General features: G+C 41.3%; 1 protein-coding gene across 5 annotated transcripts; it reads left to right on the top strand.

Annotated features, from left to right (window-relative positions):
* Nucleotides 1-28,243: 28,243 nt before the first annotated feature.
* LOC147899097 (E3 ubiquitin-protein ligase UPL3-like) lies at nucleotides 28,244-60,134 on the top strand. Of its 5 annotated transcripts, none has more exons than XM_087378509.1 (17): nucleotides 28,244-29,288; nucleotides 29,390-29,500; nucleotides 29,678-29,794; nucleotides 29,878-30,057; nucleotides 30,138-30,293; nucleotides 42,752-42,988; nucleotides 43,072-43,193; nucleotides 43,297-44,746; nucleotides 44,874-44,999; nucleotides 51,561-53,099; nucleotides 53,408-53,638; nucleotides 53,739-53,843; nucleotides 58,527-58,607; nucleotides 58,696-58,764; nucleotides 58,897-59,025; nucleotides 59,113-59,241; nucleotides 59,376-60,134. In XM_087378509.1, the coding sequence occupies exons 1-17, from the start codon at nucleotides 28,434-28,436 to the stop codon at nucleotides 59,439-59,441; spliced, it is 5,703 nt and encodes a 1,900-aa protein (XP_087234635.1). In that variant the 5' UTR covers nucleotides 28,244-28,433; the 3' UTR covers nucleotides 59,442-60,134. The 5 variants fall into 5 exon arrangements, with proteins under 5 accessions (XP_087234635.1, XP_087234637.1, XP_087234636.1 ...); XM_087378511.1 differs by having other exon boundaries at nucleotides 44,874-44,990; XM_087378510.1 differs by having other exon boundaries at nucleotides 44,880-44,999.
* The last annotated feature ends 11,955 nt before the right edge of the window (nucleotides 60,135-72,089 follow it).

Below are 72,089 nucleotides of genomic sequence, written 5' to 3' on the forward strand. Positions count from 1 at the left end.
GGATGATCTTGTCATAACAGGGAACCATGAAGAGAAAATCTTGCAGACAAAGAAGTTGCTAGGAAGAGAGTTTAAAATGACAAACCTCGAACTGATGCATTTCTATTTGGGGATTGAAGTTGGCAAGAGCCAAAACAGATCTTCATTTCATAGTTGAAGTATGCAGGAGAGATACTAAAGGCATTTGACATGGTAGTGTAAGACAGTTGGCACCCCTATGGAGGTTGACATGAACTCTCAAACGAGGATTCATCACCACTGGTGGACAAAGCGAAGTATAGAAGGCTTGTGGGCAGCTTGATTTACTTGTGCAACCATGCAGCCGGACATCAGCTTTGTGACTGGTGTACATTAAAGGTTTTCCAATAAGCCCTGGGAGAACTATTGGAGGGCAGGGATGTGGGTGATCAAATACATCAAAGGCACACTTGATTATGGCATCACCTATACCAACATCTTGACTGGATTCTGTGACTCGGATTGGGCAGGAGACATGGACAACAGGAGATCAGTGAGAGGTTATTGTTTCTCGCTGTGTCATGGGTCAACAAGAAGCAATCCACAGTTGCTCTTTCTTCTACCGAGGCTAAGTACAAATCAACATGCTTTGCTTCTTGCGGGGTAGTATGGTTAAGGAGGATTTTAGGAGACATGGGTGCAATGCAGAACAAGCCAACGTAGTTATCATGTGACAATCAGAGTTGCATGGTGGTTGCAAAGAACCCTCTGTTCCAAGCTCGCATAAAACACATTGAGATTCAATATCACTTTGTACACGAGCTCATCATGGATGGAAAGGTCGACTTGGTGTATTGTCTGACTACAGATGTCTGACTACAGAGAAGAACCCTATATGTGGGTCTCAAACCAAACTCAGCTAACTAAGATGGCATACGAACTGAGCCACGAACTAGAGTACATAAGGATAGCTGTCATCCAGCTATTATTCATGGGTAGTGTAGCAATTGCATCTACAACTAACAAGTCGGTGACATAAATGCACAACGGTCACCCTGGCATATCACGAGTGGAGCTCGATATCTCAACACTCCCCCTCGAGCTCAATCCCAATTCCTGCACCCAAGCAGGTCTCTGAACTTGCGCAGCTTCTCTGTGCCCAATGCCTTTGTGAATATGTCAGCTACCTGATCCTCTGTGTTGACATAAACTAGATCAATAAGACCTAGTAAAACCTTCTCCCACACATAGTGATAATGCACCTCAATGTGCTTTGTTCTAGCATGATAGACTAGGTTATTTGCCAAGTGTATACTGCTCATGTTGTCACAATAAATGACAACTGGCCCATCTATAGACTGATGCATATCATAAAGTAGCTTATGCAACCAAGCTACCTCACATGCACCCATTGCTACACCCCTGTACTCAGCCTCTATGCTCGACAAGGAAACTGTAGGCTATTTCTTACTGCTCCAAGTGATTGCAGCACTCCCAAAAGAGAACACATATCCATTGGTAGATCGTCTATCAGAAATACTACCAGCCCAATCAACATCAGTGTATCCATGCAACTGTATCTGAACCCCAGCCTCATAAAATAGTCCATACTGTAATGTGGACTTCACACACCTGAGTATGCATCTAGCCACGTCCAAATGCGATTTCCTTGGAGCCTGCATAAACTGACTTACCAATCCAACAGCATAGCTCAAATCTGGCCTGGTAATAGTCATATAAATCAAACTTCCTACTATGGGTCTGTACATAGTAGGGTCTTCCAGAAGCTCACTTGCATCTGCACTCAGCTTCACATTCTGCTCCAAAGGAACTGAAATAGGCTTATAGCTTGAGGAGGTCATGAAAGAAACCATATTGTTATTTTAATAGGTGCAAAACTCTTCTTCAATCTGGTTTGATCTGCTTTGATAATTCGAGCTTCTTTATTCTTCTCATTTGTCTTCACGAGTGTCTTCATAGCACATGTTGATATTCTTGAGATCATCCATCTTCGCCAGCATGTTGATGATCACAACTATAATACCTATGTCCGTAAGAGAATACCTCTTCTTATCTTCTTATTTTAGAAGGCTTCAAAGTGGCATCTTCTTTGCATTAGGTTAATCCTATTTCCTTGTCTATCTCTTCTCCTTGCAGTATTGGGACTTACATGGCTATCTATGTTTGATAGCCATATGTCCCATGTGGGCAATCTTGTTTGGTTGGAAATGTAACTACTAGATGAAGGTGTGCATGCAACACTAATCAAGCTACAAAGAGACAAAACAAGCACTACTGCTCAATCTCGTGAGTCTCTTACTATTTTCCCTCAAGTACCTTTCCCAATCTAGTCTCTTTCCTTGCACATTCTTTTCAGGCTTCTGCAAGGGGGGACAAGTGGTGGACTACTCACTGTAGATCCGATGGACTCCTAGCAATAGTGGATGACTAGGTAGACCTTTATGTGGATGATGTGATGTAGACACAAGGCAAACACACATTGTATTGACCAACCAACAACATAGCTACAAAAGAGAGTATGGGAGGCCAGCATAGATGCATGTGAAATCTAAGAAAAGGGCAGGGCTAGAGCATAGAGGGTGGACATTTTTGCCATTTGTGAAGAGAGAGACAGAGAGAACAATAGGGGGAGGAGAGACAGAGACAGAGAGACAGAGAGACAGAGAGAGAGACAGAGAGACAGAGAGAAACTAGATCCTCTTTTTCCTGTGAAAACCATTGGGCAAGAAATGCCATGCCAGCTTATTCCTTGCATACAAAGTTGGGCCCTATTGGTACCATGTGAAACTACATATTGAGTGCCATACGGTACCTTAAAAATAACAAAATACTTTAGAAATAAGGAAATCAAAAGAAAGAGAAGAAGAAGAAGATACAAGATAAGATAAGATAGATAGAAGGGAGGAGCCAAGGTGAGCATTTCACATACAAGGGTGAAACTTGTAACTTCTAGAGAGTGATATTGTTATCTTTTTAGGCTAGATAAATCACCAATTTTTTTTGGGAAGAGGCCCTAAAGCTTAAATCATCCTTTTTCTAACATTGATTTAAGATAATTTAAGTTTATTACATTTAAACAAAGATAAGCATCATCATTGATAAAAAGATTCTTAAATGTCATCCTTAGTGGAAACATGGTTAAAATAGCAAAAACAAATGCTTGAAGTATGTTTAAGTGTTGAATGAAACAAGTAAACATATATATATAAAAACGTAGAAGAGAAATGTACAGGCCAAGTAAAGTTGCAAAGACTGTCCATGTCATTGTGGATAACCATGTAGTGTTCATGCTATTTTTTCTTATCTCTTGGTCAGCGTTTAGATAGGAAATTGGGAATTTAGAGAGAAGCCTAAATTTAGGAGAGAGTCAAGACTTGGGACTAGACAACTTGTTAATGGTCCCTCTAGAGTCTAGAGTTCTCTTTACTTAGTTGTATCTAGTCTATTCAAACAATAATTGTATTGTTGAAATTAATAATAGAGCACTTGGGATCATCAAATTGATTATTGCAAATTTGAAGTGTCTAATTGCAATATGAAACTTCTAAGTTTTACTACCAGTGATTATTCTGCATTGTGCAACTCCAAGCTTTGAATTGTGAAATTCAAATTGCAATTGGAAATTTACAAATACTAATATCTAATCAGCACTTTAAGCTAGCTAGACAAAACTTGGATACTAGATACTAGAGTCTAGATACCCTCAATCCTTAGATGTCAGACTTTAGTGGTCACTAGTAGACTTTAGGATTTCCATATTTCCTTGAATCCCATTATCTATGTATTATTAAGCATACTAACATTAAAGTTTAAGAAGGAAAACTTTGTAAATCGACCTTGAATAGAGGGCCCTATTTGTCCTTCAATTCTCTTGAATGGCAAATCCCATTAAGAATAGTGCCATAGCTTACAAAATACCACCACTATGGCTAGCAAAGTTTGCAATGCACTTCAAAGATGATTTGGGGTTTTGCCATTTCCCCCTTCAAAACAAACTACCACGTTGGAAAAAATTTCCTGTAGTTCCCCTTAGTTAGGTAGACCATTGCTTGTTGACTGTAATTTGATCAAATAAGCATAGAATTTATCTTGTGAGAGTTTGCCAACGTTAGGAAATGGATCAACTTGGTTGTACTTAGAAAAGTTGAGCAGCTCACCATTTGAGAAGAGCATTTTTAGCTAAGCTAAGCTTTTCTTGTATTGACAAAACACCACCATTTTGTAATATAAGCTTGTTAATAAATATTAATTTATTTTCATTTTTTGGTCTTATGAATCCTAGTTAAGCTTAATTTAAGGGCTTCAAAAGTTATGTTACATGGATCTAGTGGGTGGGCTGGACCATTTCAAGTGGTCCATGGTTCCAATAATTGAATTTTAGCCATCGTAGTTTTTGTGTATCAGCCAACATGGTGGTTGCATTAGCTCTTCTTAAGTCAAGCAAATGGAATCAAATGTTCATGTGGCCTTGACACAAGATCAATACCATAATCTATAGGGGATTTCCACACTCACATCCTAATTCAAGGGGTCATACCCATTCTATATGCCCAAATAAGTGGGAAATGGCTCCCTTGACCTATAGAAAGTGTTAAAATAACCATTTACCATTTAGTCAAGCAAGTGGAATGTAATGCTCATGTGGACTTTCCATAAGGTTGATCCCATAAATTGAAAATACCTTTCACATTCTTTTCTCAAATTGAGGCCATTGAACTACTTGAGTTGGTCTAACTAGTGAGAATTAACGAGACTCCATTAGTAGGGTGTGACTTAATCCTATTATTAGCCCAATTTTAGGGAGGGAAGAAAAATAAATTTTATAGGTGAAACTAGTCAAGAGTGGTGGCACATTTAGGGACAAATGTTGTGAGGATGATGAAGTCTAATAAATATACTATTATTTTAAAAAATTTATTAACCCTTATATTGAAACTTACACCATTGTTTTCATATTTCTTTAATATATTTCAATGCCTTTACTGATGGTGGTAACACTTGTTCCAAAAATGTGTGAGCATAGGGTGCATTTGAGGGATGTGTTTCAGTAGAGAGGAAAATGGGATGCTATATGGGGAGAGGGAAAGGATATATAATAGGTGGAAAGTAATTGACCCTTGATATGATCATGACTTGATCCCCTCCCACTTTGATGCTAAGGTAGAGATAATTTGACCTCAGCATGATCACAATCAACCCCACCCACTTTGATGTTCTTTTTGCATCTCATCTCCCATTATCCACGTTGACTTTTTTTAAATTCTTAGATTGCTACCCAAATTCATGAGATCCAATGGTGCATATGTTTTTGTTTTGCCAAACCTACTTACACTTTCACTTATACTACCCCTGTTTTGTGCTTCTTTGTGATTATGCTCAACATGATCAGCTATACGTCTCATTTGCTTTGATGCTTTTCTCAACTATTCATTCACCATCCATTATAATTTGTAGCATCCCTTTTCTATGTTTTCTCACAATGGCCCTCAAACGTGTCAGAAAAATATGCCCAGCCACTTTGATGTGCTTTGATATCTTTTGTGTTTCTTTCACATCCCAACCTGTCATTCATTTGGGATTTCACATACACCATTACTGGGTTTTCCATTTCTCCATCTAATCCTCATTGATAATGTCACTTTCAAATTCAAGTGGATGTGTATCCAAATTCTATGTGAGATTCCACAAGTAATATCCTTAAAAACCTTGAATCATAAATAATTTCCAAAACTTTTAAAGTTGACAGTAGTGATTATTACTATGATTGGGACATCTTTCAATGAAAAATACATTCTATCGTGCATCTCCCTTACCCTCTATAAAATTGATTTACTTCCCACTCCCATCCCCACCTAGAATTATACTTCCCCACCCCTTATAATACTTTTTTGCTTCCCTCCAAATTACCACTATACATAGAATAGAAACATGGCCTTTTGAGATTACAAGTGATAAATTTGATTGAAGAGCATATGTGGGGTGCATCTTTTGTGGTGATGAATTTGATGACTATGGTTGGATTCAAAGGAACAAAGGCAAATTAATGTGGATAGACATTTGAGGAATTTGGAAATTCAAAGGCAGAGAACAAGATTGAAGTGGATTGGGGTTTGAGTCTCATTTCGAAAATACTAAGAACAAGAGGTTCAAATTAAAGAAACACATTAGAGTGGGTGAGGCTCACGTCTAGCACATCATCAACATGCAAGAGAAATCAAGCACAATAGATGGGAGATAATTTTTACGTGAAAATGCAAGTACCTTTAGAGCTTGAAGTAGTATTCTGTAGCCTTTTAGCATTACTTCACCATGGAGACTCTAGCAATGGATCATTCTACAAAGAAGATGGCCATGGTATCAACTTTGTGAATGGTAATGTGTCTATTCCATGTAGCTATTCATCATAAAGAGAAAAGTGTCTATGCATATGGTTTTTAACCTTTTGGCCTTTCTTGGTCATGGCATAAGGGCTAAGGTATGGTATAGGAAAGAATCAAAGTAGCCACCCTAGGATGTGGACTACATGATGTGAAGATGTGGATCAAGGATATCCACAAGGAGAGATGTGGATGAGAGGATCCCACATGGTTGACTATTCAAAGGGCACTCTCTATATAAGAGGCCTATCATGTATTATTGAACACACATTGCAAGAGATATAGGTTTGTTATCTCCCTCTCATGTCTTATTTAGTGTGCTTTGAGCCTCCTTAGTTCTTCCACTGATCTTGTGTGCACTAGGCTAAGTATGATCCGCACTTTGTCATGGCATCAGAGCTCCCTTGCCTTCCATTAAGGCATTGTGATCCTTGAGAGTGTGAGAGAGTGATCAAGAGATTGAGTAATCATCTTTCATTTTGTTGATGAAAGATTTCCGTCGAGTGATAGAAATTCCATTCATGTGAGAGAATTTCTGTCTGTATACTATGAGAGGATTCTTTTGAGAAGCGTTCGTTCATTCCTCTTTGAGAGATTTACTTCTTTTTTAAACTAAGTCATTCACTCCAATGTAATGTTTGAATGTTTAGAAGTAAGCATTTTAAATTAAAAATAGATATGTCACTTCATTTGAATAGAGTTACTACAAGCCTAGCTGTGTATATGGTTTTATCTTTGAGTTTAAATTTATGTAGTTGTGAAACCAGTCTCTTCCCTCTTCAAGAATTGAGCTCATCCACTAATATGTGTTTCTATTGTTCTATAGGTATTCAATTAAACACAATCACTATCTACAAAAGGACTAGACAAGAAAACCATTATAGCTAAACTTTTGAGATCTGAACTAAGTAAGGTATAACAAAAAGTTGAGCAAAAAATAAAACCAAAAGAAGAGCTAAAATAAATTTCAAAATTTAGAGCTTTTAAAAAAAGTTAATGAGAGAGGGGCATGCTCTCTCATGTTATAAATAATTGAAGAGGAAGTGTGCCACCTCTCCCATACATCATGTACGAACTTGCATTCTTTGTTTTATAATATCCTTATTTTTTACATTTTTTATTTTTTTCACTTTTTAATTTTGAAGATATCATTTTTGGGGTTTGAAAAAAGGAGAGAGCTTCCTATTTGTCAATTAAATATGCAGAGTTCTATCTTTAGGATGTATTCATACTTAAATCTTATAAACTTATGATTATACTTAACCAACCCTCTCTTTCTTAATGCATGTTCTTCATAGTAAGTGAGAGATAGGGAATCCAAAGAAATGACCATGGTGAATGCAAAATCAAATGAAAATGACACTAACATTCATGTCATCATAGTCCATCTCATAATATCTTAGAGGTCAGAGTGATGATTACTTCCATGTTATCGAAGAGAGGACTCACAAGCTCATGTGAGAAATTGCTTATTCATGTTTGTTGGAATTCACTTGCTAACTGGGGGTTTACTTAGCATAATATGTCTATATCATGTGCCTTCAAGGAATGTAATAAGCTTTTAGCATTTCCTAATATCCTCTCTATAAAATTTTGCAAATTTTATAAATCCCATAATGTAAATATTATTTTTTCCTAGAGGAATTTTAAATGTCCTTATGTGAGGGATACATTACTATTTTAGGAGTCAAGTTTGGACTCCATTTGTGCCTATTGATTAGATCTTGCTTTTATAGTCTTATATTGGACTTCCATAAAAGCACTTGTCCAATACTTCCAAGGCATGAAACTAGGTTGAATATGCTTCCTTCTCATCCTTGGAATGCTCTAAATCAAGATCAACTTGGGTAACTCCATCTCAATGGGAATGATTTCTTTGGACACATATATGAAGTGAAAGGGACAAAGCAATGGCACTATGGTGTGTAAGAAAGAAATGTTGGTTTCCTCCCGTAAGCCATTGCACTATGGATACTTTATTGAAATGTACCAATGTTTCAAAAAGATAGAAACATCTATCAAATTCCCCCCAAATATTACTAGTAGAAACAATATCTAGCAAGGCTCCAAGCAGTGCATGAATAAATTTCATTTACCAAATTAATCATTGTCTTAGCATGGCATTTGCATTCCACTCCATTTTCTTTTAATCATCATTGGTCAAAAAGTTAGCATCTCTTAAAAGGCATGGCACTTAGTCATCCTGAAGTGAATTTAAACACACTAATTTTTTACCTTTGACAATACTTTAAACTTTGCAAGTGCTTTGAATTATTGCAACGATGAAGTTTTCACATAATAATCTAGAAACTCACCACATTTTTTACCCTTCTTCCACCTTTGTAGATGCAATATGCACAAGGCAAACATGTCACATTCATGCAAGATGTCATCGTAAGTTCTACATACTAATTGCTATGGCTAATGAAAATCATATATGGATGAGAGATCCTCTTCCGTGTTCTATGGTGAATTGAATCATATCTAGATGATGAAGCATCTTCTTTATTCTACCTACTAAGTGATATGGTCAATTGGGATGTAAATATAAAACAAAGCCCCTTTTTTTTTCCAAAAGAAAGCTAGGGTTTTATATTACTTCTAGCATATACAACTTGTTCAACAAATAAAGATGAACAAAAGGAAACTAAGTATTGAATGATCATTTTTTTTGAATATAAATTAGAATTCACATGCCATGACTCATGCTTTTTTATAATCCTTAATTCTTCTACTTATTGTTTAGGTCTATCTAAATGGAAATATTACAACCTTAATGGCAACTCAACTACCAATCCACATGAGTAGTGCTGAATTTTAAATTCCTATTATTCTTAAGAAGACCCTTTCACAACAACTACCATAAACTCAAGCACATATTATTTGATAAAGAAGTCATGGGTTCCAACATTTACCAAATAATTCAAGTAAATAATTTCATGCGCATTCAAAGCATTAACATCTATAAACAATTGAGCTTAAGCAACGTTTTATTGAACTCTTTTAAAAGCTTTTTCATTCATGACAACAACTTGTGTGAAACTTTACAACCCTTTGCGCCACATTTTGAGCTTCATGTTGTAATTCTTTTTGGTCGAAAGATAAACTATCAACAAAGGATAGTAAATTTGTTTGGTGCTGAATGTCTTGCTCAAGTATTGAATTCTCCCTACCCTCTCCTTCTACCTATCTTGGACTATCGAGAAACCTGCGATGTCCAGATTTTAATTTTTGTGTAATGAAATCTTGGATCCTTCAATTTGACGGAGCATACAAACCTTCGACCAAGGCTGCTGGTGTGGGTGTAAAGCTCACTTCATCAGGGGGTGAGATGTATTGTTATAGCAAGTCTGCACCTGTAAGTACTTACAACCAAGCTGAGTACTCGGCACTCATTTTTGGGCTACAAAAGGCACAAGAGCATCACATCAAGCAACTTGAGGTGCGAGGAGATTCTCAACTCATGTGTGAACAAGTTAGTGGAAGGTGGAAGGTGCAGAGCAAAGGCTTAGTTCCATGAAATCAACAAGCATTGGAACTTTGCAAATAATTTGAAGAGGTAAAAATTCAGCATATCCCTCGAGCTCAAAATTTAGTTGCTGATTTCTTGGCACGTGAAGCTTGTACTTCAATCACGCATGAAACGAGTGGAAGCACCACCCCAACAAAGCCGCAAGCCATGAATGAGGGTGATCATTTGTAAAGAATGCAAAGTTTGTGTTCATCATGAAACTAAGTGTTGGGCATATTTAATACGAGTTTACCGACTTTGGAACATCATCATCAAAAAGGTCCTTAAGAACATTGCTCAAAAGAAGGATGCCAAATCACACACCCCTTAAAGAAATAGCATGGCGACTACAAGAACTGGAAGAAGATGAAGGTGATGTGCAAGCTCTCCAACTATTGACATTTGTCATGGCATTCTTGTTTGCCTTGATGAACAACCTCATGCAAGGCCATGTCTTTAACCCTCGCCTATAAGATGGATGCAAAATCATGCCTTGACCAATAAGGGTTGGTCCTTTTAAGATTTTCTATGGGCTATTCTATGCTGAAGATTCTTCCTGTATAGTGTTTCACAATACACCAGTCACACCCTACCCTACCTATGTGTGCTTTGTGGATGTATCTTCACTTGATTTTCTGTTCAAGCTACCTCTTTCCATCATTTGCCAATAGATAAGCCTAATTTCGCCTCTCTCTTTTCCATTTTCCAAGCATGGCTGACGTTCTTATATTTTGTGGTTGGGTTGAAGAAAATCCAAATGAGTATCTTGTGGCCTTCAAGCACCGTTGTGTTTCTTACTAAAGATAGATGGTTGTTGGTTCTTCCCACATTTCTAGAGGGTTTGGCTCAAGTGTGGTATGAGAACTAGGCCGAAGATGTTCGCCAAAGTTGGCCGAGATTGACAGCAGCTATGATCGAGTATTTCGGCAACGAAGAGGAGCCAGAGAATGTGTACCTATAGGTGGCAAACTTGAAGCAGTCAGAAGGTGAGACGGCACGTCGATATGTGGATCGAGTAGCCATGCTCCTAGACTGTTTAATTGCCACGTAGGACAACGCCAGATTTCGAGCTGGAATGACTCAGCATGTGCTGGGTTACCTTGTAGCAAGAGCAAGTGATGAATTCCACCACCTCAAGCTTAAATGGGAGAATCCTGAGACCATGGTGTGAGCATAAGAGATTGCTAAAAATTTTGATAAAGTTCAATCTGACCCCTCAATCTGACCCCGCTTCAAAGAAGATGGTTGTCCCTCCGCAACCCCCTCAATTCTTGCAACAACAACCTGGGGGGTCCAACTCAAGGGCATACCCCCACCCCCCATTAGGGATGTATCCACCGCCTCCACCTGAAATGTATGGTCCTCCCTTAGATGCTTACCCTCAACAAGGCGTATATCCTCACCCACTGCCTAGAAGATTTTCCTAGCCTCGCCCACGAGCCCCCCTCCTTCCTACTCCCTCGTCGGCCCTGCCTGCTAAAGAACTCGGAGTTAATGACCTAGCCAAGGCCCTGAATGATCTTCGGCTTGAGATGGTGGGCATCGTAGATAACTGCTATATCAAAAGTGTGTGTGTTGATGGGGGAGCTACATGTAATATCATGGTGCCCCGTATCATGAAGAAGTTGAATTTGAAATGCATCACTATCAATGGGTTGACCACCACCGTCAATTTCTATATAGTGGACATTGAAGATGCAGGCAGGAGTTACCCAGCCATACTCGGGAGACCGTGGTTGAGAAAGAGTAATGTAGTCAGCTATTGGAAGACAGGACACATGTCTTTTGGTGCTTCAAAGGAGAAGATCCGAGTGCAACCAAGTGCCACTGAACCAAAAGAAGAAGAGGAGCAAGACAGTGATACTCTCTCATCCTCGATGTCTGAATCAATGGAAGATTCAGACTGGGGGGAGGAGTCCTTAGAGGAAGAAGTTTACATGATGGGGGTTTCTTCAACCCCAACACCCGTAGAAAAGGTAACAGCTAGTAGTCCTCAATAGCTTGAATCTATGCTTTCCCTAGACCTCACTCTGAGTGAGAAAGACGAGTCCTACCATGTGACTGCCATAGAATACAAAATAGAGCTGAAGCCTAATGCTAAGCCAGTGGCTCAGAAGTATTGTAATTTAGGGCCCCAAAGAAAACCAACAAGTTGCGGATCTGCATCAATTATAAGAAACTCAATGCGGCTACCAAGAGGGACCATCATCCTTTGCCCTTTCAAGACCTCATTCCTGAGAAGGTAAGCAGTCATGAGATGTATAATTTATGTGATGGTTACTTCCAGTTTTATTAAATTAGAATTACCGGGGAGGATGTGCTTAAAACCACATTTGCCACACCTTGGGGGACATTTGCATTCAAAGTAATGCCATTTGTCCTCACCAATGCTCCTGCTACCTTTTAAAGATTTATGCAGATGGTGTTTGCTCCTTATTTGGGGGTTTTCTTGGAGGTGTTTTTAGATGATTTTTGTAAATTCTCAGCAAGAAGGAGCACGTCATGAAGGTTAGGTTGGCCTTCCAAAGGGTCAACGATGCAAATGGCAGCCTCATCCCTGATAAATGCACCATTGGAGCCACTCAAGGGAGGTTACTAGGACATATTGTCTCATCCGAGGGTGTCAAGCCTAACCCCGAGAAGGTAGAAGCTATCCTCAAGCTCTCCCCGCCAACAACCAAACGTCAAGTATGCTCATTTGTCAATCTAGTAGGATACTATTACTGCTTCATTGATCAATATGCTGCTTTGATGTGACCCATGACTACGCTATTAAAAGATGGGGTTGATTTCTCTTGGGATGAGGATTGTGATCATGGGTTTGTACAAATCAAGAGTGCTCTCGCTTCATAACCCATTCTACGCAATCCTGATTGGTCAAAGACTTTCTATATCAATCCTGGGTTTGGTGAGCACACTCTGGCAGGTATTCTTCTCCAGCAAGGGGAGGATCGGTTCATGTATCCCATTTGATTTGCTTCTCAACAATTGCTCGAAACTGAACGATGCTACTCTGAGGCTGATAAGCATGCATTGTCTTTGGTGTTCTGCATTGAGAAATTTAAGCATTACGTGGCTAGAAAGTCCTTCATTATAATCTCTAGCAATGGTCTTGCAAAATAGGTTCTTCAATCACCAAATCCCATGGGCCAGTTGGCCAAATGGTTGGCAGTTCTACAAGAATATGATTTTTCTTTCAAAATTATAAAGGGGGGTTGTTCCGATTTGAATAATTCTTTGATTGATTTAGAGTAGTGCCTCGATGTAACCCTTGTAGTAGCCATAGAAGTTGGGGATCCATGGTATGGTGGTATCTATAGGTTTCTGACCGCTTTCTCCTTTCCTCCAAAAAGTACTAGCTATGAGAGAAAGAAGATCCGAAGAGATAGTAGGCGCTACACTCTCTTTGATGGGGTGTTGTACCGTTAAGGCATGGATGGGGTACTAAGATAGGCCATTGATGCAGATGAAGTACCTAAGGTATTGAAGCATTGTCATGATGGATTTTGTGGAGGCCACTATGCCGGTGATATACAGCTAAGAAGATTTTACATGTTGGGTACTATTGGCTGACCTTGTTCAAGGATTCACTATGTATTGCAAAAATTGTGAACCATGCCAATTATTTGGTAGGAAGGATTTGCATCCTAGGCAACATCATCCAGTGATGTCCATCCATCCATTTCAGAAGTGGGGAATAGATTTTGTCAGACCCTTGCCCATGATTGCCTGCAAAAGAAGTATCTTTTGTCAGTATGTCACTAAGTGGGCTGAAGCTATCACCCTCCCCATTGTAAATGGTAAGGCAGTTTCAAATTTCATATTTGAACATATCTGCACAAGGTTTGGGACACCCATGGAAATAGTATCTGACCATAGGAGTCCATTCTTAAATGAAGCGATGGAGTTGCTCATGGATCACATGGGTATTGATCATCGCACTTCTAGCATCTATTATCCAGCATCCATGAGACAAATGGAGTGGACCAATGGCCTACTTTGTAAATCCATGGGAAAAATGGCCACAGGGAATAGGAGCCAGTGGGATCAAAAGGTCATTGAAGCCGTGTGGGCTTACATCACCCATAAAATGTCTACAGGTCACAATCCTTTTGAGTTGGTGTACAGTACTAAGGTAGTTTTACCACTAGAGATAGAGATTCCGGCCTTGAGATTGGCATAAGAACAGAGGATGATAGAAGATGAACATGTAGAGGCTAGGTTGGTACAACTTGAGAAGTTAGATGAAACCTGACGCCTTGCACTACATCAAACAGAGATCCAAAAGAATCAACAAAAGCCCGCTTGGATGCTAAGATTCATAAGGGATGGGAAAGACACTTTGCTAAGGTGGATGTTATGCTATGCTTTGATAACAGATTGGACCACCAAATGGATAAAAAGTTCCTTCCACTGTGGACCGGTCCATACAAAGTCATTAAGGAATGTAGCAATGAGTCTGTACAAGTTCAAGAGCTGCATGAGCCATATGGCAAGAAGGGATCAACAAGCATTATCTCAAGCCCTTCTTTGTGCATGACGGTCCCAGGCATGGAAATGTTGTGCATTCCCTGCTTGGGGGGGGAACTGTTATGGATAAATTTCACCAAGGTAAAAGGCATAAATATGTGTGTGTGCTTGTATGGGTGGCAATAGTATAATAAAATATGGTGTGCATAGGGCCCAAGGTTGAGGTGGCAGGGCATGACCATGTGCCACCCTTCCACATAAGAGGACCCATAAGGTGTGTTGTACATAATCCATGGTAGTAATATTATAAAATGTTAAGGTGGCATGGTTCCTCCATGTGCCACCCCTCCACCTAGGTGGTCCCATGCCTGCATTTAGTGAGACATGGCCCAAGGACTATGGGAGAAGTAATAAAAAATAGGTGGAGATGGATATTATATTGGATTATTCCCTCCATGTAGGATAGGCCCATGTGGGAGGGGTGTAGATAGTCCAAGAATGCAAGTTAAATAATGGGGAAAGTAGGATGAGGTGGCAAAATTCCTTGTGCCAACCCTCCACTTGTTCTCCTAGATGTTTGAATGTATTATAAAATTGGGAAGAGACCAAGGGAGTATCTTAGACTTGGGATATGGGGTTTGATTTATGTGGAAAAATGAGGCAAAGGGTTGTCACACACAATTGAGAGTGCGTACCCACCTAGCCCACATGGCAGATTCCTCCACACACACCATGCATGTGGGAGGATGCATTTATTGGGAGAGACCCCCTCTCTTAGCTATAAAAGGAGGGGGCTATTTCTTGATGGGACATGCTCATTCTTGTAAAGCCACCTAGCTAGTACTTTAATTTCCCTCCCCATCCTTCCTTTCAAATAAAGCATGACTTTGTTCCCTTGATGTCTCCATCTCTACATTCCACCTCCCATCGTGTACATGCTCCTCTTCCCCCTCTCCCTTCCCCCTTGTGTCGTAGTCCCCCTCTTCATTCCCACCCCTCTTAATCCCTTTTCCCCACCCATGTTAATGCTTCTTCCCTCACGTTCCCTTTTCCTCTATGGCCCTCAAGCGTCGCCATGCCTAGTGTCAAGCCTCATGCCTTGATTTCTTTTCGAGTTAATACCTAACTGTGTCACTGAACCCAAATATGTTGAAACGCTTCATACTTTTCATTCCAAAAAACAAGATATAAATTTGCAAGATAATGATTGAAAATTTTGGTATGGCTTTTAACCGGTCTTGGGTATTGGCCATAAGGGAAATACCTCCTTTTGTGAAATGCAAGGATGTCAAAGAAATACTTCTTATGTTGCAAAGTCTACCAAATCACTTATTTATAAAGGATTGCATCGACACCATAGTCCCATTGTATGTGGCCACCATGAAAGCACTATCACTTACATCATTGGTTAGTAAGAATAGGAAAAATCATTTGGTAAGGTCGTGTATGGCAAGGTACATTGTCGATAGTTTTCGTAATGGCTTGATAGCTCTGTGGTGAGCATGCGATAGCTATGCCTTTTCTGCCCTTGTTTGGAACATTTTCACTCTGCCCTGTCAGGAGCCGCACCTCTTCTACCTCTATCATGCTCATTTTGACACTGCCATACTCTTCTTTATCATGTACAAACTGAATTTTAGTTGTCTAATTCATAAAATGGTGATGAATTTTTACTAAGCACATCACTGCATATTGTGGTTTGGATCTCCAACAATAGATTGCATTCTTTACAAACATCATGAATGAAGAGTAGTTTATTCGCATACCTCCAGACTTGCGTAGAGTCACTAGGTCACTTCTTCCTTGCCTTCAGTGATGGGCCGATGGCCCTCCCTAGCTTCAGCTATGGTACTCTGGCTATAATTCAATGGCAATAAAGAACGGGCGCCAGAGAAATGCCACCACAAGTCATTGTTGTCAGAAAACCAACCACTTCACCACCTTCCAACTTAGAAAAAACAACCGACTTGACACCCCTCCTCCCTCCCCACAGCGCCAGTTTCCACCTTCCTTCCATCTCTTCCTCACAGTGCATGTTCACACCCCTCCCCTTCTTCCTCACGCTGCCTATGCTACAGTGCTCCCCTTCTTCCTAACATCACCAATTCACACCCCTCCTCCTTGTTTCATCTCTTGGTTGCCTCACACCCCTCCTCTTTGTTTGATCTCTCGACAAAAGTTGGCCAGCAGATCGATACCAAGAATAGCGGATGGAATGATAGTGTGAGTTGCAACAAACTACTGATGTGGGCATCAACGATAGGTGAAAGTCAAGAAGCTCGGTTGCCTTTTTTACCATAGCCACATATAGGGAGCTTTTTCTTTGCTAGTAAGTCATTCTTTCCAAGCTCCCATATACCAATGAAAAGCATGCACTTTGAGTGCATTTGGACCGCGTGTTAACATTTGGACGACATGTTAACATGCGGTCCAAATGCACTCAAAGTGCCTGCCTTCCCAGTAGTGCAATCTCCCTCTCCATAGCCTCGAACAATCTACAAAGCCCAATCTCCATCGCACATGACCTTGGTGTCCTTAACCAGTGCCCCCACTACGGCCTCTACCTTATGGATGTAATGTCCCACTATGGCATTCGTGCCCTCAACTCATGTACATCTCCTGCAAAACATGAGCTCCAACCAAATGTTTACATGATAAGAAATGCTACAATTTTTAGGATCAAAAGCATCCTCTTTGCATGCTTTTGGAACGTGTGTTAATCAAAAGCATCCTCTTTGCATGATTGTGGATTGTGTGTTAACACATGGTCCAAAAGCATGCAAAGAGGATGCTTTTGACCCATCCTCTTTGCATGCTTTTGGACCGTGTGTTAACACACGGTCCAAAAGCATGCAAAGAGGATGCTTTGACCCCAAACATTGTAGCATTCCTTGTCACATACACCTTCAATGACAACTTAACACGTGGTCCAAAAGCATGCAAAGAGGATGCTTTTGATCCCAAACATTGTAGCATTCCTTGTCACATACACCTTCAATGACAACTTCTCACATATACTTGTAGACCATCAGTCATTGACTTGGCAGTGGCTAGCTCCAATGATTTTCTCATGGGCATGATCATATATGCTAAAAAGTCTCAGGTCAAAAGCATGCTCTTTGCATACCTTTGCACTACATGTTAACACATGGTCCAAAAGCATGCAAAAATCATGCTTTTGATTAGTTAGTGCCCAACCCACTTGGTAGTTTTGGTTTCCTCTCAAACAATCCTACTAATGCCATAACTCTATAGGCATCGAGTCTTAATCGACCATTCTTGTGTTAGATGATGGCTAGTTTGGGAGGAAACACATGCCTTATCAAAGTGCACAAGTTGCAATGACGCTCCAACTTTGTTGAGCTCCTTAGGGCATCGTATTCATGAAAATCTTAAAGGCTTTGTAGCTTAAACTTTTGTCAAGAGAATATTCTAAATTTCTTGGTAAGGTGGCCTTTAGTAGAGAAAGGATGTAGTAGTAATATGTGCATTATTATTTGAATGTAAGAGCCCTAATGTCAAATGATCGCCCAAAGACATACTTTTCTAATATTAAGCTTCATTAATGTTAAAGGCCAAAAGCATGCAAAGTAGTGTTCAAGTCTCTACATTACCTTCAATACACTTTTGGTTCATGGTAATCTCCTTTTCTTTTTTGTTCTTGTATTGGTTTAGGTGTACTCTAGTTAATCATTGTTTTTTCTACACTTGTTATGGCAATGCTACCAAAGGTTTCAAGAAAGAGGGTACTAAAACTAGGACATGCTCTTACGGAGCTAGATGTTCATCCTCAAGATGAGGAAAGGGGGAAGCAAGTTGTTGTGGGCTCAAGTGTTCAGCTTCCTAATATCCTTGTAAATGAGGTGAAAGAAGTGTCTGAGGAACATTCAATCATGAAGGTTGGGCATTCAGGTGAAGCAAAAGAAGATGACGAGATGAATTTGCTAAGATGGACATGGAGATAGTAAGTGTGTGCAGATGTGATTGGAAAGTGCAGACTACTTGGTTTTGATGAATGTCCACGGATCCCGCTTTTGTAGATTGATTCCTTATGCACGAGCTAGAGATTTGAGAAACGACATATTTTCATTAAAGAGTGCTTTTTAGTATGGGTTACTTGCCTGAGAAGGGGGCATTCATTGTATCCTTGTGTAAGTGTGATGGAGAGGAGAGTCCTGTTACAAGTGCAATTATGAATACATGGTCCCAAGTATGGAAGGAGGTGGATAGTGAATTTGAGAAGGAGGTTGCAAGAAAGTGTAAGTGGAATTTATGTCCAAGAAGATGTTCTATGTATGGGAGGGAAATCACAGGACAACTGCATGGATGGAGCTGGTTGTTTGCTGAGGCTTACATGGAGACAAGGTCTAGACACATAAGAGTGATGTGCACATTGATAGACCCCCAAAGGACATCTAAAATTGCATTGTTGGCTGAATGGATGAATTCGTAAGTGGTCTTTCAACTTTTTGGGTTTCATATTTCAATTTTTCGGGATTCTAGAGTTGTATTTCATTTTTTGGGATTTGTGTTCCATTGAAATGCATTCCTTTCTTGTGGGTGGAGTACACCTCTAAGTTGAAGCAAGCATTGGATACTGTGGCAAAAACAATACCACGGGAAAGTAGAGGAGAAGAAAAATGCAAGGAAAGAGGGAGAATTCATAAGAAGCTTTCTGACAGGATGGGAATGGTATGTGAACTTGTGATTTTAATTTTTCGGTGAGACTTTTACTTTGTAAATTTTCTTACATTCAATCTCTTGTGGTGCTTAATTGTCTAGATCCAAAACTGGGAGATGTGTGGAGAACAAGAGTCTTCAATATGAGATATGAGAGTCATGACTCCATTGCAACTTTGGCAAAGCTTAAGAGTGTAGCAAATGCAGATATGGGGATGGAAAAGAGACTAATGATATTGTCTCTTCTTGAAGCAAACAAGAGGATGAGGGATACATATTTCATGCCCTCAGGAGACAATGACTTTAGAGGGTAAGGGTGCTTCTTTATGCCCAATTTCTTGTGTTGTTATGTAATCAAAGATGGTGACTATTGGTTTGTGCATCATTTTTAGGTGGCTTGCAACGGAGATTTTCCTTGAGAAGATAGAGACACACTCTTTCATGGCACTTGAGGATTTATGTGCCCTTAGTGCCATGACCCATCTGCTTGTATTGCCTACCATGTTAGATATGGTATTAGTGTAGCAACTACTACACTCAGTGGATGATGGATGGCTAGTTCTCTTCTGTCCTCTTGCTACTGGTAAAAGAACTTTAAACATACTCTCTCAATTGAATGAGCTTTTGCTTGAGTTTGGCCATTCTAACATGTTTGAAGGACCTTGCATTATATGGTTAGAGAAATACATTCATGTTCAAGGGTTGGAGGTTGCACTGTGTATAGTCATGAGAGATAGAGTGCCTTATGGACATGTCATGGAGAATGTAGAGGATCTGATGGTTGGTTTTCTTTCTTCCATTGTTTGCATTTATCACAATAGGTAAAATAAGTTTAGATCTATTCAAACTTTCATTGTTTGTATGCAGATGCATTCCTTCATGGCTATATTTGCTAGACATGTGGGAGAGCCAATTATTTGACAGACTTCACATCAAGAAGAGGATTGACTCATGGACTACTATCTTCTTGATGCAAAAAAGATGGTAGGATCTTCATTGACTAGGCATGCTAGAGGATCAGTGGAGAGGTCCACTTGTTTTATGGGTTGTATTTTGAGCTTGTTATGTCTTGTAGGTGGACTTTTCATGGAGATGGGATGTGGAACAGCTCCACTTATGCGAGTATGCTAGGCTACTAGTCATTCTTGATTTTCATTTGATAGTGATAGTAATGTTGTGCATTCCATTGTGGAGCCCCTTGTGTAGGCATCATGTGCAAAGAGAGCTAGATTGGATGTAGATACACCAAAGGGGGATGAGTTTGAGTATGCCTTTATGCCTACCACCAACCCATATGATGACGCATAGTGAGACACTGGTTACTTGGATATGACATTTGTCTATGTTTCATTTTTTGATATTTTGAGACCTTTGAAGTAATGTCTCCTTTTCACGTTTTGAGAACTTTAAAAAAGTAAAATCTGATTTTGACGGTTGGAAATCCATATGGCTTATGTGATATGATATCTTGTTTGTGCTTAAGATTTGTAGTGAGTTGTTTAATGATCAAGGATATTATATTGGTAGTTCAATAGTCCATAACTTGAAGAAAGTTTGTGCTACTTATAATGTCGAGTTGACTTGGGCTCTTATGTTGATTTCTGTAGCTTCCTACCATGACTTGGCAAAGAAAATGGAGGTAGGCGAGAAGTATGATAGAAAAATAAAAGATAAGAAAGTTGCTCAATGCTTATTTGTGGATGATGAATGCTCTGAGGTGTAGCACATGCCTCACCTTCCACTCATTGGAAAACATCTCATTTTGGCTTCTTCAAAACAACTCCATAGCTTTGATTTCCAAAGGACATTGTACAAAGTTTGATTTGATGAATATTTAAAATAGTCCTATTGAAAGACATTTTTTGACTCAAATTATTCTCCTTTGTTGAGTACTTATGCTTACCCGATAATGAGGGTTGCAACTCATGCCATGAATAAAAGGATAGGCGAAACAAAAGTGGCTCCAATGATGAATAGCAAGGATAGCATGCTACTTGGTAGAGGCTTTTTGGGGTTAGTTAGCCTATATAGAGGCCAGGGAATGTCATATTTGGATAGGTGTTCCCTCCTTATGTAATGAAGAGTGACTTTGAGCACTCTATGAATAATACATATACACATACATATGTGTGTGTGCATGCTAAAACACACACACACACTCACTTGTACATTTCACACACAAATACACACACATTGCGCGCTACATGCACCTACATCATTGCTACCATTATTATTTACTCCGCAAGTTTATCCATGGGTCTTACACTCTTACTTACTGATTTTCAATTTGAAGTTGTATGTGTGTTGTGGCAGGAAACCATCATCTTGATGGACGAATGATACATGAAGATGCCATGGATAAGGCTTTGTTGATTTTGAGTGCAAGTTGCAACATTTTTTGAAGCATCTATTTTTTATTCTCATCATGTGCATATGATTGACATATGATTGGGTGAACTCTAAGTATTTGGACCAATAATCTCCTTTGTTATCCTAATAAATTTGCTGGGTTGCTAATAAAATTTCCTTTTCTCTAAATACCTAGCCTTCTTTTTAATAAAAAATTTCACACACACTCACACACCGCTGCATACTATTACACTACTGTTATTCCTATGTATAGGGCTGTATTTAAGGATATATTCTCCTTTCTGATAAGCTTAATTTTTCTCAAATGTATATTTTCTAACGTTCACACACTCACATGGATATGTTTTAAAATTGTTCTAACTTTCACACACTCACATGAATACTCAATATTGCCTTGGTGATCAATTGTCCACAAATGATTAAGAAATTGAGGTTAACTTAGGACTTTATTGGGATGGGCTGTGAATGCATCTCCTTAGATAAATAATAACCTAATAATTAACTACTTGAAATTGGGTAACTAATTTTAGTGAATTAAGGGCTATTAATGGACTTGTTGGAGATAAGCTTTAGTAGGTGTGGTGGCATGTGAACTTTCTTTATGAAATAGGCGATGCATTTCCCTATTTTATGACCTAGTGAGTTCTCATATGGCATGCAATTTGCAGCTTCTCCGTGTACTCCCTCCTATCTCTTAGGCCTTCGCATACATTGTTCTCTTCTCCCTCGCTCTCTTGATCAAATGGCTTGTTCTTAGGTACTTACATGAGCACTTTCTCTCTAGTAGTGAACACATTGTCACATATGTTGTTCTTTGCTCCCTCACTCTCTTGATCAAATGGCTTGTTCTTAGGTACTTACATGAGCACTTTCTGTCTAGCAGTGAACACATTTCATTGTTCTACTTACTTGTTGTATGTATGGCATGTACACGAGCTGCTTCTTGCTATCGCTAGCCTAGATATGATGCTCAAATGTCCAACGTTGTAGTTTGCATTTCTTTGGCACACTTCGTGTACTGGTTGGTAGTACCTATAGACCACTTCTTTCACATGCAAGGATAATCTCTGTGTACGTGCCTCAGTATGATTTTTTGGCATCTCTGATATGGCTCTTACCAATCATAAACCTTGTCGATCTTTCGGTGCCACAACCCTCAAATTAAATATGATTGATTCTCATTTGATTTTTGAGCATATGTATAGGTCAAGATGGACTTACAAGTGTGCAAGCTTATGGCATCTTGCTTTATGGATGTATTTGTTCAGAAGGTGTTGGCACATCGCTTGCTTAGTTGTTAACAAGCCCTTCTCATTCTATGCCATCCTTCATGGGCTGTTCATGCTCTACCTAGTCTACGGTTTCATGTAGAGTAGGTGACTTTGCCTGGTTCCTTCTTACTACACTTGTGGGTTCTAAGATTCATGGGCATAAGACATGCTTTATCCATGTTCTAGCGTTATATGGATGGTGACTTAATGCTCAATACATGCTTGGTGATATTGTAGGCTTTGAATACACTTCTTTGTTAATGGTTTGTTTTGATTTTTCTATGTTGCCAATGCTGCCAAGTTGATTGTGAGCACATATGATCTTTTCCAATAATTATAACAGTCACACACACACACATAAATACTTTCCTAACTATGAATTATTGTTTTATGTACCCCGTGAAATCTTCCCTTTACACTTTCTTTTTAGCCACCCCACATACCAAGCCCACTACTTGTCCCATACCTCCTCTAGTCCCTTCTTAACCCATGCACTCATTCGCTTCTTACTCCACTTGTGACTTAAACTTCACCTAAAGAATCCATACGGTTGTCTGTATAAGTGATAAGAAGCCGGGGAAAATAGGCATTACCTATCTACCCAAACGTAACTATGATGTTCTAACACCTAGTTTGTTTGGATGGTGGCAGGTAAGTAGATCCCGACCTCGGAACCTGGACTGTCTGAGGATTCGACATATTATGTTTGTCAAACTCAATATTATTTAAAAATTCTTAATTTTGATTAAAATTTTTGCAAACTTTAGTTGCATTTTTCATCTTAGATGTCTCAAACATTTTTTCCTTATATGTTTCCCTTTTTTTTAACTTTTTATCCAATTGATGGAATTAATTATATGGCTCAATTATTGATGGGACTTTTCAATCTAAACACACACTTTGATTTCCCAACTAGCCTTTGATCGCACTAGTTCCATACAATTAATACATCCATTGGATAATTCTTTAGCATGGATAATCCCTAGTCATGTTGTGATCCACCCTATTTTTTACTAACTTTTATATCTATTTTGCAAAAGTGGTTTACACATTTACTATTGGCATTATTTTTTCATTTTGACACTTATCAAACAGATCCACTTTTATTCACTTATTATCAGTAGGTGGGGAGTAAGTTCCACATGGTGGGCTTACTCCCCACCACGTGGGTCCCTCTAGGTTGGAGGTGGGCCACACACACACACACACAAACACACACAATAAAATTGTTAGTAAATGTATCTCACACACACAGACACTTATTTCTTTACACACATACACACACTCATGAATACTTCCCTAACTATGAATTATTGTTTCATGTACCCCGTGAAATCTTCCCTTTACACTTTCTTTTTAACCATCCCATATACCAAGCCCACTAATCATCCCATACCTCCTCTAGTCCCTTCTTAACCCATGCACTCATTCGCTCCTTACTCCACTTGTGACTTAAACTTTACTTAAGAATCCATATGGTTGTCTATAATCCTAGGTAAAGCAATAATAAGCTCGGGAAAATAGACATTACCTATCTAGCCAAATGTAACTATGATGTTCTAACACCTAGTTTGTTTGGATGATGCAGTAAGTGGACCTCAACCTCGAAACCTGGACTGCTTGAGGATTTGACATCTTTTTTTAATATTATGTTTGTTAAACTCAATATTTTTTAAAAATTCTTAATTTTGATCAAAATGTTTGCAAACTTTAGTTGCATTTTTCATCTTAAATGTCTCAAACATTTTTTCCTTATATGTTTCCCTTTTTTAAAACTTTTTATCCCATTGATGGAATTAATTGTATGGCTCAATTATTGATGGGACTTTTTAATCTAAACACACACACGCATGCACGCACGCACACATGCACGCAACCATGTTCGGCTCTTTCTCTAATTGTTTAGGTAATGCGTGTTTGTCCATAGTTTCCCTTAAGTGCATTTGACTTGGTTTCTATATCATTGCTCACACTTTTGTCCTATTTTTGGCTGCTTTTGAGTTGTATGCATAGCTCTTGATATTAAGTTATACACCAGCTGGCCATTATTGTGAGCTTGGCATCGTAGCATGTTGCCTCTTGATAGTTTGCAATGGCTCTATTACCTCTTACAAGCCTTATAGAATCCCTCTTCTACCGGTGTGAATAGTTGAATTGTTATATAGCTTTTTTGAGACTAACTTTGGTAGGCATCTATAGTTTTGACCTCACACAGAAGCCATAACTATGTATCTAGCACTCACGACTCTTTGTCATTCATAGTGGTACGTGTGTGCGTGTATGTGTGTGTTTATATATATCGATGCATGCATGTATGTATGTATGTATGTATGTATGCATGCATCCATCCATTTCATGCTCTTTTGCTAATGCATACATCATTTCCATTCCAAACTACATATATCTATATATATTAAACTGCCATAATATATGTATATTGAAAAACTTAGTTGTTTTGAGTATGTGTTTTAATGAAAAGGTGTCACACATACTTTACAATTGTGAGATTTATTTGATATGATTACCCTTACTTTTGTATCATGATTACACTTATTTATTTTCAAGATACACTATTGTGTGTCATGCATACTAATAACCTTTTTGCAGGTTGGTTAATTTTAAAATTCTTTATATAAGAACCTTAATGTTGTGAGATTTCATAACCGTTTGGAGTTATCTATAAAATTCTTCACCCTTCGTGAACCTTGATGGATGTCTTGATCCTAGGTAAAGCAATAACACGCCGAGGGTGATAGCCATTACCTATCTACCCATATAAAGCTACAATGTCCTAACACTGAGTTTTATTTGAATGGTGGCACCTAAGTTAACCTTGAACTTGGAGCTCATATTGTTGAATAGATTCAGCACTTGGAATTGTTGGAAAAGATTTCTATACTTGTACTTGTGTGATTTTATTCAAATTCTTTACCATTCTCATACTTGGAGTTGGGATCATGAAATTTAAACACACACGCAAACAATTTATTTTAGGGCAATTTTAAGCCCAAATCTATATATCTTTAAAAGGGTTGGAACCTAAAAATGTCAATATTGTCATAAAAAACCCCTTAGATTTCCCAAGGTATATAATCAATATGACCATCGATATATTATTTTGATAAATATATCCGTAGTTATCTCAATGGATATATAAATGCTCCCTTAGTGATGGTAATTGTTATGCCTTTTGTGGATGCTTTCACTTCTTTACCAACAAAATTTAACTATAGTTTTTTAATTATAATAGTGGCAACACTCTCGCAAAAGGTGCAAACGGTAGTAGTGAAAGGGAGCAGGGAGGAAAATCTAAAAGAATATAAGAGAGGAATCTCTAGCATGTTTGTATGATGTTGTGAAACTAACCAAACTCAAGAATATGCTCTTTTAAATATGATGTAGCTAATCCAATTCAAGTTGCTTCAAAAAGAAGTTGTTTGTCCAAACTAATGTTGACTTTTGACACTCTGTATATTCATGCAAGAAATGTGAATTTGTTTCATTGAGATGTTGATGAAAAAGAAACTATAAATAGCCTAGGCTTGTGCAACAGACACATGACTTGGTTGTATGCTAAAACATATGAATATGGTCATTAAGCTTAAAAAGGCAAAGGTTACCTAACAAATAATAAAGATTTCTATTCTTGAAATCATATGTATAGTCTTGGTCATGGTGCATTCTCGTCAACTAAGTGATGATATTAATAAGGAAGGGGGTAGAAAGATTTTCACCTACCCCTTACAAAGTGCCTTGCACAAATAACTATTTTTTGTTGATAGATGTTTGCAAACCATGCAAAAAGGTCAGCTATTTTGTACTTTTATAATAATGCTGGTTTTGTGTGGCTCTTTTGTATATGAGATCGGACAAAAGCTATTATTGCAACAAATGAGATGATGCTTATATTTTCATAGTCTTGATTTAGTCCCCTTATTTATCTTAAAGGTGAGGAGAAAGGTGGGAAAGTCATCACGCACTAGCCCAAATACAATGAGGAAGTCGATTGGCTGAGTCATGCTCTCCACTTCCCCACACTCCCATGCTCCTTTTTAAGCTTGGCCCCATTCACCCATATGCTTTCACAATATTTTAGAATCCTTAAATACCTGTGGGTGCCAAAGAGGCCATACTCCCTATGAGCTTGTCAGGCTATTTCTCATAGTTGTGGAACAAGTATTGAAGTTTAGAGGAAAAGGATACACAGATACGCGTAAACTTGGAAAGCATTGATGACTACATAAAACGAGGGTAAGATCAATCATTCAACTCTCAACCTCATGCGTGCCTCCTCCATACCTCGTTTACGATCAATGAAATCCTTACACTCAAGCCACCATCGTGTCCCCTTCCATTAACCCCTCTATTTCGTAATCACCTCTCCACTATCCATATTAACAGAGGATGTCTTGTCTTTTGTACTATTTCATAGGGCCATTCAAATACTTTTTCATATTTCCATTGTTTGGCAATTGAATTCCCAATTGCCATAGCCTCCACACCTCTCTTTTCTCCCTTGTGCATAACTCTCAACACTTATAAGCCAAAAGGTAGTGCGCACTAGCTTTCATGGTCTCTTGTTTCCATTACCATGTTAGAAAGATGGTACCTTTTGTGCTTTCCCATGTCATGTCTACCTTTGTGCCTTTGCTTCTTCTCTAGAAAAGAGGTAGATTAGATAACAATGAGAGAAGTGCATATCTTGCTATGTTGCATGTGTGTGTCATTTGCAAGCATGCGCATGCATGCATTTTCATGCTTGATGGAATAAGCATTTGATGTGGTGAGCATAAGGTGTTGTTGGAGACACACACTCTCTCAAATATAGTTAGTTTCCCCTTTCTTATGTATATAAATGTGTGTGTGTTGTCCACTGTAAAAGTGTTGTTTGTGTGCGTGGGCTTGAAGCAAGTTTCAAGTTGTTTAGTAGTCTTTTACCACCCAAAACACGTTGAAATTCTCTACCTGTTGTACCCTAGCATGCACATGTATGTGTGCGTAGGCATGTGTATGCGTGCGTGTGCGTGCACACACATTTTGTGTTTTTTGTTGAAATCCATTTGGTGCTACATAACAATCCTCAAGAAGAGGAGATTGCACTTACAAAATCGAAAAATTTCATTGTATGACAAGTAGGATAATCGCATGTAGGCAATCATAAAAAAGGATTACCGGGAGAGTCACCGAAAACCCTATGGTTTTGATCTATCCAGTACCCAATAGGATACCGAGTGTGTGCGCACTTTGTTTTGGGGTGAAATTCACACTCTTTCACACACACACATACACACACTCTGTTCTGGGGACACTTTTTTTTGTGAGATCTTTCACATAGTCTCTCTCACACACACACACACACACACACACACACACACATTTTTACACTTTTTTTTGTGAGATCTTTCACACTCTCTCTCACACACACACACACACACGTAGAATCTCACACACACACATACACACACGCCCATGCATGCAAGCATGCTCTAAATCGAGTGTGATTTGCTAATTAAAATTTGTAGGCTGTCTTATAATCTTCTTCTTCTTCATTCTTTCGTCTTCATCTTCTTCTATTTTGTAAGCTCTCCGATCATCTTCTTCTTCTTTTGGAAGCTCTCCGATCGTCGCCGACTGCACCTCTGAGTGATGATATCCATGGCTGTTGCGTACTCTATCACCTTGTAGTTTTTGCAGCAGCACCAGCTCTCCCTGGCGCAGATACCCCTCCCACCTCTCGAGCTCCGGCTTGCAGCTCTCTCCGTCTCTGATCCTTTTATGGAAACGCGTAGCCGCAAGCGGGCCGAGGCCTCTGCTCCTAGGCCCCCTGCTCGCTCCAAACGAGCCCGCCTTTCTGCCCCCATCTCCCCCCCCCCTCCTCCCCCTCCTCCTCTCCCCGGATATCCATCAGTATCTCCTCCCAATACCCTCTCCTCCTCTCACGAATTACGCATCGATTCGGGCCTCGAATCATCGACATCCATCCCGATATCGGAGAACGATAAAACGGAGCTGCAAAAAGTAGACGATCAGGGATTAGGAGAGGGAATTCGATCGATGGACAGGGAGGAGAAGGAGAAGGAGTCCGATAAGGGAAAAGAGAAAGAATCAGAAGAGGAGAAGGAGAGATTACGTGACGGAGATAGGCCAGGCGAGGCAGGGAATGCCGGTGATGAAGGCAACGATGCAGAGGCCAATCGCAGACTGAATCAGAATTTTGCGTCAGCCAGTAGTGCTATCCATGGTTTGCTCAGGAGGCTTGGTGCAAATTTGGATGATATTCTGCCACCTCCAGGACCCCTTCAATCGAGCAAGCTCAAGAAAATTCTCTCAGGTTTAAGGGCAGAAGGGGAGGAGGATCGGCAATTGGAGGCTCTTACACAGTTGTCTGAATTACTTTCGATAGGAACGGAAGACTCGCTTGGCAGCTTTTCTGTCGACTCGTTCGTGCCGGTGTTGGTGGGTCTTCTCAATCGCGAATACAACCCCGACATGATGCTTTTAGCAGCCCGAGCGCTCACGCATCTATGCGATGCATTGCCATCCCAATGTGGCCTTGTGGTGCATTACGGCGCAGTTCCATTCCTTTGTGCACGCCTTTTGACAATCGAGTACATCGATTTGGCGGAGCAGGTGGGGAGTATTCGGAAATCTATTTGCCTGACTTATGTCCTTTGTTTGTATCTTCATACGTTTGTCAGCTTTTCTTTAATGTAGAATAACGTTTCTTGCAGTGCTTGCAAGCTCTTTTGAAACTCTCTCGCGAGCATCCAACTGCCTGCTTGCGTGCAGGAGCACTCATGGCGGTTTTATCTTACCTTGATTTTTTCTCTACTGAGGTCCAGGTAAAAAGCTCAAAATAGTGCTATTGGATGTTTTAAGGAGTGTGGAAAAGCTCAGACGAGAGAGAGAGAGAGAGAGAGAGAGAGAGAGTCCTGACTTGCGATCTTGTGAAATGTTGCATTTTCCATCTTCCTAGTTACAATTTGAGTAACATGTTACTTTTTCCTCAACTTTGGTAGAGAGTTGCTGTTGCTACCGCTGCCAACACCTGCCGACAGTTGCCAGTGGATGCCTTCGACACAGTGATGGATGTAGTCCCCATTCTGACCAATCTTTTGCAATACCAGGACTTAAAGGTGGGTTATTCTTTCTTGAATGGTCGTTTTAGAAATCGGTCTTCTTGCATGTTGATTCTTAAAGCTCTTGATTTTTCGAACAGGTGGTGGAGCATGCTTCAATTTGTTTGACTCGTATAGGAGAATCGTTTGCATCATCTCCAGAGAAACTAGAGATGCTGTGTTCACATGGCTTGATTCCGCAAGTGGTACGCCTCATCACTGTCAATAATGCCAGTGGTGGCATGGTTTCCCAAACAGTACTTAGCAGTCAAACTTACACGGTGAGCATCCAATTGCACATGCTGAATTACGATAGCTGTATGTGCTATAGGGATTGATAGAAGTGGCCCAACAATTGCAGGGCTTAATTCGGCTTTTATCCACATGTGCGAGGGGTTCAGCCGTTGCTACAGAGAACCTCCTCCTCCTAAAAATCAGCAGCATTTTAAAGGAGATCTTGGCTGGTGCTGAACTGGTGTCTGCCGCACCTTCTGCAGTAAATAGGTCCCCAGAAGAGGTAATATCCTTACTATACAGAGGCTTAACTTGCTTACACATTACCAGGGGAAAATGCATGAAAGGACTGCTTGCGGGTTGAAGATTGTTGTTTGAGGCATACTTCTGGGCATTTAACGTAAAGCTCTTCTGCAATTGTCAAGTGAATATTGTGTTGTCTATCTTATTTGACGGTGTTGTCCGAGAGAGCATTATACGGGTTTTGTTGTGAAGTGTCGGCAACGTGAGCTTAGCTTGTAAGTTTCATCGTCAATAATATCAAAATGCTGTAAAGAATGACTTAATACAAAACCTCTGATGGACCAGCTTTGGCCACTTGGGGTTGTGTTAAGGTTTTAATCTGATGGTTAACAATTTCTCAAATAATGTTTAGTTTGACACCCAAGGTGGGGCCCCTGCCCAGCTTTGTGATTGCAACATAATGCACCTTTCTGCAACGCACAGACAAGACCTTGGGGACCAAGACACATGCAGAACAGTGAGTGCACTACGGTAACAAATTTGGGATCAACATGGGTGACCCGTGCCTGTTATGGTAGGCTTTGCCTCAGACACTATGAAGACCCGATGTTTGTTGCTCAATCTTTGAAGGCGTGCTCAAGAATTCTGCGACTTCCTCTGATAGGTTTACAGGAAAGCCAACTGGCCTTTTGGCTCAGAATGCCTACAATATGCACAATGACCAAGTTGTCTCCTATCGTGAGAAGTGCAGCAGAAAGTGAACAGAAAAGGAGAGAGCAAACCAAACCACACACAAACTGAACTGAAGAGACAAAGAGAGACTGCAAGGGATCGCAGGAAAACCCCCTGAACTGCTGGGGAAAACGTCCACTGTGAGAAGGCCAACAACACGAGAGGGGGGGCCTATAAATAGGCACTCCTCCCACTCCAGTTAGTTGGTACAATAGGCCGATGGGCCTGCCTCTAGTGCGCCCTACATGAGCTGCCCAGGTCTGCCCTATGAAGGGCTGGACACAGGCCCCGTAAGCCAGGCAGCCTATAAAAGGTCGGCCCACCTCTGCCTATAAAAGGCCTGCTAAGGGCAGGTCTGCACCACCGAAGGGTGGCCATGCAGCCCCCCCCCCACTTGCCTGACCAAGGCACCTCCGCAGGGTCTGCCATCCGGCAGCAAGTAGGCCTGGGGGGCCCCTGAACAGCCGTGTTCTGGATTGCACCTCCTCCTGGGAACACCTGCCATGCAGCGCACCTTGGCAGCCTGCCAACACACCCCATCGTGGCTCGAGGTCCTGCCTGGAAGCCTGCCTCGAACAAAGACTCCTTCACCATTGCACCTGTCTGGCATGTCCCGCTGCCACATACAAGCAAGCAATCCTTCAGAAAGCAGAAAGCCTGCCGACAATGCATCCTGCCTTGTGTTACTAGAAGGTTGGAAAAGCTGGAACAATCAAAATGACGGCTGCAAAATCTGCTTCCTTTTGCTCACTAGTCCTGTCACACTTCCCCTGAGGACACTACTACCAATAGTGTATCTTTCTGGCCACAGTCGTTACACGTACGGGAAGCCTTTAATGTTTCGCTTTCCTCAACTGTCATCTTCTTCCTTCCCTTCTGCTCAGCTCTTGAGAAGGATTCAGAAATCTCTCCTCTTGGTCGGGCAGCATCGGTGCCAATTCCTCCCAAGTCAATGTATTCATCCTTTCATTGGTAATCAAGGACGAATAGAATGCATAGTACTGAGAAGATGAGTGGGACAGTAATGTTATGGCCATGTCCTCGGAAGATATCTGTTACTCTCCGCCATCTTAGCCAGGGTAGACATGTCGGAGTGAAGAGAGTCTAAACGATCAGAGAGGGTGGATGGGAAAGAAGGTAGAGAAGGGGATTGACGGAGAGAGAGAGGAGAGGGCTGGAGAAGATGATGAAGAGGCTTGGGGCTTAGGTGCCCTCACACATTTGCTTTGGACCCTCCAGAACTTGTAAGAAATCCTAGATTTACTATATTTAGTAATGTGCTAAGGAACAGAAAGGAGACTGAAATAGCAGAGCAAGGAATATTTGTATTGCTTGAGTGTCTGTAGTGTGTCATCCATACAATTGGGCCTCTCTTATATAGAGAGTGAAGAGTCACACATGAAAAGGTGTGTACTCCAAAGTGTATGTGCATGAAGAGGTGTGTACCCCTTGTGAAGGGTGTGACCCTTGATGAGAGGGTACATTACAATAGGAGTGTCTCTTCCATAGAATGTCTCTTGTGAAGGGTTGTGCCTCATAGGAAGTGTCCCGTCGAAAGGGCATACCCTTCCACAAGTGTCCATTCATCAAACTATCCATAAGTCTAAGATATAGAGAAAGAAATACGTCACAAATCGTGACATCCCCTCCCACTCAAAATAAGACCTTGGTGGAGATAATGAACTGATGTAGAAAATATCACGGTAAATTCTGAAAATACTGCTGTAAAATGTCAGGGTACTGCTGTAAGTCTTCATCAGATTGCCAAGTAGTGTCGGAGTCGTCCAGATCTCGCCAAAGAACAAGGAATTCTATGATAAGTCGATGTTGAGTCTCTCGCTGTTGATGGTCCAGAATACGCTCAAGAATAAGGAGAACATAATCGTCTTCGATTTCTGGGACATAATCACTTGCAGGAGGAACTGCTTCATCGCCTGGAATGTACGTGTTTAGCTAAGAAATATGAAATGTCGGATGGATTTTACCCCATGATGGTGGTAATTCCAATTTGTAACTTAAAGGTGAATTTTTCTTGACCATCCGGAAAGGTCCATAGTATCTTGGTCGCAACTTAGGAAACACAGACTTAACTGTCTTATAGCGATGTGGGGCTACAAATAATAGCACCATGTCACCAGTGTCAAATTCCAGGTGACGTCTATGTTTGTTGGCAGACCGTTGATACCGCTCTTGCGCTTTTCGCATATGATCCCTGACTTGGAGTAGAATGTCTTGCATTTCTTGAACCAGTTGATCAGCTAGGGCCACCTGATGTTGAAGTACAAAATTCGTTGGTACAATCGGAGTGTGTCCATAAGCTGCTTGAAATGGATCATGCTGATGGCACTATGAAAAGAGTTATTATAAGCAAACTCAAGGAGTGGTAGATACTCTTCCCAAGCTGCTAGGCGTGACTGAATATTATGTCGAAGCATTTCTTCCACAACTTGGTTGACTCTTTCAGTTTGGCCATCTGATTCTGGGTGATAGGCTGAACTAAACAGTAGAGTTGTACCTAAAGATTCGAACAGTGAAATCCAAAAGTGACTGGTAAACTTAGGATCTCTGTCGGATATGATATTCTTGGGCAATCCATGGTGTCGGAAGATGTGTTGTATGAAGAGTTTGGCGATGTCCGGAGCCTGTGCACTGCTTTTGCAAGCAACAAAGTGTGCCATTTTGGACAACCGATCAGTAATTACCATAATCTGAGTGTTACCTCTAGAGGATCATGGTAGTGTTGTAATGAAATCCATGGAAATACTTTCCCACCTTTCAGTTGGAACTGGAAGAGGCTGAAGAAGTCCTGCTAGAAGTAGTCGGCTTGCTTTCATTTGTTGACAAGATAAGCAAGATGTAACCATTTTGATGACATCGCTTTTCATCTGAGGCCAGTAGTATGTTGCACTGAGTAACCTATAAGTCTCGTTGATGCCTGGATGGGCAGCATAAGGAACTACATGATGCTCTTTGAACAAAAGACGTCGAACATCCTTGTCATGTGGTACACAGATGCGATCTTGATAATATAGAAGGTCGTCCGTATAAGAATAGGATGAGAAAATCTTTTGTTCGGAAGTCGAAGGTTGATCTTTGGAAAGAACTTGTACTGCTGTGCCAAAGTCTTTATCATTGAAATACTTTCCTTTGAATGAATTCGGAACATCCACAGATAATGTAGAGATTACCATAGCTGATGCTAGAGTTAACCTGCTGAGAGCATCGGCAACTACATTGCGTAGTCTTGGAATGTACTCAATGGTCATGTGAAAGTTAGCCAGAAACTCAACCCAGCGTGCTTGTCGAGCGTTCATGACTGGCTGAGTAAAGATATACTTCAGAGAGTGATGGTCTGTCTTGACCACCGAGTCGGCTCCCATGAGATAATGTTTCCAAGAGCGATAAGCATGTACAACGGCAAGAAACTCCTTATCATAAACCGGGTATTGAGTTTGGATATCAGAATGTTTATGGCTGTCAAAAGCAATAACTCTGCCTTCTTGCATTAAGACTGCTCCTGTAGTGATGTCGGAAGCGTCGGTCATGACCTCAAATGGAAGGTTTGGGTCAGCAATAGCCATAACTGGTGTGGTAGTGAGTGCTTGCTTGAGTTGTTGGAAACTATACTTTGTTTCGGGAAGCCATTGAAAAACTGCTGTGCTTTTCAATAATTCGGACATAGGAGTTGCGATTTCGGAAAACTGATAGACCTTTGTATGGTAGAAGTTTGCCAATCCGAGAAAAGAGCGGACATCATGAACATTCTTAGGAGTAGGCCAGTTTTGGATTACCTCGACCTTCTTGGGATCCACAGAGATGCCTTGAGCTGAAATATTATGTCCCAAATATTCGAGTTGGGTCTTGAAGAACTCACTCTTCTCAATGTTGATGTAGAGAGAATTTGCGTGGAGAACTTCAAAAACTTGGTGAAGATGTTGTTTGTGCTCATGTAGGGATCTGCTGAAAACGAGGATGTCATCGAGGTAAACGATGACAAACTTATCGAGGAAAGGCCTGAAGATGTCGTTCATTAGTGTCATGAATGTGGCCGAGGCATTGTTTAACCCAAAAGGCATGACCAAACATTCATAGTGTCCATACTTTGTTCGAAAAGCTGTCTTGTACTCATCGCCTTCTCATATGCGAATTTGATGATAACCTGAACGAAGATCAATCTTTGAGAATTGTGTTGCGTGTAAGAGTTGATCGAAGAGGTCATCGGTGCGAGGCAATGGATACTTGTTTTTGATAGTGAGCTTGTTGAGGGCTCGGTAGTCGATGCAGAGGCGCATTGACTTATTCTTTTTTTCCACAAGTAGTATAGGAGATCCGAAAGGGCTGCGACTGGGCCGAATGTGACCTTTGTCGAGTAGTTCGGTCACCTGTCTTTGGATTTCTTCATTTTGAGTGTAAGAAACCCGATAAGGAGGTTTCGACGGTGGATTACTGCCGAGAATAAGCTCGATTGGGTGATCCACTGGTCGTCGAGGTGGTAACTGCTTTGGCAATTCCTGTGGAAAAATATCCAGGTAGGGCTGGAAAAAAAGGTTGGTTGAGCTATTCAAGAGGATCCTTTGTTGGTGTCTCCTCTACTGCCGTAACCAACAGAAGTGAAGTCTTTACTTGACGTTTACCAACCCACTTCTTTACTTGTAGGGCAGAGGCAACTGGGGTTGAAGGAGAGTCCCTAAAACCAGTTAGCTCAATAAGTTTTCCCTGGTGGACAAACTGGATAGTATGGCTGCGAAAACTGATTGATGGATCATAGTCGTAGAGCCACTGTTGTCCAAGTATGACATCGTACCGAGAAAGAGGCATGATGTCGAAGTTCAACTTGTCCGTATAATGTTGGATGCGAAAAGACAAGTTTTTGATCCTGGTGTTGCACAAGAAGGTAGTTCCATTTGCGAGTTCAATCTGATAGTCCATGGGACTAGGACTGGTGGTCAACCGAAGTTTGTCGACCATAGAACTAGCTAGGAAGTTATGAGAGTAGCCACTGTCGATGAGGATAGTGACCGTTGTTCCACGAATCGATCCTTGAACACAAAGTATTTGAGTGGCCAGGGAAGGTTCGGGGTCGCCGGCAAGGCTCATGTGGATGGTATTTGCCATTCGAACAGCTTTGCCTTTCTTGTCTAGTGCTGGGGTAGCATCTTCTGTTTGGGAAGTGCTAGGTTCCATATTGGAATTTTGCTTTGGTTGCTTGGGATAATCGAATCATCTATGGTCGCCTGTACATATGGTACAAAGTCCTTTTGTGCTGGAGTCGTTCTTCTTATCAGTGGCCGCACCTTTATGTTGGGGATGACAGTGATGACTTTGTGAAGAAGAAGAGGCGCGATCCTTGGAGGAGTGCTTCTGTTGGAATCCAGCATATGATTTCTGAGACTTGTGGGGATCTTGAGACTGTCGCTGACCTTGATTACCCGAGTTTTTTCTAAACCTGGGGTTATCTTGAGGGTGAGCACCTTTGGCCATAGTAGAGTTCTGTGTTCGATTAGCACTCTGCTTCCCTGTGTTTTGGAAATCTGTAATGCGCTCTGCGTAAGCAATAGTGCCAACTGTGGTGGTGATGTTTGCTTTAAGGACATCAATGCGTAACGAGGGATTTAGGCGTGAGATGAAAGCATGAAGGCGATCATCCGTAGTTAAACCATCAATCTCTAGCACCAATGTGGTGAACGGAGAGATGTAGGAAGACAGGGAGCCTTTTTGCTCCAACTGTATGAGTTTTGAACATCCACATTGGCAGGTATGAACTGCTTACGGAGCACGTGTTCAAAACGTTCCTAAGCTAACACACTTTTGTCGTCCTTTAAGCGTCGTTGCCACCATAGGAAAGCTGTATCCTTAAGGAGGGAGGCTGCCAAGGCAATCTTTTTGCCTTCAGTGAGGTCAACAGTATCAAAGTACATGCGCAGTTTTGCGAGCCATTGGTCAACTGTTCGGCAATTTCGTTGGCCAGTGTAGGCTTCCGGAAGTTTAATGTCAAGTCTTTTAGTTTTGGAAGCTTGGAGTAAACGGTAGAGGGCACGGAGTTGAGTGTTTTCTACCTCTGGTGGTAATGAGTCCACATAGTTGTCTAGTTGCGTCACGTCATCCTCTGTATGTGTGGTACTGCGAGAATCTTGGAGTTGTTGGACTTTCTGGACCAAGTCGGAGATGCCGTCCTGAAGCTGGGAAATTTGAAGTTGAAGTAGTGCTTCGCCTTGTAAGTTGACTTTAGGGGTCTTTTTTGGACTTGAGTCGCTTATTTCTGGAGAGGCTGCACGCGAGCGTTGCGACATATCTGAGGTCCCTGTGAGAAAAGCACGAACCTGCGCTCTAGTTTGTACCATTTCTGGAAGAAGATTCGGGCTGCTCCCTGAGGTTGCTCATGTTGGAGGGGGTAGGAGAAGCAGGATGGAACCAGCCGTGGAAATCCGGTAAAGGAGGTCTTGTCTGAGGTAACACTGGTGATGCCGAAGTGGGTGTTACTGCTCGTGAGAGTACATGGGTAGGTTGTAGAGTCCACGGATCTGAGAAATGATAAGGAGCTGCTGTGGGAAGTGGAGGATATCCAGGAAAGGAGTGCCTTTAGAGTGTAAATACTGTCTTGGGGAAGGTACAACCTGTATAGGAGGATATCTGGGAGCTGAAGGAGGTGGAGAGTACCCTGGAGATGCTGAAGCTAAGGGGTAAAAGTCTATCCAAAGATGGACAGCAAACTCATGAGGAATATCGGGTTCTGGGTATCTATGTGTCTCGTGGAACACAACCTGGACTGTGCTGAGGAAGTAATGTAACTGAGGTGCCTCACGCAGAAGGTATAGGATGTGGTCCAAGTCACTGGAAGGGCACGTGACACAGAAGACCCACGATGCAAAAGTGAAATGGACTGGTTGTGGAATCTGAACACGATATTGTGTGGTAGATGATGCCTGAGGTGTCCTTGAAAGGACGGGTGAATTACTAGGGGTTTCCATGCTTTAAGGAGAAGCCTTTCATTTGCTGTAATTTGATAATGAGCGTCAAATAACAATATGAAAGAGAATCCTTAGAAATAGAATGGAAAGAATCCACCTGGATAGATTAGATTTGCAAGGCTTGAAAATCTCTTGTCCGGAGGTCCATCGATTAAGAGGCGCCTGGCGAGACTTTCAAGACTGATTGACGCATGGTGCAGAAAAGGGCAGATTGCGTGGAACCAAACACGCTTTTCCTGCGTTGAATTCAGAGGCAAAGTACCTGTGGGGTGTGAGGAGCAGATCTGGGCGTGGCTGGTCGGAATTGGAAGGCAGCAAAAGGCCGCTGTTCACAGGCTAAGGTGGCGAGATGAGCCAGCAGGATCCAGGCTGGTCTGAATCGCGATAGATTGGCAGCAAGGCTGCTGCGCACAGGTAGGTATGGTGGCGATTGCTTTAGCAAGGGTTGCTGCCAAAAACGATCCAGAAGATTGTAGGATGGAAGCCGGACAAAGGGCGCAGCCTGCTTGCATCTGGCGCTGCTTGCTTCCAGGGCTGATTTGCAGTAGAAAAAGATGGCGAATTTCTGGCACCTACGCTGTTTGCAGAAATCGAGGCAGCAAGATGTCGATAGGGGCTGCAAAGGGGATCTGTTTGATCACAAGATCTTGTAGGCAGGGATGCAAAAGAGCCGGCTGATGCAGGCCATTGAGAACGTCGCAAGATGGAGGCCTGACGAGGGGCACGGCTTGCTGCAGGGATATAGCACAAAGATGTACGGCTGTTTTGGAGCAACGAAAACAGAACGTGAATCGCGATTGGATTTCGCTTCTTTTTTTTTTTGGTTTCTTGTTGGTTGGGTTGCCAAAAATTAAAACGTGGGTTTGGAGAACCCTTGGGTAGTCTAGGGTTAGGTCTTGGGTATAGGGCTGGTTTTCCTTTTTAGCCCTTTTAGGTACCCTTTTGTAGGGTGCTTGGTGCTAAAAGGTGTGCCTATTCTAAGGGGTGTGACCCTTGGAATAGGTGTACCTTTTCATGAAGGGGTGTGACCCTGTTTTAAAAAGGGGTGTCCCCACACGAAAAGGTGTCTCCTTTTTTCCACGATGGGGTGTGTCCCTTGGGTGAGGAGTCAAAACTCATCATCAAAAGGTGTGTCCAATGGTGGAAAAGGTGCGTCCCTTGATTTTGGGATAGCCCAAGCACATGAAAAGACACGATTTTTGTCGTGTCCATTCACATCAACTCGTGATGTGGGGGAGATGGAGAGGCCATTGATGACTTTAGGTGGGATTGGCGCTAAAAATTTTTACGCTCATTCTCTCCATCTCTTCCATGCACAATGTGCACGGATATCCTTCTAGCGGAAAGAAATGTATCAGATATGCGCTAGAAGGTGGGGGGCATTTCCTACAGGCAGGAGTGAAATTTGCTCTGATACCATTGTAAGAAATCCTAGATTTACTATATTTAGAAATGTGCTAAGGAACAAAAAGGAGACTGAAATAGGAGAGAACAAGGAATATTTGTATTGCTTGAGTGTCTGTAGTGTGTCATCCATACAATTGGCCTCTCTTATATAGAGAGTGAAGAGTCACACATGAAAAGGTGTGCACTTCAAAGTGTGTGTGCATGAAGAGGTGTGTACCCCTTGTGAAGGGTGTGACCCTTGATGAGAGGGTACATTACAATAGGAGTGTCTCTTCCATAGAATGTCTCTTGTGAAGGGTTGTGCCTCATAGGAAGTGTCCCGTCGAAAGGGCATACCCTTCCACAAGTGTCTATTCATCAAACCATCCATAAGTCTAAGATATAGAGAAAGAAATACGTCACAAATCATGACAGAACTCCTCCATTCGAATCTTAAAACACCATTTAAAGATCCTTGGCACCTGAATGTTCACACCTCCACAATGTTCACACCTCCACACACTCCTCTCCACTCAGTTTGCTGGCTCTAGGATCCCACCATGTCTCAGGTCTTCTAGCCAACCTTTGCTTTTGATACCATGTGAGAAGTGTTGGGAATGCTCCCCACCTATGAGCCCCCAAATGAGGAGTGCATCAGGGGGTGTACCTAGGGTTTGGGAGACTGCCACATGGGCAGCATAGTGGCTGTCATGTGGGCAGCAGTCAGACAAAGCAAAACAAGAAAAGAAGGGATGTAACTGGCATCTGCAAGTGGGCAGATCTGAGGCAGCAAGGTCCAAAGGTTGTTGTGAGGCAGCAAGGTCCAAAGGTTGTCCACGGATGGAGAACATAAGCTTAGAGGAGCACGCGGGCTCAGGGATCTAGAAAAGCCAAGCTGATAGTAGTACAGCTTTTGGTAAGGATTGAGGACCACGGTTTGGTGGGAATCAGGCCTCTTGTTTATTGTATCCATTTGTGGATGGAAATATGCTTTTGTTGGTCTATGTCTCTCTTGGATCTCTGTCAATTTACTAGCTTGCACACACATGATGGTTGTGAAGTACACACAAGCAAAGACGTTTTGATTCCATAGTGAAACACTTGGTGTGTAATTCCTTGGGACGCTCTGCTGTGGGATACCCTCTGTAGGGATGGTATCTGAGCCCTGACAGAAGTTCACAGGAAGTGGAGCTTGAAGGCAAGGACCTTGCTTGAGGATGACCTTGACTCATTGAATGGACTTCGATGTCTGAAGGATTGTATTCAGGTGGGAGGTTCAGGTTAAGGCAGGTGTTTGACGGATTGCACCTAGGTGGGAGGCTTAGGTTCAGGCAGGTGTACGATACTCTAACTTTATTCTTTTTCGTTTGTTGTCATGACCAACCGATATTAGATTCCTAATTATAGCGAGATGGTCGATGGGAGTAATTACCCATTGTGGAACATGAAGGTTTGGAGCGACTTAGTGTTGAGGAAGTTAGGGGAGATTGCGACAAGGAGAGAGCTAATACCTCAAGCCATTGTGACTACTCCAGTTACATCAACTACAACATCAATGCTGACACTGGTAGACCCTATATTAGTGAGAGCATGATAGATTTGTGATGCGGAGGCCTTGGCTATCATTGTGGGTACCCACGGTGGATGTGGTGCTTTTCACATACAGACGACAAACACTTCGTTCGGAGGCTTGGACAACATTGAGAGCTCAACAACTACGTGAGGATCTTGGACCTCGAGACAGAGCTTTATGGCATGAGCATGGATGAAGGGGACTTAGTATAGGACCACATCACCAAGATGAAGGTGGTATAGTATTAGCTGGCGGCAGTTAGCCAAAGGATGAGCTCGACTAGGATGGCAAGGCTATTCGTGAGAATGCTCCGTTGGAGCTATATTAGTTTGTGACTACCATGATTGCAGGGCAGAGGGCGGCGCCAGTGACGTTCGAGGAGCGAGTTCCACCATTGCTGCAACAAGAAGCACGAAAAAGAAGTATGATGGAACTGATGAGAAATTCCTAAGGGCAAGAGCAAAGGCAAGGGTAAGGGTAAGCCTGGCAAAGGCAAGCCCAAGAAGGAAAAATCTGATGACTGAGCGAACACTTCAGATGAAGAGAAGAAGAAGAGGAAGAAAGAGAAAAAATGCTTCTGTTGTGATGAGCCAGGGCATATTGGGAAGGACTGTAAAGAAGAAGGGGGACCACCTTAGAGTCAGAGGAGTCAAACTCGGTGGTCCGAGAGGAACCTTACTTAGTGGCATCTCCCGGTATTGTTGTGGTAGTGATGAGCACCTTGAGCAATCTGGGTGCTTGGTTGGTGTTGTTGACACAGAGGGGTATTCTTCGATGGGACCTAAGGACTCAGGTTTAGATGGAGGCTGTGACTTAGAGGGGGACAACACAGAACCACACATGGAGACTTACGGTCCAGGTTATATGGATTTATGCTTGGGATATAATGTCTTAAGTATGCTGTTGGTTGCAAACCTTGCCAAACGGGTTGAAAGAGACTTTGTGAGCATGGTACCTGGAGAAATTCAGGCTGAACACTCATCATGAGGGGGACAGTTGGAGGATACTAGTACCTGGAGTGCTTCAGTTTGAAGGTGGGTTCGTGATTGAAGGAGGTGGTGCCAAAGATGGACCTGTGTAACACACTCGGGCACCAGACCTAGCGGACCAGGAGCCACTAGATGAAAAGCCAGGAAGCTACGACTACACCAAAATGTTCGAGAGGGCTATGACACGGGAGCTATTGGAGCATCTTCATCGATGGATTGGGATTGGGCCAAGATGGGTTGGTGAGAGGGAGTGTTGGAAATGTATAGGTCCTGTGAGCCCCCAAATGAGGAGTGCCTTGGGGGGGTGTACCTAGGGATTGGGAAGTATGCGAAATGGAATTTGGACAGCGAGGCTCAGTGTGGGATTGCCAAATGATGAGGAGGATCTTGTATAATACCTTTTAAATTCTTGATGTGAGATAGATGGAGAGATGCAAGGCAACTCTAGAGGCTGGAGCCGGAGATGGCCTCTCTTGCCATCTCCCTTTTCTTTTTACTGGTTTAAGGTTATGTTGCCAATGGTAAGCACATTACTAGCAGGCTGTGCTACCAAGACGCATGGATCTGATGCTCACATGATTGCATTTTTACAGGACATCTCTTTGCCTTGGATATGGGTCCCATTGACATTGTTTAGGGATGTGATTGGATGAAATCTCTAGGGGAGTATATTGTCGGCTCAAGTGCATCCATTTTTTTGGGATGAGGGGAGGGGGGGGGGGGGGCTGCGGGGTTTTGCTGTTGTCAATGAAAGACTGGAGATTTTTCACCAATTTTGTGCCCGCTCTTCAAATTCAAAGTTTAATCCATTATTTATATGGCTTCTTGTCTGTTCTCTTTTGGTTCACAGCTGTGTGAGATCGTCACTCTTGTCAATGAATTACTGCCCCCTATGCCGCAAGCATTACTCCTACCAAACTGTGTGATGTTATCACAAAGTACAACTAGGAAGCAGTCTAGTAGCAGTGCTGAGAAGGCCAGTGAATGCACGGATCCTTTACATGTGGTGGATCGTGCGAGACCTTTGCGTGACCAGCCCATTCTCCTAATCCAGTTTGGAACTGATTTATTTCCTGTTCTGATACAGGTAAACAGGGATGTACTATTTCGCTGCTGATGTGAATGATGCAGTAATGTGATTCTAACATGCTTGTCATCTTTTTGTAACAGGTGTATGGGTCCAGTGTGAACCCTGCAGTTCGGCAGAAATGCCTTGCCACTATAAGTAAGCTTGTTCATTTCAGCACTGCAGACATGCTGCGCACTCTATTCAAAGAATTGAACATATCGAGGTAGTTTTCTTTAGGCATTTTGCTTTCAGTGGATGTTGAGATTTCAAGGGTAGTGGTTATCAACAATGGACTGGTGACTGACAGTTTTTCTCTTTGGTCGCAGCTTTTTGGCTGGAGTGTTGGCTTCTAAAGATCCTTATATTCTAATGACTGCTTTGCAGATAGCGGAAACGCTAATGCTGAAGCTTCAAGATGTTTTTACTAAATTGTTTGTAAAAGAAGGAGTCGTCCATGCCATTGATTCTTTGATTTCCTTGGATCAAGGATGTTTGCCTCTACACCACGTTTCATTGTCTGGAAGATCTAGGGATTTGCCTATAGGGGCTTTTGCGGGATCTCCCCCTTTGAGGCCCAGGCGTGGGGCAAGACGACGCTCTACTGGATCTAACAGTGAGACAGTTTCAGAAGATATCAAGGATTTAGGTTCTGTTCCAATTGGTACATCCCCATCAAGTAGCAGTGTAGATGCATCTTCACATATCTCAAAAAGTGGGCCATGGTCTGTGGCTATTGTTGCTGCAAGGCATTTTAAGGAGGCCTACTTTTCTAGGAGTTTAGGTATAGCAGATGCTGAAGTAACAGAGAGTCTTAGCAAGCTGAAGACACTTTGTTCAAGGCTTAGTGTTGACCGTGTAACAGAGAATAAATGTAAATGGAAAGGTAAGGGGAAGGCTGGGGGACCATCTTCAACAAGCGATGAAATAATGCTGACAGCGATAGCCGAGATTCTTACCGAACTTGGTAGAGGGGATGGTGTTTCTACTTTTGAATTTGTGCGCTCTGGAGTAGTCGAGTCCTTGCTTAAATATTTTTCTTGTGGAAAGAAGTCCAGAGAGAAAATTTCAGATACCAGACTTAGAGAGGAAGCTTTCAGAAGATTAAAACAATTCATTATACTTGCCATCCCTGCTAATGATAAAAGAAGTGAGCCACCTATGACTGTACTTGTGAGGAAGCTTCAGAATGCTTTGGCATCTCTTGAACGTTTTCCTGTTGTTGTGAACCATGCTCCTCGTTCAGGGACTGTTAGTGATAGTATTGCTGCAGGATTGCGTGCCCTAGCTCGTCCCTTTAAGGTGCAACTCTGTAGGGCTCAAGGGGAGAGAAATTTGCGGGATTACTCATCAACCATTGTTCATGTTCATCCATTGGCAACATTGTCCTCCATTGAAGAGTTCTTGTGGCCACGAGTGCAACGGTCAGATATAGCACAGAATTCATCAACTGCCCTTGGCAAATTAGAAGGCGGTGGTGCACCAAACCCTGCCCCAGTAGATTTGCCAGCCATTCCAACACCTCCTACCCTTGAACATAGAGCCTCAACAAGATCTGGATCCTTTGCAGTTGCGGCTATAGATGCTAGCAAGGACAGTGGTACTACTGCCAGCCCATCAAAAGGGAAAGGTAAGCTAGGAGCCCAAAATTTAGTGGAAGAGCATAAGGGTCCTGAAACAAGAAATGCAGCAGCAAGGAGGCGTGCTGCTGCAGCTGCTGCTGGTGCTCCAACTTCACAGCAATCACAAGGGGATTCTGAAGATCTTAGTGAAAATGAGGTAGTTGCTGGATGCTAATTTAAATGCTGAATCAAGAAGAGTTTAAAATGAGAATCAAGAACAGTTTTAAAATAATTGAGACATACCTATCCCTGATTAAAGCTGTAAATATTTGTTGGACTGCAAGATACAGGAGGATGAGGACGAGGATGTTGAGTTTTCTCCAGTGGACCTGGACGAGGCTGTTCCTATGGAAGAGGAGGAATTTCCTGATGATGAAGAAGATGATGAAGAGCACGAGGAGGTAGGAATGGTGCGCATTTAGCATGTGTTGTAGTTTACTGTTTGTTTTATTAATATGTTGTTTCAAAAAAATTTATATCAAGAGAAAGAAAAGTCAGCCACCAACGCTCCAGTGTTACATAGGGAGAGGTTACTTGGGCACTTTGGACTTACTGGGCTGCCATGTGTCACCATTAAATTAGTCCCATAACATTCCGTTGTACGACCTAGACTAGTATTATAACTGGTCAAAGGGCACACTATGCTATTACAATAAGCATTTGTGTGTGCTTCTGAGGTCATATATGATTGTCTTTCTCTCCCTTCTCCTTCCCTCCAACATGGATTTCTCTACCTCCCCTTTCAGCTTGTGCTACAAATGGCATCAGAGCACTTTGCTATGCTGCAAGAGGTAGAGGCCTACCAGCTTGCTATGCAGTGTATCGTTGTCAGATCAATGGGAAGGTGGAGATCCAACTCCATCCGCAACCCTCTCTCTCTCTCCCCCCCCTCGCATTCTTGTACCCATGTGTTTTGTATGTCATATATTATTGTGCTACATTAATTGTGGTCATGAAAGTGGAAAATGCAAGGCTAATTTTGCAATAGGCAAAACACTTTAAAATATTATATTTGTGAGGTTGAGAATTAATACCATGTTTTAACGTGACCTCTAGTTTGTGAGTTTGGCTAGAATTGACGACTTCTTGTTGTTGGGCTCAGTGCTCTGCATATTGAGAGAAGAAACTCTTTCTCACCACTTTTGAAGGGCTCTTTTGTGGATAGAAACGTGGAGCCTATGTAACAAGGGCAACTACTAGACTACTAAACTGTCTCTTAAACTAGTAAAAAGAACAGAAAAGATAGAGGGGTAGGGTTAGAGACACTCTCACATGAGAGGGCATGGACTTGCAGCTCCATGGGCTGGCTAACCATTGCTAGGGGATCCTTCTTGGGATTGAATCAATCACCAAAGGGACTAGACTCCAATTTGTATTATGATCAAAAGGTACCTTGAAGTACAGCTGAAGCCCCTTTTTATATTATGGGAAAGTGGGCCAGCAACACTAAATGCTTATGGGATAACTCCCAAGGGCTGCCACGTGGCATTACATGATTTAAAGTAGCATTTACGAAAGGAAATAGTAGTTTCCTACTAAAATAGAGCTAACTACTAAGCTAGAAGTAACTACTGTTACAATCCCCTCCTGCTTACAGAAATTTTGCCCTCAAATGAAGACAAATAGTACAACTGAAATGGAAAGAAAGGTAGGAATATTTCAGCCTGGTATGAGCAAGTAGGCATAGACTCAATCCATGAGATGTGGATGCTCCTGCAAAATGCTCTCTGGCTGCCATGTAGCCTCCTCCTCAGGCAGGTCTTTCCATTTGATGAGATACTCCACCATGGATTTATTTCTGAGAACCTTGTCTCTTTAGCCCAAGATCTTTTCTGGAGTATACTCAATTTGACCTGATTCATCCATGGGAGGCAAAGCTGCTACAACTGGAATGGATGGGCCCACATACCTCTTGAGTAGAGAAACATGAAATACATTATGAATCTTGGCTGTGGCTGGTAAGCTGAGTTTATAGGCCAAGTCTCCCACCTTCTTAAGGATCTGAAAAGGGCCATAGAACTTGTGAGCTAACTTAGTGTTAGTATTGCCCCTTAAGGAAGCAAACCTGTTCTTATCTGCATTTTCCTTCATCCTAGCTTGTGCTTTGAGAAGGTTATCCTTGGCCAGCTGTAGGATGGCTTGCATTCTGTACACTTCATCCTTTGCATGCTGATTTAACGAAATCTGATCTTTGATGGTGGAGGGTAACTGAACTTGGCACCCATATAATGCTTCAAAAGGTGACATGCCAATAGAGGTGTGCTGGGTGGAATTGTAACAAAATTCTGCTAAACACAACCATGTATCCCAAGACTTTTGTGTCTCAAAGCAAAAGTGTCTCAAGTATTCCTCTACCCTCTTATTTACTCTCTGACTGGCCATCTGTTTGGGGATGATATGCTGTACTAGGGGTTAACTTTGTTCCAATTTGAGAGAAGAATTCTTTCCAAAAACCACTCATGAATTTTGCATCCCTATCACTCACAATCTTCTGTGGAAGGCCATGCAACTTGAAGATATACTCCACAGTTGTGGTTACAGGAAGTACTCACAGCTTCATAAATTCCAGATCTATTCAATCATTTAAGCTCCCAAGTGGTGAACTACCTCATAGCTTGAAGGTGGAAGTGGCTGATGGAGCCTACACTACCAGCCAAAGGATTTGCAAAGATGTGGATATTAAGCTCTCTTCAGAATACTCTTGTACTGTGGCTTTATTTGCATTAAATCTTGGTCCTATAGATATTATTCTTGGCTGTGATTGGCTTGGAACACTAGGTAAGTTCACCATGGATCTCAAAGGGATGACCATGACTTTCCAAGATGGGGCTACGGAAGTTTGTTTATTTGGAATTGATCCTCAGAAATTACAGTTGGCTGAGTTTGCCCTTCACCTCCGGAGTGCCGATAGAAACTCAGTACGAAGACTTTGTACAAATGGATGCTCAAGTATGTGTGGGTGTGTGGATTTGTATGTGTGAGAGCATACTTTTATACTATGGTCTATACCCACTATTGGGCGCTGATGACGTCAGTGGGGATGTCAGAATTTGGGGCTTTTAGCATCATTGGATAGCCCTTGCTTCCCTGATCACTCCCAGAAATTGCTCAAAAATCTGACTTGCGCAGGCGAATTTGACCTAAATTGCGATCTCGCCAAGTATTGCTCAATATTTGGGGCTTCTTGCACCAAGCTGGTCGCCCTAGGCTCTACAGGCTTCTCCTAAAGTTTGGTAGACATGGGAGTCTAAGTGGGGGAGTTATCAGCGTTTTTGACTGGCTGTACCTGCATTTCTGCTTCGAATTAGGGTTTCCCTGCTGCAAATAGTGATACCTCTGCTTCCAAGGAGTTGCCTCAGCCTCTGGAGCACATGAACTAAGTTTGGAGTCGATTGGAGATCGTTTACCTTGAAATCTGCTCGAAATTCAGCTTACAGGTGGTGCAGTTGTATTATCCCATCGGATACTTCGAAATTTTTTTGGGGCTTTCTGATTTTGCAATCCAATCTACTCTATTCTATCTTGCCTAGCCAAAGAATCTTATGGCACCAAAGAAATTTGTATCTAATTTCAGAAGGGGGAAAGAGATGGAGTATGATGAAGCTCAGTTAATGAGCCAAGCAGAAGAGCATATTGGAGCCCTGGAACTTGGGCATGAAGTCCATATTAGTGAGCAAGAGCGAGAAGATGAGGGATTGGCAAGAAGGTCTACCTCCCAATCACCTCTCAAGTCTCCTCTTTCAAGTCTCCTCTTTCCAGGCCTAGAGCGGATCTTGAAGGATTTCTGGCCACAATGCTGCAGCAACAGCAAAGTATAATGGAGAAGCAAAATAAAATGATGCAACATCTTATGGATCAGCAGCAAAAGCTATCTGGTCAAGTTGGGCAGCTCAATGTAATGCTGGAGCAGAAATTTGATGATGTGGAAAGAGAATCCAAGACTAAGTTTGACTATGCTTTCACTCAGCTAAGAAATATGAGGAGTGATGTGAATCAAGTGAGGAATAGAGCTGAACCTAGAGGGAAGGAAATCCTAAGGGAGGATGTTCCCAAGAAGGTTAATGGAACCAAATCAGGGTGGTTTGAACTCAGGAAAAGGTGGATTTATGGCAGAGGCTAGAAGATCTCATCCACAACAACCTTCCTATCATGTGCCCCCATGGAATGCAAATCTGTCAGGTACTACAGAAACAAGTCCAGCTCATGTGCCAATTCCAGCAGGTGGAACCAGTTCATCCAAAGTGTACCAAATGTCACTTAAGAGAGGTGAAATTTTGACACAACAGTTGATGGCTTATAATCAGTTGGGTTCAGAAGTTAAAGAGGCTATGTCTTACATTCAGTTTGTGAAGTCTACTCAGGTTGATATTCAAAAAGAAATGGAGCAAGGTTCTAGTATGGGGAAGGACTACAAGGACAAAATAGTGCTGCAGAAATTTAAGGAAGGTTCAAAAACAGTTTCCCCAATCACTAATGGATGAGAGGAGAAAGAAGGGACTATGCTTTAGGTGTGGAGAAAAGTGGAGTGTTGATCACAACCAATCATGCAAGGCAAAGTCAGCCTCACGTAAGCTGAGCATGATCATTGAGGTTTCAGTATGAGGAGCCTGAAGAGTACCATGATTGTGGTCAAGAAGCTCCAAGAGATGATGAGATAGAGGATGAGAACTTTGTCTTCAATCCTGGGGGTCAAAATTTGCACCAAACCAACTAGATATGAATTTGGAGAAGCAATCAACTCTCACCTTAAATTTTGCAATTGTGGCTACCCAGGCCTTCATCCACAAACCACAACCTTGCTATTCAAGCTTTAAGTAAAAAGCACACCATTTGCATTCTCTTGGACCAATGATTTGCTTTCACAAGTAGTCCTGGACTTCTGAGCAACTATCAAGACTGTGGACAGGCTTCCAAAGGCACTAATGGAGAGAGAATTTCCTCCACATGAGCAAGGATTTCCTTCAGTACTAGGGTACGCACAAGTCCACCTCTCATATATGCGTGGGCCAGCTCAAGTTCTTATCTCATAGATTCAAATAGAGGTCATGGGTCAGCCACACATCATCGCAGAGATCTGAGACTGTGCACCCTCTATGATATCGACCCTCTATAATGTCCAGAAGGTAGAGATGTACTGATGATATGCCCCAAATATCATGAGATTTAAGAGAGTTTAGGACTCGAGCCAACGCCATCAATTACTCCAATCAGTGGTGTGCCTTGTTCTTTCTACATGAGGTTACCAGAATCTGTCTAGGCTCATGAGACCGTCACTAGACATGGACTTTGATAGCAGGAGATGACATATTATTTCATGGCAAAAGAGCCTCCTGAGCCTATCCTCGAGAGATGCCAGGTCAGCAGGAGATCACAAATAAGCCCAACCATCTTAGGGGCCTTTATTGCTGCATCACACTGCCAAGCTGTTTAAAATGGCCAAAAAAGTACCTCCCATGGAGAGGAGTCGAGAAGAACGACACATTCTGCACATGTTTTAAAGACACTTGGACTCCTGCTGGGCCCCACTCAAGCTCCTAACAAATGGAATGCAAGCAAGGTCTTTGTTTTCCTGCTGTGGAGACCTACTTGCCTACGGTGAGGGGAAATCCTCATGTCTCTCAAGTGCAATAACTACCCAACAGGGATATATGCCTATTCCAGGCCGTTACACTTCATCCTTTTCTCAAAACTTATTTTCTTTTCTGCATGCTCAATGGTCCGTAGGAAGTCTTTGAAGTTTTTGTTGGTCATCTTGAGAACTCCTTGTAGAGGGTACTGTGAGTCAAGTGGTCTCGTATTTGGTCTCTAATTCACATCTAGGGTTTGTGGCTCTCTAAGTTTCTTTCAGAATTAGGTATGCAAAATTTTACAATGGGAGAAGAAAGATGCTAGGATTCAAGGGAAAACATAGGGAGAGGAAGTTAAGGATGTTTTTGCTTTGGTTTTTCCTTAGTATTTACAGTCATGGAAGAAAAATGTTATATACTATGAATACATGAACTTTGATTGATGAACAGTAAAAACACCAAGGAGACAGCCAACGTTGGACCACATGTCTGTGTTAAAGCACCAATCTCTGCAAAACGTTTTTCTTGCTCAGGACAATGTTTCTAGGCCATGATGTGAGCTTCCTGTATAATCCAGTTTCTTCCTCATATTTGGAGGATGTTCAAACATGAACGTATACATTATACTACTCAGGTGTAACTCAAGTAACCTGAGTCCATGGTCAGGACATAACTCGACTTAACCTGAGTCCATGGTCAGGACATAACCTGAGTTATAGCACAGTAGTGCTACCAACTCGATTCTCTTCTGTGGTGGCCTTAGTTCTATTCCTCCGTAAGCATTATCATACGCCTCAGCCTTTAGAAGCTGCTTGTCTTTGTAAACTTTTCTTGGATATACATATTGTAAAGGAAGGAAGTACTAGTACTGCGTCTCCATCATTCATTTTATCATCTGAGTCCATGTTGACAGTGAAATAAAGCTACACACGAGGTCGACTTTCATTCATGGTCCATCTCTTAGAAAAGTACACCTGTTCCATAATTAAAATATCCCCTTTATAAGATGCTTGTAGGTAGTGGGAAGTAAACAGTACACCTAACAGTTTCGAGGTGGAAAAGATAGAGGATACACGAGGGAAGATTTTGAAGTAATGCAACTGGATCCTCTGTGTGTGTGTGTGTGTCTCTCTCTCTCTCTCTCTCTCTCTCTCTCTCTCTCTCTCTCCCCCCCCCGCCCCCCCCTCCCTTTTCTCTTCGTCCTCATCGTTCATTGTTCATGGAGCACTCAAGACATCCTGAATAATAGGATGCTACTATGCATGATGGTGTTCATGGTTTGTAATTTTATCAAGAAAATTAGAAGTGGTTGCTTGTTTTTAGACAATCCAAAGCTTTATATGCTTGCAGTTTGTTGTGCGACTTTTAAAACTTTCATCCGTTATTTTTGGGATGTACTTGAAGGTTTTTGGTGAAGAGCTTATGCCAGTATGCATGGGTGATGGGGTGCATGATGTGCGGCTGGGTGATGGCTTGGATGTCGGAAATAGGGCTTCAACAAGTGCACAGCCTGAGATACCCATGGTCGACATGGCACCAGCAATGTCAACTGCACTTGAGACAGGAGCTGCTGTAGGATCCAAGAACTCCTTGTCTTTTGCTTCTGCAGCTATGGTTGGAGCGGCATCAGCAAGTGGAAAGAGCTTACAAGCTGGCAGAGACCATTTTTCCTTGGGACCAGACACATCAACCCTCAGTGCACCGGCAAGGCTTACTTTTTTTATAGATGGAAAGCCACTTAGCAGGTCATTGACAGTCTTCCAAGCCCTCCAACATCAGGGAGCTGGGGATGAGAATTATGAAGAAAGGTTAAGTGCTCCTAATTATTCATTGGGAGAAAAGAGAAGGCTTTGGGATGAAGTCCATTGTATAACTTATCGAAGGGCCGAATCTACCTTGGCTTCTGGCAGCACCTCTTCCCCACAACCCACTAACAGTTTTAGAACAGGCAGCTTAGGTCATCAAAATTCTTTACTTGATAGCGTCTTGCAACGAGAGCTACCTTGTGATCTGCAAAAATCGAATGCCACATATAACATTCTTCTTCTGCTGCGTTTGTTAGATGGACTCAACCGACTTGCTCCTCACTTGCATGCTCAAGTGATTTCTGATGCAGTTGCAGAAGGAAAAATTGAGCAAGGAAGTGAGATGAGATTATCAGGACCTATTGTTCGGCGGGAAGAGTTTTTAAGTAGTAAGTTGACACCGAAGCTGGCTCGTCAAATGCAGGATGCTCTGGCATTGTGCAGTGGTGGTTTGCCTGCATGGTGCCACCAGCTAACCCAAGCCTGCCCTTTTTTGTTTCCATTTGAGGCAAGAAGACAGTATTTCTACTCAACAGCTTTTGGGTTATCTCGAGCGCTTAAACGTCTACAGCAGCAGCACATTGCAGATAATCCAACTGCTGCTTTGCATGACAGGGAGCTAAGAGTTGGTAAAGTACAACGCCAAAAGGTTCGCGTTTCAAGAAATCGCATTTTAGAATCTGCTGTCAAGGTCATGGAACTTTACGCTGGTCATAAAGTTGTCCTTGAAGTGGAATATTTTGGTGAGGTAGGTACTGGGTTGGGGCCAACCCTGGAGTTCTACACTTTGCTTAGCCATGATTTGCAGAAGGCTTCACTGGACTTGTGGCGGACTGTTTCAATTGCAGGCGGGATAGAGGATGGTATAACAGGTGATACTGACATGCAAGATGTGGCGTCCAAAAGCCTAGAACAGACTATGACATTACCTTATTCTGAGCATGGGATCTATGTACAGGCTCCATATGGATTATTTCCACGCCCATGGCCTCCTAGTTTCGAAATCTCTGACAGCAAATATGCCAAGGTAATTGAGTATTTTCGGTTTCTAGGCCGTGTGATGGGAAAATCTCTACAAGATGGACGGCTTCTGGACTTACCACTGGCAACTGCCTTCTACAAACTTATGCTTGGGCAGGTGATGCTGGTGTTACTATCTTTTATTCAGCTTTTTCATGGAATGCATATACATAAAGCACTCTTATTTCTTCAATTTACAAATTTTAAATAGCACCTGGAATGCCTTGTGATCTATATGCAGTCGCATTTGCGAGTACAGTGTGTTTTAATGGTTTAGCAGTTGTGCTCATGCGTCAGATGGGTCATGACAGCCTTAAAAGATGATGTTTTGGGATAAATGAAAAGGGTTGATTCATAACAATCTAGGAAAAATTGGTATCTATCTTGATGAATCATAATGTTGACTTAAAATTTTTGTTTTTGCAGGAGCTTGATCTTTATGACATTAAGTCTTTTGATCGGGAACTTGGATTAACTCTGCAAGAACTCCAGACTCTAGTTGGTAGAAGGCAGTTTTTGGAGTCATCTGCAGGATACAACAGGCAAGCTTTGCAGGCCTTGCGATTTCGCAATGTGCAGGTTGAAGATCTTTGCCTGTATTTTACACTTCCAGGGTATCCAGAGTACCTCTTAAAGCCAGATGGACAAAATATTTTGGTAAGCAACAATGTTAAAGGCTGTGCTGGTTTTCTGGTCATTGATTCATCATAGGTCATGAATACTTACCATGATTTATTTATGGATTTCCCTTTTTCAGGTGAAACTGGAAAACCTTGAAGAGTATATATCACTCGTAGTAGATGCGACTGTAAAATCAGGGATTGCTCGACAAATGGAAGCTTTTCAAGCCGGATTTAATCAGGTGCATTGGATTTTCTGTTTTTTTTTTTTGATATGATTTTATTGTTTAGGGTGACTTTACGAAGCCAAGCCGGGTCCTTCGAGATTGTCGTTAGCTAAACTCTGTGTAAGTTCACTTTATCACAATGAAGATGTATCTATGGACTTTACAAGGACATTGGGAGAAGTGTAACACACAATATTCTTGGTCTCAGATGTCTCTCCTTGAGTCTTCTTGTGTATTTTGACTTGGTCTTTCAAAAACATGATATATTAGTAAAGCTCATCGTGTATTCTCGTTTCGAGCAATCTTTCCACTTACCCTTTAGCTCTAGTACAACCTTGTTCCTAAGCTATCGGTCCCTATAATCCAAAAGACATACGGTTTCATGGGGCACATAATTGGGTAGATCCTCGACTTGTACATGTGAATTATCTTCCTCACCTAACCTTTCTTTTAGTCTATTGACATGAAAGCCTGGGTGTACTTGAAAACCATTAGGTAGTAGGCCACTTCATTTGATCATTTTAAGGATCAAGTAATGACCACAAATTCATCTTCATGAACATGTCTTATAGACTTGACAATTGCACATTACTTGAGAATTTTATGGATTTTCAAGTAAACCCACGTCTAATTAGCATAAACTGCGCTCTATCATGAGCACTTTTTATGCTTTTCTTTTATGTCTAGAATTCTTTTTGGTTCATGTGGAAGCACTAGAGGCTCAATTAATCTTATGATAAGTTCTTCTACCAAATCATCACCTTTAAGTAGGTGCTTTTTCAAACAACTAACATGAAATACCAGATACACTATACATGGGCTAACTTGTAAACAAGCTCATTGATTGTGATGGACCAAGGACATTGACTAGCCTTGAAGGTTTTAGAGGGCTTGGGTACTCTCAAATTTTCTTCAATTCCACCTTGCGTCTAGCATTCCTTTAGAAAGGAAGATGGGCAGTAAACACTTTCTTGTGACACGTTCTTATGCAAATGAATGGATAATTTTTTCAAGATGGAAAGTAAAATCACCATGCTCATCAGTTGAGGTTTGCATCCCTTCATAAAAGAAGCCATGATGCATAATAATCAAAGACTTTTATAGAGAGTAGAAATACTAGTTAATTTTTACTTTTCTTTGTTCGACAAAGAAAAAGAAAAGAGTTATGAATCAAAGTCACTTGGCCTGCACATTCATGAATAGAAACAGTCCAATCATATAATCACCATCTTTGGAACATTTCATTACAATGGTTGTATCAAGCAAGCACTTTATATTTTACTTTCAACACTAAATATGAATGTCTATCCCTCACAAGGTCCATAAAACGTACATACTTCTCATCCTAATAGCTACAGGTGGCATTTTTTGTAACCGGCCTTTGATCGACAAAGGGCAGTGTAACTGACTCTACTATCTCTCAAATCTGAAATACAGCCAACTTGAAACATTGCCATTGTCCACAAACAAAACTGAGAGCATATAACTTCATTGAATATCATCATTGAACTATTTAAGACAAGGGTGTCACACTCCTCAATGTAGGGATGCACATGTGTGAAAGAATGATGCATAAATTGAGAAGCATTGGCTCTCCAAATGGGGTGGAAGGAGTGCCCACGTGAGTGTATTTTTGCTATTGACTAATCTACAGTGCTCATGCAATCCACAAAACCACATATGAATGCCTAATGCCTCATGCACACATTCCATGCATACGAGAGGTCACAACCTCTCATGCCTCTTGGGATCCATCCCTTGGGCATACCCCATTATTCTACCCTTAGCCTATGACTCTTTTATGCCTACCATTTAATAATGCACCCATGCATTCCTACCCATTCCTAACCTAGGACCTACATGTGTGAGTGCACCATTTATATTAATCAATTAATATATCCAATACATTATCAATATGGCATTTAGCCATTTAAACCTACCTAGCCTACCTTCTAATTATTACATTCAAGATCATTCTAGCCTAATACATTCTAGGCCTAAAAATTATTTCGTGACATGCCCTCTTGCTTAAGACATAGATGTCCTCATCTACTAGGTATTCTTCTTTGTCTTCATGGTCTTTAGCTCTCATTAGGTTCCTGTATAAACTTCCATACAACAACTTCAATCTTTCATCTTCATGTTTGATACTCCTGCCAACAAGTCCAACATTAGTATGTTCCTTTAAATCAAATTTCCAAATAAATCAGTAAGAAAGACGTAGTACTTATCTTTCATGTTGTGTTGTCCATGTACTCCTTTACTTTGGACATTCCTACAAAGACTAATTCAACTTTATCCATTAGGGTTAGCAAGAATCCATTTTCGTTCTACTTTTCTATTCCAATAAGATACTATTTCCTAATCTATCTCTCTCATATGCATGCATTGGTCCAAGTTCCAAGTGATCAGTTTGGAACCATTAGTTTTAGGTTGATCAGACCTAAAACTTATAAGATAAGCCTAACTTACAGAATCAAGATCACCAGATCTTGCTTGAGTACTCATTCTAGACCACCAGGTCTAATTGTGGATCCACCCATAGTCATGCATCCATGACTTACGAATTACTTGAGATCTCTAAGGTCACCAGACCTAAGGTCACTAGACCTTACTAAGTGCTTACATATCCACCACCTAGTCCAACACCTAGATAGGACTATGGACTCTTTCAGTGATCATTCCAAATGAATCACTATTTTCGATATCCTAGATACTACTCAACTATCCTAGTCTAAATTCAGGTCGCTAGACCTATGGCCATGTATAGGTTCCCATTTTACCAGATGTCTCCGAAATACGAGGGTAGAAAGGGGGAAAATGAGGAACTAGAGGGTCTTAGAGAAAAGAGGACTAACTAAGGACATGGGACTAACTAAGGAGAGGGAAGGGGTGAAATACGAGGGGAGGAGATGCCCCTTAAATGCTAACGGCGACTACAAGAGGCAGAGGCTACAGAGGGCCAGAGGCGGCTGGCTGATGGATGACGTGGTTGAGGCAGCGACAGAGGCGAAGCCAGAGGCTCAGAGGCACTGACGCGATGGTGGGGCGGAGAGAATGACGTGGTTGAGGCGGCCGCTCGTGGCTGCAGGTGGCAAAGGTTAGAGGCACAGAGGCTGTGCCACGGTGGCTGCAGTCTTTATGAAGGCTGCGGCTATAGGGTCTAGGACGTAGAGTTGACAGGGACATGGGCAGGTTTGCGGGCGCGCCTTGCAGCGCATTTTCGGTGCGGATCGCGACGCGCGATGCGGTATACAAGGGCGTAGAGATTGCAGAGGGGGCTGCAGGCTGTAGCACAATTTCTGGGATGGGGGGCGGCGCAATTTTTTTGGGAGGCGACCGCTCCTTATAGTATTTATTTAATGCTTCTGAATGGAAATATTTTACACCAAGGGTTCACCCCTGGCCTGTTCCTCTCTGCAAATGCTCTATCTATCTTCAAGGCATCTAATCTAGGTGCACCACTAGAATACCAACTGGCAAGGCATACTTAGGCATCCACTTCTTATCTGACCCAACTGAGAGGCATTTAGGCATCCAAATTGAGCTCAAGGCAGCCTCAAGGCTATCACATGCATCCACACTATCCTTGGTCGGCGGCGTGGTTAGCTTGGTGGTTCCGGGGCCTTCCAAAGGAACACCCTTGCCTCTGGGTGCTTGCTAGAACCTGTAGGAGTCCTAAAAGGACTGCAAACAACACACATGCACTGCAAAAAGCTCCAAAGCAAAAAAGAACAATGAAAAACAGAACGTGGAACCCATTTCCGTTGTCTGTGGCAGAGGGGCCAGCTCTTTCCTCGTGCCTACCCTCCGTCCAGGATCCCCGTAGGGTGCAGGAGGCTTCCAGCTACCATTAGAAGAGAGAAAGAAAGATAGAGAGCGGAAGGAGGGAAACAAAAGGCTGGAGAGGACCACAGGTATGCAGATCTGCCCCAGAGCCTCAACACTGGGATCTGTGCCTTGATTCCTCGCTTCAACCAGCCCGCACAGCAGCCTCAGCGGCTGCACTGCCTGTAGAGTCCGTACAGCTGTACGAACTGCAATAAATGCCCTCCTCCCTACCTTGATATCCATGCCAGCCACCATACAGCACCTTGGGGTGCGTGTCTGCAGCAAGGCTGCCTCAAAATGTGTGCCAAAGGAAAGGGAGCAGCCAGAGCAGCAGCACAACAGCAGGAGGAGCTAGAAATGCAACGAAAATTCAGGAGGGAGCTTCTGCTAGACCTACTAGCCTCCAGGAGGGTTAGGGGAGACAGATGGTAGGGGGGGAAGAGCATGCGCCTACATGCATGACACTTGGCCCTTTATTAAAGCTCTAACCACCATACCAAGGACAACATTGGTTGTCCTTGGGCCCAACTTTTAAACCCCTCTTTAAAGCCTTTGCCTTGCCCCTAGGACCTCGTGGTGCACCTAGGCTTTGCTCCTAGAAACTTCTAGGAAGTGTAAACTTCTTCTAGCCAGTCCCTCACGGCCCAAACCATCACTTTTCATGTCTCCGTGACAGGTACTTCACCAAGAAAGTGCACATTTACTTCATCTTGAACAATAGGTGTTTATTGATCAACGGCAACTAACAATTCCGTCTGTGCGAGGATATGTTCCTAAGGCAGGGACTGACTCTATTGTGAAGTCAAAAGACTGCATGTGTTGTGTTCGTATTTATCATGGTGACATATGCTTGATTTTGTGGCACAGGTTTTCCAGCTTTCATCACTTCAGGTTTTTAGTGAAGAGGAGCTTGACTATCTGCTTTGTGGCCGCCGTGAGTTGTGGGAGGTGAGCCGTGTGCAATTTCTTGACACTCCTAATATTTGTTATTCAGGTTATTCAGGTCTCCATTTCTGACTATCATTCCACATTACAGCGAGACACACTCGTGGAGCAAATGAAATTTGACCATGGCTATACTGCTACTAGTCCGCCAATTAGAAATGTGAGTTGTCAAGCAGTTCTATAGACATCTGTTGATACTGTCTAAGATACATTTCCTCTTTTGCCTAAGATATTTGTGTCGCAATTGCACAGTACAACCTGCTATGTTTAATTGAGCCAATTTTTTTTCCAGCTTCTGGAAATTATGGGAGAGTTCAATTTAGAACAGCAACGAGCATTTTTGTGTTTTGTGACTGGTGCTCCACAGCTCCCTTGTGGAGGACTGGCTGCACTCCGCCCAAAATTGACTATTGTTCGGAAGGTACATTAGAATCCTGAGTTTGTGTTGTGTTGCCAAGATGAATGCCTGCATATAGAGGATTTCATGTTTTGAAATGTTGTGCTGCAGCACCCAAGTGGAATGACTGGAGAAGCAGCTGTTTTGGGATCAAATCTACCAACCACTCTTGTAGATGGGGATCTTCCCAGTGTCATGACCTGTGCAAACTACCTGAAGCTGCCAGCATATTCTTGCAAGGTTAGTGGAACAAGGTTATAGCATTTTGTAAGACTGTTGCTCTGAATGAACTATTGGATAAGTTGGCATATTTTTTAGCTGTAGTCATCATCATCTGTTAGGTGTATAATCTACTCTTGGTGGGAATGTTCCAGGAGGTTATGCGCGAAAGACTGCTATATGCTATCTGCGAAGGGCAAGGATCTTTTGATTTGTCTTGAAGCTTGGCCTTGGCTTTTGATGGAGTGGGAGTAGTGTGATGCACCAGTGCAGGTGCCATGGCCCATGATTAGCCCCCAATGGGTCTCCTGGTGGCTGACCGTGTACAGGAGTTGAAGTTGTAGGTCATTCTATGTTCTCACCAGGGCACCCCGATTGTTTCGTGTCCTTTGTGAATATTCTTGTAAAGAAGGGTTGACTGTACACATCAGTAATCCTGGATTTTATTCTGCCAGGTTACTCTTCACTAGTTCTGTTTTCTCCTGAGATCCTTCATGAAGCGCCTGATCGTTTCAGCAATGTGTTGTGCATGTCCTAGTCATCTGAAGGAAGAGAAATGGGTGAGCTTTGAAAGCTATGAGCATGTTTTGAGATGATCTTTTCAGAGACCAAAATATACGTCATGAATGTGCGACTCCAAGTGTTAATATTGTACAAACAGCTTCTATAGCCATCAAAATCGATGATATCGTGCTGGAGCTGACCATAAGAATTCCGTCGCTCTCAGTGCTGTGGTATACATATGTCTGCTCTGTCATGTCAGAAAACTAAAATGTCCCAATTTTAAATTGGGATTTATGTAAGTCAATACAAATGCAATTCTGTACATCCGTCCATGGAGGGTGGCCGCCTCCTTGAGGCTACTAGCTAAAAGGATTTTGAAAATTCAGTCTTTTAATGTCAGGTTTGCATCCTTTTGTCTGGTCTGGAATTTGGTATGTTCTCTTTTGATGACAGTTTTGTAAGAGACTTTCATGTTCATATATATGATTCTAATAATACCAGTCTCCATGAGTATTGAGTGCGAGTTGGCACCCACGATCAGATGAATAAAGAAATTGTATACACTTGTCCAGGACTTGGGCAGAGGATGTCAGGGACCTGTGGAGGCAAAGATTGTGTGTTCTTCATGATAGTGGCCATGGAGGACATAGAGACCAAGGTGGTTCATTCAAAGGCTGTGCATTTGACTCGCATGCTTATGGACAACATGCAGATAGAGGTGACATCATGAGAGGTTTCATGCAGAGAGGATCACCCCGTGGTAGAAGCCATGCAGGGTCTCCAAGGAGTGGTGATGCCATTATTGTGGCAAGTATGGTCATTTGGAAGGGATTGTTTCCATAAACAAAATGACAATGGAAGAGGAAGAGACCGAGGTAGACCTCAGTATAGCCATTATGCAGGAGATGATGATGGTCAGATGCTGGATATGCCCATAGAGGTGGTATGGCAAGAGAACGGTATGGTGGATACCTATTTGCTATGGAACATGTGTTAAGTAGTATGATGCCTACAAAGAAGGATGTTTGGTTTATTGATTCCAGATGCACAAATCACATGACTTCACATGAAGAATGGTATGAAGAAAAACATAACATGCCTATGGTTTAGTATGTTGCTACCAATGATGATGTTTACCCATGTTGGGTCTATCTTGCTCCTCACTAAGTATGGTGTCGAGAACAAGGTTGGGGATGTGTTTTTTGTACCAACCATTACTAAAAATTTAGCTTCCATTGGGCAAATGGTTGACCAAGACATGTAGGTCACCTTCAACAAGTATGGTTGTTTCATTAATGAGTTCAAGAGAGAAAAGAAAGACTTCACATTTGATGTAGGTGAACCGGTGGTACATCATGACTCTTTGTATGCAAAAGGGAGTAAACAAAGTGACGGTGTTCACATTTGATGTAGGTGAACCGGTGGTACATCATGACTCTTTGTATGCAAAAGGGAGTAAACAAAGTGACGGTGTTAAATTATCGCATAAGAGGATTGGGCATGTAAATATAGGAAATTGAAGGATATGCAAAGGAAAGAATGGCTAGAGGTAAACCCATGTTTCACCATTTAGATTTCGATCATGTGTGTGAAACATGCCAATTTGGGAAGAAAACAAGTCTCCCATTTCTCAAGGGGGATAAAACCAGCCATGATCCGCTAGAATTGGTACATAGTGATCCATGGACATGTGAGAATTTATTCATGAATGAATTAAAATATTACATCATATTTTACTAATGATTATAGCAAATACATAGGGATATACTTTCTCAAACATAAGAGTGATGCAACATTCCAAACCTTTGCAAGGTTCAAAGCAATGGTTGAAAAACAAGTTGGATGTTGTATCAAATGACTAATGTCAGACAGAGGTAGAAAATATCTATCTAATGAGTTTGATGAATACCTCCATCATGAATGGTATAACGAGGCACGTTACTTTAGGTATGCACCCCAATAGAATGGTGTTGCTGTGAGTAAGAATAGTATAATTGCAGGTCAATAATGAATGAATTACTATATTATTAGAATGAAGCTATAAATATAGAAGTGCATATTATGAATGGAACTCCATGACACTCGCCCATGATGTCACACCATATAAAAAATTATGGGCCAGCAACCCTATAGTTGGCATACTATTAAGCCTTTGGTTATGTGTGTTATGTACATGTGCTTGAGGAGATTAGGAAGAGGATGAATCCTCGTGTAGTGAAGTGTATGTTTATTGAATATCTAGATGAGAAGAAAGGGTTTAGATGACTAAACCCTCACAGAGGAGTATTCATAAGCAAGGATGTTGTAAGGAGTCTTGGTATGGACTGACTTTTTAGGGATATGCCTACTCATAGGGTTGCCAAGCGAGTGATCCAGGAGCTGTCAAGACCATCAAACATGGGTGAAGAAAGCATAAATGTTAGACCATGGTCAAGAAGGCTAAGAAGCAATGCCAAGGATAAAGGCAAGCAAAAGATTTATGAGGATGCACATGTGGACAACTCTAGTGTTGAGAGCTTTGATGATGAAAAACGTATGCCATTGGTGTCTACTCTAGAAGATAACCACCACATGCAAGAAAAGAGATGCAAATCAATTTACACCCACAAGTAAGAATGTCAAAAGAGTAAGACACCTAGTTGAGAGGCTTACATAAAATGGCTTTGTAAAAATGTACTATTCTTACACGGTTTCCAAAATTCACCATGTAGAGCCTGCAAATTTTCAAGAGGATGTTGGCAACAAGGATTAGAAAATTGCAATGGATGAAGAGATTAAAGCACTTGTGAAGAACAAGATATGGGATCTAGTTAAGTTGCCAACTTGGAACAAAGCTATTGGATCTAAATGGGTGTACAAGGTAAAATGCAAATCTGATCATACATTGGAAAGTTATAAAGCAAGGCTGCTAGAGCAAAAGGATATGCCCAAGCCTATGTCTTAGACTATAATGAGACTTTCAAGCCGATTGCAACAATGACAACTAGAAGAGTTGTGTTTTTATTAGAAACCATGTATGGCTTGAGGTTATACCGAATGGCAGTACCTGATCTAAGTTCTGTTGTTGGTGTGGTGAGTTAATTCATGTAAAGGCCATACTAAAAGTCATATCAATGTAGTTAGAAGAATCTCGTAATATGTGAAAGCTATCTCATGCTATGGGATGTGCTATGCATAAGCAGCAGATACATGCATGCATGGTTATACAAATGCATAATGGGATGGCAGTATTGTGGACAGGAGATCAACAAGTGGTTATGCATTCTCATTTTGCAGTGCAGTTGTTAGTTGGTCTAGCAAGAAGCAGTTAAATGTAGCCTTATCTAGTACATAGGCAAAGGTGCCATAATGGCTTATGAAGAGCATGGATGAGAATTCTTCTTTATGATTTGGGGATATCTGTTGATGGCACCATTGTCTTTTGTTGTGACAACATTAGTAGGATTATGCTTACCAAGAACACAATATACCATGCAAGGACAAAACATATACAAGGTACGACTATATCAAGGGTTAAGTGGTAAGTGGAGAGATAGACATGGTCTATGTGAAGGCCAATGAGTAGGTAGCTGACATATTTACTAATGCATTTCCAAAGGATAAATTTCAGTAGTTTAGAAATGCTCTTGGAGTTCACCCCATGCAAGCTCATTCCGAGCTTGAGGGGAGTGCTGATGTATGTGTTGATATATGGCATGTATGTTGTGGGTGTATGGAGTTGTATATGGTAGTATGACATGTATGTTATGGGTGTGTGGAGTTGTATATGGTAGGATGACATGTATGTGGCTGTGATGATGCAATAATAGAGACAAGATAAGGGTAATCCCAAGTTGAGGTCTGTTTATGTTCTGTAAGCAAGCTTATGTATGACTTAGTGTGTAATGAAAGATGTAAAAGAATTAATTTGAAATACATGTGGTTCTTTTGTAGCATATATTAAATTACCACATGGATATAATACTTTATAGAAGACTTGAGTATATTTCACATTTTTGGATAGTTTCATGTGGTATGGATGTTTGCCCGTCATCCTTGATTTTTCCCAATGCAGCGATGGACTTCTAGCATATGTCAAAGTGTCTTATGGCTATGAGTGTGGATGCTAGATGACTTTGGTGGACTTCAAATGATAGCAAACATAGGATCTACAAATGTCATGAGTGTCTGCATGATTTGAATGATGTAACAACACCTACTCTCTGACTAGAGGTGCAAGTGATTGTAAAATTTGCAATGGGTAGTACCCACCATGATATTAGAAAGAGTCTTACATATAAGTCTTGAGTCCCAAGAGTTTGGGTCATCGTGAAGTTCAAGTCATTTGTTATTTTCCAAAGAAATATGTGTGTAGAGTGCAACTTCTAAGTCCTTTTTTCACTTTTATCCATCCATTTTACATTTTTTCCCTTTATACCCTATTAGAAAGCCCCCTTTTTTTAAACTTCCTTTTCCCCTCTTGCCAAATAAAACTCCCCTCCACACTATCTCTACACTTTTCCTCTTTGTACCTCCTAATTTCTCTCAACTGTCTCCCTTTCCGAACTTTCCCCCATTCTTTCCCCTAATCTAGCCCCTTGTGTCCTTAATTTCCCCCTAATTTTTTCCTTAGTTTGTCTAATTTTTTTCATATTTTTTCATTTCTTTCTTAGAAATTCTTTCTTTTAATTTTGTTTCTTTAAAATTCTTTACATTTCTAAAGGTTTACCCCCCCCCTTCTTTAAAAATTTCCTTTTAAAAAAATTTCCTTCTTCTTTCTTTCTTTAAAATCCCTTCTTTAAATTTCTTTGTTTAAAACTCTTAAAAACATTTCTTTAAAAATTCACAAAATTATCTCTTTAATTTCCTTTGAAATTCTTAAAACTCATTCCTCTCTTTTAAAATAATACTCATTTTTACTTAACTTTTACATATAATTATTGTTTTTTCTCCTCTTGAGATCCTCTCTCCCCTTATAATTCCTACTCCATTATTCTTTATCATTGCACCTTCTGATTGTATATTTCCCTCCACATTAAATCTATTGGCAAAAAATCACACTAATCCCCACCCCTGTTTTTTCCCCCTTTACTCTTTCCAAAATTTTGTATAAAATTCCCTCTAACTTTACCCAAAATTGTCTTGCATTTTTTCTTAATCTTTGTAGCTTTATAAGTGTGTAGTTAAGTGGTAATTTTTATTGTGACCTCGATAACAAGGGAGGGGTGTTTATGACACCTATCTTCCCAAAGAAGCTCAAGTTGGTTCTCACCATGTTTTTCTTGTTGGATGGTGGCAGATATGCAGACTCTCCTCTTCAATAAAAGTGATGCTTGCTATGACTTATCAAAGCAAAACTTGTTTGTATAATCATGCATTCTATAATCCTTTTTCAATTTTGTGCACCTCTTGGTTTGTATTGTAATGTTTCAAATCAATTTCTCTTTAGTGTCCATTTCCAAAATTATTTTCCTTTCACTATGAAATAGGGTTTTGTCGAGTCTTCACACACAGTTATGTTTCCCCTTCAACTCTAGATGGTGCACATTGTACATTTAAGTCATTATGGCTCTTTTGCCTCTTGACTCACTTCATTGCTTGCTGAAGCAATACTGTCTCACTAAACATTCAAGTTTCACCTCTTCAAAATAACTCTTCTATCCTAAACAATTCTCCAAATAACCCACTTCCCCCCCTTTTCTTTCCATCCCTTGGAAATATTATCATTAAACTTTCTCTTTGAATTCTTTGCTCTTAAAACCCTTACTTAAATTTCTCCCTCAGTTACCCCTCTCTCAACCCTCATTTTGGACTTACAGATTCTTCTTTTCCTTTCGAGTAGATAGTAGGTTATCACACTAAGTGATGACATACTGTCTCACCTAGTGTGGTGTATCCTAATGGGGCAAAGGTGGGTACACACACACACACACACACACACTTTTTCTCTCTTTTATCCACACATTTTACATTTCTTCCCTTTATACCCCATTGGAAACCCCCCTTTTTTTACAGTACTAGTTGTATAGCATATCGCAAAATTTCGGCCACTAGTGAGAGGTTGTGAAGAGTGCTTTGTGGACATATTGTATGCTACGCCTCGTCATCGACAGCTTTGTGATGTAATTTGCCCATCCTCTCCCATCGAAAGGTGAACTCGCAAAAATCAGAATATCCTATCACATCGGAAAAATAACTTGCATAAATCAAATAGGGAAGAGCTGTTTGTGCTACGAGAAAATTGCATGATCGAGGGAGAACATATATTTATCAAAGCCAAACATCTCGGGATATGTTGATGAATCACAATCTATTGACTCGTGAAGCTTCTAGCCATCAAATTTCCTTTTGAAATTTTCATGCAAAGGGAGACCATCACTATAATGAATTCTAATTTTTGGAAGTTCCAAGACCCAGCTTGAGCAACAGGTTGGGTAAAGACCCAACCTGTTGCTTAAAACATTTGGGGTCAACCTGAGAGCTGTTGTGGATATACATCAATATTTTTTGTCTTTATAGAGAGGTAACACGTAAGAGTTACCGTGTGACATATATTATAGCCACGATGAGTCACATCAATGAATGTCCTGTACCAAAGCCAAATTCAATAAAACTAAATATCTTATCCAAAAATTCAAGTTTGTGAATATTTTGTCAGCTATAAACCTCTGAGCAATAGTTGAATACAAAAGAGAGGAGACCAAATGTCAATGCTAAACGTTAGCATGAGAGCCACCAACATGCTCCTAAAATTCGAGTACAATAAATCATCGTTCCTTGTGATCAGAAGAATTTAAAACTCCAAATGAAGCCTAGAAAGCTCCACTGACGTGCATGCATACAAGAGAGAGAGAGAGAGAGAGAGAGAGAGAGAGAGGGAGAGAGAGAGAGGCGCGCTGCCGGGTATTAAAAAATCTCTCAACTAATTCTTTTTTTCCAATAAAACAACCCCTCTTTACTTATGAACTAATGGATTTTTTTCTAAATTTGAATTGAAAATACCCCTCCTTTTGAATGCACGTGGTACACTATAATTTTGGGAGGTAAACCCCCTGAGTATTAACATCTTGGAGGTCTATTGGCAAGCTAGAAAGCTTGATTCCACCATCTTTACTAATCTGAGCATTGGGGTATACGTCTAGAATACCCTGTCTCTTCCACTGCTTCATAAAGAAGTGTTCTTGCAAATTGCCTCTAGGAATGTCTAGCACATTTTCAATCACACTTTCAGTGATGGTAATCTTTTGGACTTCATAGACTATTTGTCCCTCCTTCATTTTCACCTCTTGTACCAACATGGACAACACTTTTATTATGGGGGACTCCAATATGGTGAAAAATAGTGCAGAAAGGTGGCTTGGGAGAGGGACAATCATCAAAGGAGGAGAGCTTACAGCCTGGGAAGATTGCAAAGAGTCTTCATGCCTTGTGGACACTGGGGTTAAAGGAAATTTTACTTGGTGCAACAGTCAAACATATATAAAATAGAAGGGAGGCTAGGTTGGATAGAACATATGCCTCTCAGGATCTTCTTACTCAAATTATTTCAATTAAAAGTCGTACTTTCTCTTCTCCCTATCTTTTTGACCACAAAGATGTGCTTCTTGCTTGACTTTGGTCTGGGATAAAGATCCTCTTCTTGGTTCAAAGTTGTGACCCCAAGCTTTTTGAGTTGAAAAGTGCTTAGAAGAGTGTTAAGTGTGTCTCATCACAGAATGCCTTTACTGATATTAGAACTGCTTTAGATGCCTTGCAAATAGAAGTAGAGTAGACTCAACAATTGCTAAAACATGCTAGAGAGGATAGGGCCAAATCAGAGCTAGAAGAATGGATAGGTTGTAGGATACAACGACTAGGCTAGAAGTACTTTCTAAACATGGAGATCCTCAAGCACAAGTTGATTTGTTACTAAAGAGAAAGGAGGTGATGAGACAAGAGCAAATTATTCTCAATGATTCTAAGGTGTACTTTAGGGAATGGTGGGCAAGTAAGGTAGACAAATCCTCCAAGGAATTCTTTAAACTTGTAAGAAGAAAAAGAGCAAATGAAGAAGTACCTTTACTTAGAACAACAGACAACACTCTAGCTGCTTTCCCTGAAGAGAATGTAGAGCTCGTACAATTACACTTCAAAAGTCTAATTTCCTCCACTATAATCCCAGATGATGAAGTCAACAGATCTAGGGACATTTGCAGACTGGGTAGGGAGAGAACTATTCACAACCATTGACAATGTCTACCTTGAAAAACCCTTCACTTTGGAGGAGCTCAAGGAGAGAAGCAGTCAAAGTAATGGGAGATGAAAAAACACCAGATGAAGATGGACTTCCAATAGAACTCTATAAGACGTTTTGGGAAATTATTGTACCATATCTTCTTTTACTTTGGCAAGAGAGTGTTAGGAATAAGGCCCTTCCCCCTCATGTTAATGGTGGTGTCATTAAGCTGATTCCTAAGGATGGAGTTAAATAGGAGCTTCGAAATTGGAGACCTCTCACTATGCTCAATTGTAATTACAAGATTTTTCTAAAGCACTTGCTCTCAGAATTCAAAAAAGAATGGATACTAATTGGATCCTTCAAGAGCAAAAAGGCTTCATCAAAGGGAGACACTGTTAGAGGCTATAATCAACATTTGGGAGGGTTGTGAGTATGCAAAGGAGACCAAACATGATATTTATTTCCTCAAAGTTGATGTTGACAAGGCCTATGATAGATTCGAATGAGACTTTATTATCCAAGCTCTAATAGACATGGGTCTTGGCCAGCAGTTTATTTCTTTCATAAAGCTTATGCTTCAGCAAAGATATGTGTAAATGTAAGCATAAGCTTTCATAAATATTATGCGTTCTAATGCTTCAACAAAGATATGTGTAAATGGCTCGTAAATGGAGATATGAGTTAATCCTTTTCTCTTAAAAGATCCATTAGGCAGGGTTGCCCAATAGCTCTTCTTCTTTTTTCTCTAGCTAATGAATCTTTGGGTTGGCTTCTCCAGAGTCATAGCAAAATTGGAGACCTTAGAGGTATAGAGATCCTTTTTCGGAAAAAGTTGATTTGCCAGCAGTTTGGACACTTTCTACAAGGCCTCAAGATCCAAGATCAATCAAATGAATACTAGTTATAACACTTTAAGAGGAGAAGATCAGAAAGCCCTAGAGAATCTTGAGTGTCATAGAATCAAGAAAGATACTATTTTTAGCTTGTTGGGATACCTCTGTGGTTTGACATTTTAATGAAGCAAAGGTTGGGACTGGTTTATGGATAGATTCCAAAAAAAGATAGAGAAATTTAGAGGATTCCAAGCTAACATAGCTAGTAGAAGGCTTGTGATTAATCATTGTATTTAATCCATTGATATTTTTTACCTTTCATTTGGGGTGGGAGTAAAAGGATAGCAAAAGTTAGATGGAGCTTTTATATAAAACCTAAAGAAGAAGGTGGGGCTAGGGGTCATAGATATAGAGCTAGCTACAAGAAAGTTTTCTACCACGGGTCATTAAAACCATTCTCCATGCTTAGGGGGGTTGGGCTTAAGTTCTGCTCAGAAATGTCAAGCACTTTGAGAGTTCCCAAGTGGAAAAATTATCCTACCCTATCTACAACCCTGGGCCTATCAAAGCTAAAGGGAGTCAACTCTGGCAGTCCCTATGGAAATCTTTTAAGGGAATCAAATGTCAAATTGTATTCTTAGGCAAAGGATCTTTTATGCCCCTAGACTCTATATGGGTCTCAACAATCTTCAAAAGCTCTATTCTCTGTGACAATGATTTTTTAATGGCCAGCCTTTTGTTCAAGAAGGGGAAGTCTTGGAACAAAGAAGATTTTAGAAGGAAGATTTGGATTGAGATAAGAAGGAAATTTTCCCTCAATAACCAACAACAAGACCTTGTCATGATGAATAGAATACAATTGTGGGAAGGAACCACATAGTGGAAGGGTGGAACATAGTTGGATTGAGAGCTCCTCTTTTTCCCCTATCCCTACTCCAGCTAGACGGTGACATTGAAGATTAAAGATGTCTTAAATACTAGATGGAATTTACAGGACTTAAAATTAAAATGGAAAGCTTTTAGAAGCATTTGGTTAAAGTGTGTCCTTGATAAAATGTCTATTTTATTAAGGTTGATTTTACACAAGGCTATCTGGATAGATGCTAGAGGTATAAGGATTGGCAAGGGAGATGGGAAATGCACAAGATTCCCTGTTTTGAATGAAGACATCTTTCATCTTTTTGTTGCTTGTCCCCAAGATAGAAGAGTTTGGAAGCTCATATTATAGTTAGAAACAGGTGAGCTTGTCAATTGGAAATTTATCCTACTAAGTGATGCTACAAAGACAAAGCAAGACACTTGGACTCAAATAAGAGCCAATGCTCCATGGTACATCTCAATTTGTAGAAACAATTTCCTTTTTTTTTGGACATCTGTTTCCTTGCTTGGTGGTTTAGGAAAAAGAGAGAATTGAAGAACTAATTGCCAAGTACATAGAAGACTTCACCAATATAAAAAATGATCTGGATGAACACTGTGTGTCACGTTGCCCTATGGCTAGGCACAATAGACAGCCTCTTGATGCAAGCCTCTTTGATGTTGCTGGAACCAATCTTGATCCTATTGGGAGCCTCCCCAAGAATGAGTACTCACACTCCATTCCATTTACTAATGCTGATGATTCTTCCCTTGATGAAGACTCAAGCTCTGATGACACTAACATTGTCTATGGCTCTGAGGTTTCCTCTGATGGTTCTAAGTACTAGATTCCATAGGCTGATATATTTAGCTATTATGGCTACTTCCTTTGTTAACTCTATTGGTATTTTCTCTACTACTCGCTATGTACTTTTGCTATGTGGTTTCTCTACTACTTGCTATGTACTTCTACAAGTTTATACAGCTTTTTTGGTTTAAGGCTGTTAGAGAGAGTGCTTTTGAAGTAGGTACACAGCTTCAATGGAGTCCACCTTAGCCCTCTCAATGCTCGATATACAGAGATGTCTTTTGGTAAGATCCACCTATTCCACATGCACTTGTAAGATTCAATATTTTATACCCATCATAATTTAAAATTTTATGAAATATAATGAAGGTGATATGATAGTAAGCATACCCAACAATGCCACTCATCGTGTAGATAGCAGTTCTAACATCTTTTGATAAGCATCCTCTCACTGTAATTAGGAGGATACACTATCCAAACAACAAAGGAGATATAACAATGTGCCACAATCTTATTGGCTTTGTCTCTGGAATTGGGCATGGTATTTGGGATAGAAAACATGTTCTAGAGTAACCTATTACAATTTGCATATCCAAGAAACTTGTGAATGAGATATTAACTAATAAAAACAATTAGGAACGAGATACTAAGATCAAGGCTCCAAGCCTCATCAAGGCTGAGACACTTGTGTCTGACCATCCATACTTTGCATGAAAATTCAAGATCGAGAGGCAAGCTCATAGTTTTGACATCCTTGCACCATCATACAATAGTGTTGATGCCAAATCTTGCATCATGGTCTCATGCTCAGACATCTCACCCCCATCTCTAGTGGTGCCTCCAAAAAAAGAATCCATCATGTTCACCATACCCTCGTCCTCCTCTAGAGGATCATCCTCAAAATCATCTTGATCAAATTGTGGTGGTGGTGCATGTGCTCCTCCGCTGCTCTCCTCATCCTATATAATATAATGATGCAATGTAAGTGTGTGTGACAAGGACAAAGCAATATAAATATGCATGAATCATTCAAATATCATTGGTTTACCAATGATGCACTAGCATGTTGAACAATATCATCTTCTGGTGGTGCCTCTCCATACATCTACAAGTGATGCATGACAATACGGTGCTACATTGTGTGCAAGGACAAGGCAATCACTCCAAACTCTCGAGAGGTGGCCCCCTATCCGATGAGCTTTCACTACTCATCCTCTCCACCTGCACACATCCACAAGCATCCCCCCAAGTCAAGTCGAACACCCAAACACCCAAATCCCCCAAATTCCCGCAAACCCCCTAATCACCTCTCTTCCACAAAACACCCTAAGGCCTAATTTCCCCCTAAATCCCTTCAAACACCCACTCACCTCCCAAATTCACCCAAGCTCCCCAAGCCCCCCCAAAACCCTAAAACCTAAACCCCCAGCAAATCCTATTTTGTTAGTATGGGCATGGGTATATACTAACGACCATACCGACACTCTGTTTTTATATACCCACTATCATACTGATACCCGACGTACTGATGGATTCTAAGAACCATAATCTCGCCCTATTCATCCTATGATGCCATTCAAATTTTTGTATGCTCTCCTCCCTCAGTTTTGCTTTCAACTCCCTATGATTGCTCATAAATCTTGCCTCCTTACTCCTGCCTCCTCCCTCC

The sequence above is a fragment of the Dipteris shenzhenensis genome, chromosome 8, assembly GCF_047967505.1.
Source record: "Dipteris shenzhenensis isolate YYH24624 ecotype China chromosome 8, Dip_SZ_1.0, whole genome shotgun sequence".
In the NCBI taxonomy this organism is placed as follows: domain Eukaryota; kingdom Viridiplantae; phylum Streptophyta; class Polypodiopsida; order Gleicheniales; family Dipteridaceae; genus Dipteris; species Dipteris shenzhenensis.

Excerpts from the sequence above, each read along its gene's own strand:
- LOC147899097 (XM_087378509.1), top strand. The coding sequence starts at position 28,434 with ATGGAAACGCGTAGCCGCAAGCGGGCCGAGGCCTCTGCTCCTAGGCCC. Across the intron at positions 58,608-58,695 it reads GCCGCCGTGAGTTGTGGGAG|CGAGACACACTCGTGGAGCA; the intron begins GTGAGCCGTGTG and ends TCCACATTACAG. Across the intron at positions 59,242-59,375 it reads TGCCAGCATATTCTTGCAAG|GAGGTTATGCGCGAAAGACT; the intron begins GTTAGTGGAACA and ends GGAATGTTCCAG.